We start from the raw sequence: 71,714 nt of genomic DNA on the forward strand, positions 1-71,714 counted from the left end.
CCCCCTTTACAGAAGCCCCAATGGCAGCTGCATATCCATCTCAGTGCAAAATTAGCACACACATTAATGGAAAGCTCTTGTTTGCTCCATGTATTAAAAATATAGACATGTATAGATATAAAACACACTGGTATTGATTAAAGAAACCTCTTTGTGGTTGTTCTTCGCTAACATAAGAGACTCCTGGCATGCTGTTTTGTAACTGCCGCCCACTTGGCTGGATGTTCATTTGATGATGTGCAAGTGTGACCACAAGTTTGAGCTCAAGGAAACGAATCTGCCCGTCTGCAAAGCCCCGCAGCGCAGGGACGGTGCCAGCCCCTCGCTGCACCAAACAGATTGGCCGGGCACTGAATAAGTGCTCTGATCTGATAAGAGCTTTCTGATTTGGCAAAGCTACAGCAGACCCCAAAATGAGAAATCCGTGCTCTTTATCTGCCTCTTCACTTGTGCTGCTCCTTTCTAACCAGCTGTGACTGGGCAGGATATTTAGTGCACTGAATGCAGCCCGTTCTCTCCTCTTTTTCCTTTTCCTTTCTTGTGTGTGTATGTGCTGATTTTTTATTAATCACTGTTATTCTAGGGTTAAATTTAAGCTGACTTCAAATGCCAGTGAGTAACCTGGGATGACTCCAGAGGTGACTATCCAAAATGCATCAACACTAGAAAAGTACATGCTGCAATTSATTATTTTGAAAGAAATAATGAAGGAAATATAAAAAAAAAAAAAAATGGTGGCAAAGTGGGGTTTGAAATGCAGCTTGTGCTGATCAATATAAGACAAAATATAATACAAGAATATAATACAAATTGGCCTGAGAATTCATTCTGCAACCAGAAGGGTGAGATATTTTAGTGGACTGCAAAAGGGATGCTGATGTGTGTGAGGACCAATCATTCAAATTCCTGCATAGGATGTCTGCTTTTAACTACAGCTGAATTATTTAAATTCATTTAACTGCCTAATATTTTGTGTGCTAGACAAATAGCTGTTTCAAGCTAACTAATTAATTCTAGCGAAGTTCTTTTAAACTGTTTGCTTCATAAACAGAAGGCATTCAAATCCAATTTGCACCTTTGGGTTTCACTCTTCTGGATTTTAGCAAGTCAAGAGTCCAAGTTGGTCCTGTCCAGTAAGAGCTGCCCTTGTCCCAGGGCAGAGTCACCCCCCAGGGTCCCTGACTGCTCCTCTTTGGGGAGAAGGAAGAAGYTGGAGTTTATGATGAATTCCAGCTGCTGAATTCAGACTATTTGTCCTCCCCTTCTCTGACTAGAAGCTTGGCACCCTGTCTGCTGTTCTGCTCTGCAGTGTAGAGGGTCTGGGCTTCCCTGTCCCAGAGCAGCAAGAGGGAATTCCATCAACATCCTTTTTCCTTGCTCTCCCAGGGCTCAGAGAAGGCCCCTTCTTCATTTCCATCCTTCTGTACATCTCAAGCCAAATCTAACCTGAATTAACAATGCCCCTTCCCATGCCTATTTCATTTGATCCATTACGTCGTCCTAAAGCAACAAACAGCACCATTCCCTCTAACAGAAACTGTTTGTAAACAGTAGCTACCAAAGCAGCATGGATTTGGGGTGACATAGTCTAAAGTCACCCCAAATGTCACTTATTTTCCTAGAAGCCCCTCTGCAGTGACAGCTCTGCTTTGCCCGCTAGGCTGCTGCCTCCAGGTGGGATTTTGCTCCCACTGGCCTTTCAGCTCTATTTCAGATATAAGTATAGAGACACTGATGTGTAGCCATAGAGTTACTAATGAATACAAAACAATACTGCCTCTTATCTTGCTCCCAATGTACATCTAGATATCCTGCCCGTTAGGAATCACACATTTGAGGTATATAAAAATATTAGAAAAAGTATTATTGTATAGTAAAGAAACTAAGTCATGAAAATGGTCTTGTTTTTGTTTTTTATCAGAATTTACCCTTACAGTATTTTAAATATATTCCCAAAATTTTCTTAAAAGCAATACAGTTAGGACCTGAATTTGCCATTACTAGTTGAGCTGGTCAATGCTCCAAGTGAGAAGTTCCACTGAAATGGATGAGGTTCTGGCTGGAGACACTGTTGGTCTCCAGCATTAGGCTCCAAATGCAGCAAATGTGACAAACTCCTTTTATCTTCAGTCAGCAATTTGCTCTGCAGTCCTCACACATCAACGGGGTTGCTTTTTTTTTTTTTCTTTCAAAATTGTAGGTAGCTTTTGTTTTGGATGGAGGAAMGAAAGTACCAGGTTATCATTTTATCTCTCAGTCAGTTGTTGTACAGTAAAAGTAAAAAGCTTAACTCCTTCACCCTCAAATAGCTAAAAAAAAAAAAAAATTTACTTTTTATCAGTTTTGCCCTAATAACTTACATTTTATTTTCAGGACTTGGAGGTCCATGCTGGTACTTGTGGCATAGTTGGCTTAAGTATTAGGATCTTGTTTCCTAAGATCAGCTGATTTAGGCACAGCTGATCATAACTTGGTAGACAGAACTCATATTAGCTTTGTATTAACTAGCATATTCATCAAACATTTACTTTCAGGGGCTTTTTCATTTGAAAACACARGAAGTCTCTTTTTAAATGGAAAAAAAAAGAGTGCCTTATACAACAGATAGATAAATAAAACAGCAAAGTGAGATTGACTTCCTTGGGAAAACTTCTTATGGCAAAGCTTGGATCACACAGTCCCTCCATTTTAGGATTTGGGGTTTAGGATTTAGGATATCTCCACTTAGGGTTCTCACAACAGTGACCAGAAGTCAGGGCTGGTTGCAGGACCAGCATTTGCAAAAGGGGAAACCTAAATACATTTCARATACTTTAAAAATGGAGGTCAATTCTAGGCCCCATGGGGTACTCTGGCAAGTCAAACCAGCTCCAAGAGCTYTGGAAGCTCCACGTGCTCTTATCATTGCAAAGATAATGACAAAAGTGAGGCAACTTCAGCAGTTCCATCACTTCCCAATTATGGACTAAAACCTTTCTGGGCTTAACAAAACAGTTCTCGTAGACGGTAGCACTCCTGGGCTGCACATTAGGCACAGGGTTAAAATTATACATGTCTATGGAAGAAGGGCTTAGAGTTAATTTTGAAATTCCTTATTTTCATCCCTTCCATTTTTATGTGTTCTTTTTTTTTTAGCCTGTTTATATTTTCTGCATGTCTGCTACTGCACAGTCCAAGAATCTTCATCAGATGAAGCTTTAAAAGAAAACACATGCACAGCGCACAGCTTCCCAAAGCACCCCACTAGTTATGCTGGCATTGAGACTCTGTCAGTCTTCTTTGGGGGCAGTAATAACATTATAATGGGACTGGTAGACAAAAAACTGTCAAATTCTTTCCAAGACAATCTTCTGGGCTCATCAGCATAGGCAATCATGCCTTTCACTTCTAGAGTAATGGGAAGAATCTAAGCAATACCTTTTGATTTGAGTTGGACTTGAAAAAGGACATAGCTGGGGGGCCTTATTTTAAATGCAACGAGACTGAAATGTAAAGTGCAATTTCCCATGCAGGCTGTGGAGAGAATGAGGCACTTGTCCCAGTTCTCTTAATTGTCTCTGATTGCTGTTTGTGTAGCACAGTCACTTCCTCATCTTCAAAATCACCTTCAAGGGCTCCAACATTTTTCACTTCACTGTTTTAAATCAAGACGGGCTAAACACCAGCCCATTCAACCGTTGCAGCACTTTTATGTTATTTATGTGGTTTATGCTATTAGGCTTTAAAATTTTGTTTATTTAATTGGCTCTAACAAGTACATAAGTAACAGCTTGGAGGACACATCAGTGGGACTCAGCACATGTTGATTAAGTTGTGCTTAACCTGMCAGTTAATATTTTGCACCATTTTTCCAGCCGTTGTTGCTGTTATGGAAGAAGTGCTAATTTTCCAGAAATGTTTACAGCTTGATTATTATGTTGGTTCTTTATTCATGTGGCTTCATTATTTCCTTGGCACTGCTTTGTGAGACGTGAAGTAGGGCTATTATTTTTACTCACAACTCCCTTCAGTCTCTCACAATCATTTAGGCCCAGGGGTGACATGACTCAGATGAGCAATTCTGCTCACCTTCAATGAGACCAGTTACAGGAGTAAATCCCAGAAAAAAAGTTGTCCAGCTTCAGAAGTGACCAGAATATTCTCGGATGTAAGGCAAACAAGAAACAATATAAATCACTGTTGTATGTCTCACTGTATTTTCTGTCTTTTAAAGTCAATATTTTTCATTCAAAAGAGAAGTTCTCCCAGCTAGGAGCCCTCAGGACTCCTTCCTCTGTGTCCTGGAGCCTGAAACAGCAAAATATCTAATGGAGAAAAAGGTCAGGTACTGAAAATTTCCYAAAAAGATGCAGGTGAGTGGATTTTTGCTCTGTGGATGCAATATTAGAAGCTGCTGCTCCTAAGCTAACCAAGATAGCAGAAGTGCAACTTGGCTTTTTACATCAAATTATTCATGAAAGTCAGCAGGATTTAAGAGATAAACTATTCATTTTGTTCATATCTAAGTGAAAGGAACTCCCAGGAGAGATCTTTACGGTCCTGCCAAGAAAACAAGTGGAAACGTTTTAAGAATGGGAGGAAACATTTATAATTGAAATCACCAAAAGTGTGTTTGGGTTAGTTAATTCTACCAGAATAAAGACGCCACCTTTCCTCAGGCGAGCGGGTGGCCCAGAGGAGGACGCAGGGCTGGAAGGGCTGCTGGAAGCCTYGGTTTAAAGCAGCACCGTTGGGTCTCCGTTGGGTCTAAGTTGGATCTCCAGATCCCAAAGTCTTCCCCACCGAGAGCACCCAGGAGCACCTCTCTCTTCCCTTCCTTCCTTAGGAGCCAAGATAACAACAGCTTTTATTGCACCACGGAGCAGAGACGCAGCGAAAACRAAGCCGGAGGCGGCCTCATCCTCACCCAAAGGGCTTCCAAACCCATGTGTTGTGATGACTATTCCCTATCCACGTTGGCAAAGGAAAGGCAGGGCTGGAGAGGAGCTTTGGGAGGAAGGAAACGCTCAGGTAAGCCAGGTTAGCATGGTGTTTGCAGGAGCTCGTGACACCTGCACCTTCACCCCCCAAAAATAAGACCTCATTAAAGTCAATGATGGGTTTTGACCATTTAAATCACTTTATTTTTCCCCACAAAAGGGAAGTTACTGCTACACAAAACCTTTTTTTTCTCCAAAGCCCCTAGTGTAGTGAGAGGGAAAGGGAATAAAAGATGATTTTAAAATGAAAGCTTTTGCTTTAAGTACAGCATTCAAAATGAAAAGTATTAACTGTTTTTGGTTCTCTGTCTTTAATAACACATTAAAGGGGGTTTTAGCAGTACTTGCAACAGTGGGAATAAGTCAGGGTTAACTTGGCAGAAGCCCCAAACCACATTTAGCTGTCCCTATTGTAGCAGCGAACAAAGGTTTTATTAAGATCTTACCCCTCGTTGGGCCCAGGAGTCCCTCTTTTCAACACAACAGGAGTTTTGAGTCTTCAATTTACAGCTCTGTGGAGGGGATTTGTGTCCTCGGACTCAGAAAGATGCTCAGCATTTGCCTGCATTTATTTCCAATTGTCCTCATCTATCTGTGAGAAACATAGATTTATGGCGAGGGGAAAAGAAAAAAAAAGGGAAAAAAAACACATATTTTTAAATGTTTCCAATGTGGGCACAAAATCAACACACGGAAAGCCTTGCAAACCCCCAAATGGGGCTGCAGCATCAAAGRAGGGGGATGTAGTTCGTGAAGTCTTCGTGCTGTAAGAGCAGCAGTGGAAAATCAGAGCMAAAAAATAACCCTTTATTGAGAAAATCTTGCTTCCCCAGTGCCTACTAGGAAAGATCCCTAAGGATCCTGTGAAAAGATGACAGCAGAGGCTGCCCGGTGGGATTAAATACAGCAGGAAGGGAATGCGGTGGGTCAGCAGGAAGGAAGGTTTCCAAGAAAGCAGCAGCACCCACGGAGCGTCTCGGCGCCTCGGCCCCCGCCCAGCCCAGAAGTTATTAGATCTTAATTAATTCTTGAGTTCAATAACTTGTGAGGACCCCCAGTATTGCCAGTAGTCACCCCTCCTAAGGCCACCTGCTGTTACCTGGCAGATGTTCCCAGATCAAGYATCGAACAGTCACTTTGAAAGGGTGCTTTATACTGTGCAAAAGCTGGCGGTAAAAGGGGCGGTGTGCATTTATAAACAAGAATCCAAAAAACACTGACTTTGCATTTTTAAATTTGCAAATTTAATCATTTTTCAAAGCAAGCTGCAATTTCTCCACCTCTTGGCACAGAGCTGGGTTTCTAATTACTGCTTCAGTGGCTATAATTGCAAAGAGATCTGGGGCTCTTCTGCCTCGAGAGGGCACCACAAGACAGTGAAAATTTAAAAAAAAAAACCACGAATGGAAGCAGACAGCTTTACCTCAGGCACCAAATATTCCTGCCACGAGSAGGTTTAATTACGGTAATTAGCAATAATCGCATGAGCACCAGGAGCTTCCTTTACCTTCCAAAGAAAGGGTCTGCTGCATTAAAACCTCCGCTTCCTCCCGAAGCCCCAGCCAGGTCATCCACATGTCCCATGAGGAGCTGGATTCTCCATTAAGGCTTCCTAGGACCTCGGCCGAGACTCCTGGTCAGCAGGTTCATCTCCAAAGCACAACTGCTCCACCAGCAAACACCTGAATTTTCCAAATGGAAATTTTAGAACGGGGAAGAAAGCCTTAAATGCCACCAGGGCTTATTAAGCAAGCGCAAGCCCGTCCTTAGTGTCGCTGCGAGCATTTTCCGTAATAACTTTGACCTAGTTCCAAGGCAGGAGCCGCGTTCATGAGGCACAATTTGGGGTTCTGTTTAGCAATTAACGCTTTCTCTCTTACCACCTGACATCCAACAAACTGAGACTGGCCCTGCCCAACTTGCAGGGCAAAAGCTGAAGTTAACAGATTCAAGCAAAGGTCAGATCACATCTGTTCGAAGAAAACAATTTATTTGTTTTGTTTTGCTTTGTTTTGTTTTATCTTAGCGTGGAGCAATCCCAGGGCAGACACTTAACCAGGAGGCTTTCCTCACCRCGGGGACGTGCAGGGACACACGCGGCTGCGCTGGGAGCACGAACCCTTCTCTCCACTCACTGGGAACAGCCTGCGCCCCGGCCTGTGCCCYCCATGAAGGTAAGAGGGAAAATCACAATTAGCCTAAGTTAACTTCAGTAGCGTCTCTCCTTCCTCTCTCRGCTGCATCCATGTTATAACAGTGTTATTCTGTGGTATTCCTCGTTGGCAAATCTAATTTTTGATGTTACGGGCAAATTTGCAACACAGGAACTCATGGAAGCTGAAGAAAATTCAAAACAAGCAAACAAAAAAAGTAAGTTTAAGAAGTAAGCAAACTTACTTTTTTACGTATCGTTAACTTTACTCACGGTTTATCTGTTAAAAAATACTCAATGAGTTTGCGTAAGGCAAGGAGGTTAGGGTTTAAATTTCCCAGTGTTGGTGAGAAAAGCGGTTTGGGTACTTCTGACCTCCAAATGAGCAGAAAACAGGCTGCTTCCAGCACAAAGGAATATCCATTACTGAATCCCCAGAAGCCAGGATTATGCTCCCCATGTCCTTAATGCCCTGTCTGAGCCATCTATTACAGACCGGAAAATGTGGATCAAGGTATGGCCCAAAACAGCAAATCTTCCCAGTTGGTTTTAAGTCAATGACTATCCAATGTGAACAGCGAAGGGAGGAGAGGAGACCAAGARCCCATCAGTCTGCTCCAAGAGGATCTTAAGTCATTTATCCTCGAAATAACAGGAAAATGATAGTGGCAGTGACAAAATTGGGCAGATTTAGGACATCTGGCAATCTGATGGAGTTACCAACCTGGGGCTTTTCACAAACAGCATTTCCCTGGGTTTTGTATCCTGAAGGAACAACATGGATAGTCTCCTTCCTCACCATGGTGAGCCAAGTGAGCTCTGCTAGTTAGGGAAAAACAACTTTGCAGAGAAGATATAAAATACAGGGGAAATTAGGAATGTAAGCTATATACATACACAGAACATAAATGATTCATTTACCACCAAAYGACTTCCATTTACACAATTGCTTTTAGGCAGAATTCCTGTCACTGAGACAGAAATGCTGCCAAGATAAAATTTTAGGACTCACATTGCAATACACACAATTAAATACAGAAAATTAAGTACCTGCAGTTCTTCTCTCTCTGTATAAACTTACATAGTTAGTAAYTGTATGGATTGCTCTTGTCCTCAATTCAGATTGAGGACAACCTGAAGCCATGAGATGCCATGAAGATGATGGGGACTAGACAATCTCCAGACGTCCCTTCCAACCCTCTATCATTCCGTRATCCCCATAGTGCACCCAAAAGCATCCGGTTCATAGAATGCATTTACATTTCCCTTTTTTCCCAGACCTAATGATTCCATTAAAAGCAATTTAACTCCAAAAGGGCCAAAATGCCAAAGAGATCTCAAATGCCAAATCTCAAAAAAGTACCCCATTATTTTTAAATCAGCCACATAAACTCAAGGARGATTCCTGCCTGATTATTTGTTGGGATTTGTGGTTGGAGACACTATTCTAAAGCACATCTAGTGTTTTCCAAAACCCAGTTTTAGGCTTTATAGTGGGGTAGTTATAGTGGGTTGTGACATTAATCATAGGAAGTTATTCTAACAGGAACACATAAAAMTGACTAAAAAGTTCTAAAAAGAACACTGACTTTTTTGTCTGGGCTTAGAGTTTAATTGTAATGCCTATCTGCTCCTTCCTATGAGACATGAAACCAAAAACAAAAACAAGAAGAAAATAGAACTAGACACTTAGGAAATATTTTGCCCCAAAAAAGATGCATTTTTAATCAAAAGTTAGACATGGAAATTCAAACAGACATATTCAGGAACAAAATTAATCTTTAGGCTGACATCATTTTTCATCTTGTAATTTCTTTTTTGTCTCTAAGTGCTAGAATGTATTTCTGAGCATATTTGCATTTGTGTTGTTCGCTTAGTAAATTAACAGATGGGAAAGGAGGTCCCCTGCATTTTATTACTGCTAAAGCAATTTTCACTTCAAACCATGTTAATCTTTGCTTTCTTGTCCAGTTTTGCACATCAGATGTCTATAATYGCTACCCTCCAGACTGCAAATACAGCCTGTTTATCCTCATATCCAAGACAGGAGCACAAGAATAAAGGCTGTCTAAGACAAACGTAATTGTTATTCACTGGAACAGTTCCCCAAGATCCAAATCTAGCAAAGCTTGTAGCATGTATTTAACTTTAAACATGTGAGTTCTTCCATTGCCTTTAAAAGAATATGTTTTATGTGGAGGTTTCTGCACAAATTCTCATACTTAAATTATGCACAGGCCAAAGTACTTCCTCGGATAGAGGCCTGACCAGCTGGCAAGCTGAGCAGACCTTCTAGATGAAAGCAGTCCTCTTTGTCTTTCAGGAATTCAATTAATTCTCCTATAATTTCATACTGTAATGCACTCCCTAGATTCTAAACTTCAATTTGAGATTTAAAGGGGATGATATATGACATCCATATTAAGTGAAATTTCAGATAGATGTTTTTTTAATTTACTGAAACCGCTCCACTGGAAGTGGTTCCTTCTAACTGAATTACTCAGGAAAAGTCAGAATTTTTTGATAAGCAAGCATCTCAAATACTACAGCTTCTGTTCCGAGGAATATCTAAAAACTCATCATGCCCAGCTCTTGACAATGAACAAGAATTCAATTCAAACTGAAAAGAGGCAGAGCTGGGAGAGGTTCTGACATTCAGAAAGGSTAGGAGGATAAAAGAGGGAGAAAAATGACAGACTCTGTCTGCACCATTACTAAAATTAGATCATTTCTTTTGTTCTCTTGAACCTTCTGCTCTATTTGCTAGGAATCATATTAGCAATAGAAACTGTGAGAATCTGTCCAACCTCATTAGAGAAGTTGGACACAGAGAAATTATGAAAATCCTTTTTAGATTTACTTGCACATTACAAGGAAAAGAAAAAAAAAAAAAAAAGAGGCAGAGTTTTAGAACTCTGAAAGAGTAGATTAAAACCCATGTCAGAAAAAATGGACATCAAACGAGCAAAGCTCAATTAACAGTACTGCAATATGCCGAGCACCAGCGTAGAGCCAGTGTGCACTTTACCACTTATGTCAAGCAGAGGCAAGCTCCCTAGGTCTTCTCAAGAGCAATCGGTTGACCCAGAACAAGTCACTGTTGCCACCTAACAGGGCTTGGACGGGCAGGTTTTGCTCCTGGGCAGCGTTTGGATGCCCGGTTCTTGTTCCTGAGCAGGGAATCTCTGTCCTCTTCCCCTCACACTCAGTCCTATGCACTAACTCTTGTGATTTTAGCAGATATTAAAAGAAGATTAACTGGACATTATTTGCAGCCAGGCTGCACGTGGTTGGATGTTCCAGGCCCTTAGCTGTGATGTTAAAAATGTATTTGTTTATGAAAAGTKGGAGCTTCATTAGCGGGTGTTATGGTCTGTGACACGGCAGGAGAAGGGTTGACTGGGTGTGTTGGACACCAGAGTTGAGCTCCTCAGTATTGTRGGAATTTCTCTTGATAATCCTCACGCTGACCTCTTCCCTCGCTGGTCTCCCTTCCTGAAGACATAATTAGAAGCGGCAGGTAAACACTAATTAATACCCTAAGTGTGGCACTCGAGGGATATTCCCTGCTCCCTGGGTGGTGAGATCAGGCTCCCTCTCTAGCCCAGTTCCAACAGAAGAGCAGARAAAGGTTTTTCCATAGCCTTGCCCACATCCTCATGGTTAAGTGTTTTTATGGCCAGCCAGTTATACAACTGTGAATCTGAACACAAAACCAGCAGCTCCAACCTGTTTTGTCAATGATGTTTCCTAATCGTTGGCAACCCACCCTTTAGTGAGTACTGAAACATCTCCTGGAGACCTGGACTTCTCTGCTCCCGCTCTCACAAGAAGCCCAAGTGTCTCCCTTAGGTCTCTGAATTAAATTTTTGGGCCAAGCGTATTTTCAAATGGCAAAGTTGGATGCCAAAAGGCAGCAATCTGAACCAAGCCCTTAATAACACATGTATGAGAATACAACTGTTCTCAATTGGGTGACACGTTGAAGGCGAGAGGATACAGTAGCTTGCGTGCAGACAGCATAAACTCTCATATTACTATAGTGACCACAAATTTTCCTTAAGCTTTAGCAGTAAAAGGTTGTGTTTCTGCAGCAGAGTGTATCTTGCACACTATCTGTCTGCACTCATAAGCACAAAGTCTACGTTGGCCATGCAACGTGGAATAAACGACAACTGTGAAGTCTGCACGGCCACAGAGCTGTTACACCCTGTCAGAATAAGGATAGGGAATATCCCATAGTCAATCCTGGGCTGTCACTTGGGATTCCTGCAGCACACAAATTTGCAATCTGTAATTCTTYGTCCCCTTCTCCTCAGATCAGAGATGGAGTTTCAAAACACAGCAATTGAAAGAGACTTCCAAGCAAGTCTTTCCCAAAACATAAAATTTTTAAATAGATTGTTTCCATAATCCTGAGGATCTGGGCATTAACAGCAAATAAAAAAAAAAAAAAAAAGCAAGTCTTTCCCAAAACATAAAATTTTTAAATAGATTGTTTCCATAATCCTGAGGATCTGGGCATTAACAGCAAATAAAAAAAAAAAAAAAAGGGAAAAAAGATAAATCTAGCTTTGCTATTTGCAAGTACAAAAATTATTTGGCTCACAGCTCTTGACTTTAAGGAGGTCCTACACAAACTAAGAAAGGACAAAGATATCTTCAAACTCACAAACCCTTCACCCTCCACTGGCAGCAATACCAGAAGAAGAATACAGTTCTCATAAAATACAAACCACATAATACAAAAAGCTACATGGCTAAGAAATACTTCTATAATGTTTTAGTGCTGTAATAGTCAGGTATCACTATGAATTTGCTTAAAGTGTATGTTTAGCTATCATACAGGAACAGAAGCTGCTTGAGAGACGAAACTTTAGTTGATAAAACTCACCATAGGGATGACTTATGCTTAAAACCATAGAATTTTTAATGGCAGTTCAGAAATGTCATTAAAAGTCTTTGTCCACAGGAAAATATAGGCATGTTTCACACATAGGAATAGGCTATTTTTTTACTTTTTTGCAAAATAAAAGGGTTTATTTTAAAGGGACAGTCATCCAGAAAGACGCAAGCTCCCTAGTATGCCGTCTTTCTCTGGCACCCTAAGGCCATGTTGTCTAAAGGAATTACTTCCAAGGGAGACACAGAAAAGTACTCATGGAAAATATACATGCAGTTGTACGTAGCTACACGGATACACAAAAGATGGGTCTTGTATGGGATGCCATTAAGCATCCTTATTTTTACAACTCTGTATGTCCCTGAACATAAACATGCATCCCATGACAGAAATCACTTGAAATCACTTATCTTTAAGAGGAAAAGTCACAGAAAGAAAAATCCTTGCTATTTATTGCACACACCATTCTAAAGAAAGTAAATACTGAAAATATGGAAATGCACAAGATGGTTATTTGGGAATTGAGGACTAGCTGCCCTTTCACAAACTAAAAAGAAGCGAGCCAAAAACCAAGTCCCAACTCTGCAAATATCTTGTATGAATCTTTATTTARACAAATGAACAATGCTATTAATTTCTTTGGGACTGTTCACATGCCCACAGTCAGATGTTGTGTGATAATCTCCAAAACCCTGCTGGAGGCTGGCTCAATTTACCAAACATGCTTGATTCTGTTAGGCTTATATTTATAAAACCAATACAGCTCTTAGAACTCTTAAATTAATTTGCATTTTCCCTATTCTGGTAACTAGTTTGGGACTTGTATTGCCTGAAATCTTGATCTTTTTTCTTTTTCTGAGAGAGAAATCTTAGGAAATGAGGACAAGCAAGAAGCCTTCTCTCACTTTTGAAACATAAGCTGCAGAGCTTGCAAAGGAGTAGAGCTTATTTCTGCTTTCCCTCTGCACTGTTATTTAGGATTTACATTATTTGCAGAACCTACCTGACATCTTTATGAAATTATTACTGAATTGGAAAACTGAGACAGGATGAAACTCATCAAACAAATACCTGCTACAGACCTTCAGTAGTATTGACAGACAGTGTATTGCACAAAGAACGTGTTTGCCTTGGAATATTTGGAATATCTGGAATATCTGCAAACAAATACTTCCTTTTAATAGGATTGCAAGAGACACATTTCAAGGAGAGGGTAAACAAACCTTAGTCACGAATCTTGGAGAAACCAGATAGTTTAAAGATACTTGTATTTGTCTTCTAGTTGGCAGGACTCTGGTATAGTTTGTACCATTGACCTTCATTAGTGAAGATAAATCAGCATTTTCTTTAATAGTGTTTCCAAGGCTTTACACTGGATTCCTCAATATAAATGCCTTTTTATCACTTTGAAAAACAAAGAATAATACACCTACAGGAAAATGATGCTCTTGTTAAGAATTACATTGACCACAAGAATTCCTTTAGTGTATCTAAAATTTTAAGTGCATCACTGTGGGTTAATATTTACTATCCCTTTACATTTAAATGGTTATTAACATTTATAAGAATTTTAATGTTTGATGAGACATGGATATTAAGATAGACATTGTGCATTGTTGACTACTGCAAGCTGTAAATCAGAATATTAGATATAAAAGATATTAAGCATGCTTACTGTATTAAATATTGCCAACGATTTAACGTGTGTGATTGAACATGTATGTGGCACTGCAGTACGTGGAACTCAATTTCAATTCACTAGTGAATGTTGAACGTTATTATTAAAAAATACCAAGGTTGTGTTTTTTTACACTTGAGGCAAGAATATTGTCAAGCTAGTTATAAATGAAGAACAACCATTATCGTTCAAGCGTAACGAAAGCCTTGAAGAGATTTTTTTCTATTGTAATATCAGAATATTAGGCACTGAATATTGTTAAAATATAGCAGAATGTTGAGTATCAACGCTAAATACTGTAATAAATAAGGGAACCACCTRATTTGTTTAGTATTACACTTCTGCTAACGTAACACTGTGGAAACAACAACAAAAAATGTGATGAAATTTTCACAGCAACTGTCGAAAAGCGTAAAGAAGGGGCTGGGGGAAGACAAAGCCGCCAGAGCGGGCGATTCCCCAACTCGGGGGGCCCAAAGGCAGGACATAAAATTCTGCAAGAAGAAGMAGCAAGTTAAATAAATAAATAAATAAAACTAAAGAATGGTTTCTGAGGGGGAGGACGGTCGCGTTCTCCGCCCGCCGGCCCGGGGCCATTTGCCCCGGCCGCCCCATCCCGCTGCGYTCCGCCAGCCCGCGCTCCCTCCAGCGGGGAAAATGGCGGCGGCAGCGGGCGGGAAGGGGGGGACAAGGAGGCGGGGAGGGAAGGGGCGCCGTCGCTTTCCGTCAGCTCCGCTCGGCGCCGTCCCCGCGCTCCTCCCGCTCCGCTGCCGTCCTCCTCGGCAGCTGCAGCGGCGGAGCCGGCGCGGCGGGGAGGAGAGACCGCGGGGCGTGGGGAGGAGGGCGCGCTCCGCCATCTTCCCTCCTCCTCCCGCCGCGGGCTGCGCGCTCAGTGCCGTCCCCTCCCCCGGCCGCTCTGAGGTAGGTTCCCGCCTCGCCGCGGCTCTTCGCGGGACCGGCGGCGGCTGCGGGGCCCCTCCGTGCAGCCGGGGGCTCCCGGCGGCGGCGCTCGGGGCGGGCTCGCAGCGTCCGCGACCCGGCCTTTGCCCGCCCCTGCCTCCTCTTCCCCTGCGGAGCGACAACACGGGCACGGCGCCCCTCATTATTCTGTTTGCTTTTCATGTGTGGAAGATTGGGGGAGAGGTTGCTGGATTAATAATAATAATAAATTTTTTTTCTTATTTTTAATATTTTTTTTATTTATTTTTAAATGGGATGACCACTATGCTGGTCGGGTGCGGAGGGTTCCTCAGGTAGGAGGTAGCGGTGGGGATGGAGCGCGGCTCATGGAGCTGCCTCTGAGATGGCCCTTGAGCGGTGCCCACCCTGGGGTGCCCCCCAGCCTCACACRTTAGGTTCATTGGCCTTATTTAGCAGCATGGGGGACGACCACCAGGTAAGTAATTTTAAGAAGAACGTGGCTTAAACAGCCAATGTTTCCACATTACCATCTTGTAACAAAACACTTAAACTAAGACATCATTGGTGCTGAAGAGATGTTGGTTTGGGCAAAGTTCGTTGCCCTCTGCGGATTTCCACCTGGACACGAGCAGTGTTTGCCCGGTTACCTTAACACAAGCCYCAGCGCTGGGGCACAGGGAYGGGCTTCCCGCCGCCTCGGCGCCCAGATCCGCTCACCGGGCACGTTGCCTGAGCCGGGCCCGGCCCTCGCTCAGGAATGTGCCGCGGAGCCGGGACCTGCAAACACCGGCCCGCGTTGCTAGGACATGGCGCAGGAATAACGAGCCRGGCCTCCTTGAAGCCCTGGCAAGCCCTGCCTGCAGCGAACACGATGTTGTTTCCATCTTCATTGAACTCGAGTTTGAGGCTTTTATAAATAAATCCRCTTGTCTTTATGGTCCCTTTTTAGGTGCTGGGGTGTAGCCGAGCGGAGCTACGCTGCTTACGTGCATCGATCTGTTGTTTATGCAGGAACTGCAATAGGAAAGTTTTGTCAACGTGCTGCTAGCGGTACAAACCCACAAGCAAGAAGGCCAACTAGAGCTTGAAATGGAAACAGCTCTTTTTAGAGAGAAGAGAACGTCACAGCTGCCAGAAGGCTGTTTTTAATGGAGAGCAGTGCACCCTTGGGTGTTATGTCCTCTTTAAAACTCATCTGCCTTTGCATACGTACAAAACTTCCACAGTATATAACCTACCAGTAACTTAGTCTCATATGTGCACAGTTCTCTAAACAGTGTCTCTTTCTTATAGACAAAGTTTGGCCAGATTGTGACATTTTTTAGATTATATTTGAGCATTATTTTTGGTCGGGTGTGTCCTTGTTACATTTACGAGTTCTTGAGCCAAGTACAACAAATTCCACTCTCCAGCGTCAGCGCGTGAAGAGCAGTGTTTTCCTTATGACTGGCTGTTGCCTCTGCCTTCACTTAAAAAAACAGTCAGTAGCTTGGAATGGAATGGCCAAAAGATCTTTACGTTTTCAATTCCACTTTCCTACAAGCCCCAAAAATGTGTATATGGATAGTAGTAAAAGAGCATGTAAGGTCTTACTTTTCACTATGGAATGTATTGATGTAGTAGACACAGAAAGCACATGATAATGCATATGAATGACTACTAATATTTCTCCTTTGCACTGTTTCTAGCTAAGGTCCATGATGACCAGTATTTACCTAGAGTCAGTGATTGATACCTGTTTAAATACAAGGAGAAAATTAAGCCTCAAAGCACCTTGCAGCCCTCAGCGTTGCAGAAGGAAGGGATCCCCGTAGTTTGGGAGTTCCATCACGATCGTGTCTTCCCTTCTTGCTGTAGCACCGTGGTGGCTGACAGGAATTTGTCAGATTATACATGTCTGTTAGAAGGAGCACAGAATTTCAATCCCCGCACATCTTCTAATGCATGCCAACATCTTTTCTATTATGAATGAGTGCTTTCACATTATATTTATTATTATGCTGTTTTTTTCACCCTGTGTCTAGAGTATTTGGGCCTGACATCGATAGGTGCTTGGTTTTGTGACTGGTAGTATAAGATTGTGTTTGACTATCTAATTACCTTCCTGCAACCATTATTTATACATTGCTTGATCATCTGAGTGCTCATTAAATGTGATCTCTATTTGACACTGCTGATTTTAAAGGTTTACAGGCATCTCTTTTTGTTTTTTTCCCCAGTTTTCTTCACTGGCTGAGTACAGAATAGAATATATGCTGATTGTGCTACAACTTGTAAGTATTGCTTTTTTTCGATATATATTTTATATGTAAATAACCGGTTTTGGAGTCACAAACTGATCTTATGTGGTACAATAAGATCCTGTTCTGTGACTGGGCTGTCACAGGAAAGATGATAAAAATGCAAAAAGATGATAAAAATGCAAAATGTACAAAAGCAATTTTTATTACTTGAACTACTTTTTTGTAAGTAGTAATTTGATTTTATTTTGTAATTTGATTTGATTTTTCTAGGGACTCAAGTGTGACTGTATTCCTTGATTTTATGTGGATACTCACTGAAATTAATGACTGTTCTTCTATTCAGCTACTTGTATATGGAGATCTTTAACAGGATTAATTGGAATTGGAGGTTCTTAGCAAGATGCGATTGGAATCAGGCTGGATGTAAAGCATTCTTGTTTTAGGAAGGTTTTCTTCTGTGGAAATGAATTGACTGTCATTTCCCAAGTGTTCATGTGCACAAAGCTTTAGATCATCAATATGTTCTTTATTATAAAATATATTGTCTATTTTTTTCCTTTTTTTTTTCCATTTTAGATGTTTGCATAGTGGCTGTGTTTTAGGGAGGAATAGGTATGCTTTAGGATATTGTCAACTAATATGTCAGAATTCCACTGTGACTTGCTAAATGAAACAGGACGGAAGAATTCTCTGCTTAAGTTTTGAAAGCTCAGTCTTGTATTACTGCCTTCTTTTTCTTTCTCTTCCAGGAAAAATGATACTCATCCAGCATTCCTGAATAACAAGAATGGGTCCAGATGTACCCCTGCTGAATGATTACAAGCAGGAATTCTTCTTGAAGCGCTTTCCACAGACTGTGCTGGGAGGTCCCCGCTTTAAATTAGGCTACTGTGCCCCTCCGTACATATACGTGAATCAGATTATTCTTTTCTTGACGCCATGGGTTTTGGGAGGAGTAGGAACACTTTTGTACCAATTGGACATGATGAAAGACTATTATACKGCAGCACTTTCAGGAGGACTCATGTTTGTTACTGCACTTACTCTCCAACTGACAAATCTRTATGCAAAACAGAAGACAGTGACGGTAGAAAGAATGCAAATTCAGAATACGCTAACAGATGAAGATGAGTTTGAGTTTTCCAGCTGTGTAGGTTCAGAGACTGTCAAATTTATTATTCCTGGCAAGAAGTATATAATCAACACTGTGTTTCATCCCCTTCTGGCAGGGGTGTTGTGTGGTCTGGGAACTTGGTATTTGCTGCCCAACAGATTAACCTTGCTATATAGTAACATTGGAGGAACTRTTGTCATCTTTGTATTTGGATGGGTGACAATATGTATAGGAGAGTATTCATTAACTATAAATACAGCTACCGAAACAGCTACTTTCCAAGCACTGGATACGTACGAAATTACTGCTCTCATGAGACCTTTCTATATTTTTGTTTTTATTGCAGTGGATCTTGCACACAGGTAAACTGAAGACAGCATTTAGCTAATGAAAATAATAATTGTTATGTATATTTTGATATAATTTTTTTTTTTTTCTGAGGAAAAGGTATTTGGAAATTCTATTCAGCTGCACAAGTCAAAAAAAAAAGCCTACAAGATTATGCAATAGAAATTGAAGCTTATTATGAAGTTTATGAAGTGTATAGAAATTTATATTTTGAGTATAAAATAGTTCCCTAGCATTCCACATAAGTTAGGAAGATCTTCAGCAGTTCTAAGTTACATACAGTTAAAATTATCTTACTGTGTTATTCTGTAAGAGCATTTGCGTTAACATCCTTTTTGAAGGTATATTCTCAAAAAAAGCTTTTCTGCCTGGGAACGATAGATCTAAACACTGCAGACTCTAGGAGCACTAGTTCTAAATTCAGGTTTTATCCTTGATTATTTTTTAATTTTATCTCTGTAGAATGAAACTACAGGGAAAAAAAAAACACAAAATCATGGATTTAGTGAGTGGATAAGCAAATGTGTACTATGTTATATTGATTTTGGACTTGTGTTTTTAAAAATGCAGTATACTACAACTTTATCCATTTATGTATGGGAGATGATTTCATCTTCCCACCTTTCAGCGGAATGTTTTAGCCAAAGCATTGCAGAACTTTTTAAAGCAAAGCGTTTTTTGGCTTTACTTCACGTGTTGCTTTGTCATTGTAATATGCATGTGTTTTTATGCTTGGGATACTTAAATGAACTTAAAAAGAAAAGCATGTTTGATTTTACTAGTTTTGTCATCAGAAATATCAGATATCTTTATTAATGATTCACTTATGAAATGAGAATTACACTTGTGGTCTTGGATCCCAAATTCTTGTACTTTAATTTATGAGGAAAAACTTCAGATATTCCTAAAATTCCTGACAAAATTATTTTGAAAATTACCTAATTGTACAGTAAGAAGTAAAGAGAAGCAAAATATCTTAGTAGTCTGTCTTCTAAGTTTATTATCTTGTCCATAAATAGTATGTGGCTTGCAATCTATGCACTTACAGTACTGATCATTTTTATAAGAAAATAATTTTATAGAAAAAAAATTATAGAAATAGAAAGCATTTTTATAGAAAGATAAATACTTTTCTGCACAAAAAATGCATTTTATATCCCCAAAGAGAGTATATGGTCTGATGTGAAAAGAACATGACAGTTCAGAATTAATTCTTACCACTTATTTCTTGGGTTTACACAAATGTTACATTATTGTAGCACTAAAATAACACCTTAGCACTCTTGTGCTAATCAGATTGAGGTCTGGAGCCTCTGGGCTCAACGCTTTCTTCCTCAAGTGCTTCTTGAGTATATTATAGCAATAGTATCAAAATAATTAGGATACTGAGTTCGCTTAGCTTGTCTAGGTAATTTAAAGACTTTGAATGTTTTGAATGAAAAAGCAGCTTGTTTGCTCATGTTCTGATTGCTGTGTTCTTGCCTCAAGCGTAAACTGAAAAACATTGGTACTTTTTTTTCTTTAAAGAAATAGCTGTTGAGTTTATATAATGTTTATGCTTCTGTATTTACTGTATTAGTTAAGTACTCTTTCTGTGTGTCAGCTTTCTTTTCCTTCAAAGAAGTCAAATACATTTCTTCTCTTACCTAGGTTCGCTGTCAACACGCCTGTTCTAGAACAGACCAACCAGATTTTGCACATTATGTTTCTTTTTCTGCCACTCTTATGGGCACTGGGAATTCTGCCCCCACTTGATGCACTTTTTCTATGGGGAATGGAACAGCTCTTGGAGTTTGGACTAGGAGGGTCACCTCTGTCAAGTAACACAAAGTAAATTTTGTTTACGTAATGCTAAAATATATCAATAGCGTTGATAACCTTTTTCTTTCCAAGCAAATCTTTTTTATTTTCTCCTTCACAGGTTATTAGTAATGTTTCTCATTTCTGCTGGAACAGCAATAGCATCGTATTTCATTCCCAGCACTCTCGGTGTGATCCTCTTCATGACTGGATGTGGGTTCATACTGAGTCTTAACCTAAGCGAGATTGCTTTGGCCTTCAAACACACCCTGAGCGGCCACTTAGCCTCCAGCAAGTCTAAAAATAAGCCCAAAGGTTTTAGAACACAGTTTGGGTGGCGGGAATTCATTTTTTATTTGACCGTGCTGACATTCGCTCTCCTAGAAGCCAGCCTGCTGCATCACTTTGCTGGGTTTTCATCTTTTTCCCAAGGCAGTCCGCAGGCTCTAGCAAGTTACATTCTGATGCTATTACTCGTAATTATGTGGATTCTTAGAGAGATTCAGAGAGTGTACTTGTGTGGAGTCTTCCGAAACCCCTTTTATCCAAAGGATATCAGAACTGTGACTGTGTTCATGGAGAAGCAAAGAAGGCTAATGAAAGTTGGTGTTGTCAGGAGGATTTTACTAACACTAGGTAGGAATACCCACTATCTGTTGTTTGTTAGATGATGATTTTAGGAAAATTGAAAGCAAACTAGAATTACTCTGTGTGTGAGGTTCTGTGAATGAGCTAAGACAAAGTAAATAATTTAGTTAGAAATATTTATTGATGTTTGGCTGAATGGAATTGAGGTCAAAATTACTGCCTCAGAGTATTTGAAAATGACCGGTCATAGGGCCAGTCTGAAAAATTGAGCTTTTTAAAGTTCAGCTTAGAAATCAAGACCTTCACAAGAATTTTAGTTAACATCAATATTCACTTTTGAGGAATTACTGTTGTAGATTTTTTTTTTTTTWAAAGTAACAAAGGTGAGAGTCTTCAAGCTGGTTAAGTACTAGGTTCTTTTAGCTTCCTAGGAAAGGACCCAGTCTGSTTTCTGGTAAAGTTAGTGACAAATTTGGTTGCTGTGGGGGAACCAAAGCTTGATCTAAATTCATTTAATTTCATAAAGGTTTGGCAGTTTTGGGGAGTGGATTGATGAATGGTTTTCCTATGCTTGTTTTTACTCATTTGAGTATTTCCATTATCTTCAGGGAAGCTTAAAAAAAAATTCCAACAGTTAAAACATGGACATAAAAGTTGGAGTCTTCAGTCATTAGTGCAAATGTGCTATTTAATTTTAATATTCCAGAGGTGTAGTAGGAAGAGGAATTTGCAGTAATTACTTGATTGGAAGAGTGCTGCTTTTATGTTCAGATTTCCATTCTGCACTGCTAACCTCTGTAGACTTTAATTATTTTTTTGTAAAGAAATTGATGAATATTTTATTTCAATTACAGTGTGTCCATTTGCTATGCTAGCGTTCCTGTCACTTGACCGYTCCCTACAAAATCTTCATTCTGTGTCTGTTTGCATCGGATTCACAAGAATCTTTCGAATGGTAATTTGAACTTTAAATATGCTACTCAGCCTAAGATATTTTTGCTTGTACATGATTTAAACATGAAAGTGGCTTGGAAGAAATACTTCAGGTCAAAAAAGCTAAGAAAAGATATAAATGTTTTTAAATATATGCCTTGATGTATCTTTCTCTTAGGTCTGGCAGAATACAGAGAATGCTCTACTGGACATAGTGGTTGTRTCAATAACACAAATATTGGTGTTTAATCCAGACACATGGTGGAACAGGAGCCTTGATACGGGGATCAGACTCTTGCTGGTAATTGTCATCATGCAGATTTAAGCGAATGGTTGTCCTTTAAATTTTTTATTTCTTATCCGTGTCCCAATACACAATTAGGATCTGGGATCTAGTAAATCAAGACTAAAATTGTACACTGAGACATTATTCTAATATCAGCCAATGATAATCTCACTTCATTTCTTCAAAACTTGCCCACATAGTCAGCTTTAGTAGTGCTGGATGGGATTAGATACAGATTCCAAATAAACATGTGCTTTGCTGCCTTGCAGGTCGCTATCCTGCGCGATCGACTGCTCCAGTTTGTCTCCAAGCTGCAGTTTGCCATCGCCATTCTTCTGACATCATGGACAGAGAAAAAACAGCGCCGGAAATCTACTGCCACCTTAATCACCCTCAACGTGGTTTTCTTCCCCATCCTGGTGACCTTCGTTGCCATCTCTGCGCTCCTGTCTTCTCCTTTGCTGCCGCTCTTCACGCTGCCCGTGTTTCTCATCGGCTTCCCCAGGCCCGTCCGGAGCTGGCCGGGACCCGCGGGGGCTGCAGCCTGTGTCTGCGCTGACACCGTCTACTACCAGCAGCTGGTTCCAAGCCTGGCTGTTGCTCTGCAGTCTGCACTAGCAGCTGGTAGCCTGGGTGCGTGCACCGACCAACCAATTCCATAGGGGAACACAGTTAAATGCGTTAAGGAATGTCCTTTAACTGTAAAGTAAGAAAATTGTATCGCTGGAGTTAAATCAAGTATCACAACATAGATTAAATGTAAAATTCAGACAGCATTCCCAAGAGCAAAAAGTTGTCATCTTTCACTATGTTATGGTCCATATTTATTTTTCCCTTAAAAATAAGGAGAAACAAAATTTTTCTGTACTGAACAAGTCCAGGTGGTAGGGATTCATCCCACCTGATTACAGGCAATAAATTGAGATGCCTTCGGCACACAAACATCCTGGCTGCTCTTGACAGTCAGGAGAAGGAGGGGGTGTCAAACTGCTCTGTGTGAGTGYGAATGTATCTGATTTACTCTGCAGTTTCCCTCTTCAGGAACCAGCAGGTGATCTTTACTGATTTGGATGTGTTAATTAGGTAGAATGAATCTGACCTGATGGTTGTAGCCTAAGTAGCAGCGAACAGTTGAGACCAGAACGTGTTGATGAGACTTCATGGCACATCTTTGGCAGCAGTGAGTTAGAGCTGTAGTTGCAGAAGGCATCCATGGGTATTTTCCTAAATTATATAACCAGAAATGATTGAGTACTGAGCCCTTCCCTAGCTGGTGACACAGTAACTGCAAAAATTGCATTCATTTTCTGTAGAAACAGGAAAATGCAGCCTTTTGTATAACATAGATAATCAAGATGACATTGCTCTTTGACATGAGACAGTTTACATAAGCCTTGTACACAGTGGCTTACGACTATTTAAATACAGTGGAAATTAACTGTAATCAGGCTTTTTGAAGAAGAAATCGAAACATTTTATTAGGGAACATTTCCTGCAGTTTTGTTACCAGTGGATAAGTATTAAATATGGAAAAGTAGGAAGCTTCTTTCCATTAAGGAAGAAAGAACTTCACTTTGCCYATGGCATCAGTCAAAAGTGTGTGTAGGGATACATATGTGTTTTATAAGTTTTTCCCAGTTACTCTTTTGACCATGTTGTGGCATTTATGCCTCAGATTGAATGATCCAAATCACTAGTCTTGGAAGAAAATGGTCCTTTTTTAATGGAAAAATCTGTAAATGAATGTCTTCAAGCAAGAAGTAATTTTATGTTCTCAGATGAGTTAAAGGTGGAAAAAGTAGCACTTTGAGTGTCTGTATTTTAATTTAAAATCATACTCATTTCTCTGTAAATGTGTTTTAGTAGCTTTGATAGTTAGCAGTAAAAAAAAAATTAAAATCTTTTAAAACGTTAGCAAGAAAATGCACTTCATTAGCTCAGTGAGTTAGAAAAGGTTGCTTAAATTTTAACTGTAGCCTAATGGTTGATTTCATTGATTTCCTGTTACAGGGTTTTAAAAGGAAAATTCTCTGTGCACCTGAGCGATCASTGGGCATGAGTGAGATTAGAAGCAAGTCTGCACTGGCAGCAAACATCCCTGTCCATGCTCAGCAGTAGTGGCCCGGTATTGCAGGAGATGAAAATGGGCAATAACTTAAAAGAGTGACAGTAAAAAGAGCAACTGCAAGAAATTTGGCATTGTTCTTTTTATGGAAACCCTAAGAGGAAAAAATGTCATGTGTCAGCTTTTCCAGAGACAGAGCTGTATGTTCAAGGGCTGTCTTGGAGCCACTTGATGTAAGAATCTAGGTACTAGTGAACCGTTTTTACGKTTTTTTTTTCTTTTTCCATTAACTTTGATGTCAATGAAAAAATGTTGTATGGAGGTGAATTCCTTAGTTGGCTTGTAGGTTAAAAAAAATTTGATACCAAAGTATAACCAGACTATAAACCTTTCTTTTTGCCCATGCCTAGGTCTCTCCCTACCTGGATCACACTACCTGTGCCGTTTCCAGGACAGACTCATGTGGATATTGGTGCTGGAAAGGGGCTTCACTTACTGTTGTGTAAATATTAAGGTAACTGCATGCCAAGGACTAACTTATTACCTGATACTACTTAGCCTTGCAGCTGCTCTGCTCTTTCATACTGTTTTAAAACCATGTAAACCACACAGATTATTTAGGAAATCTGAGAAGTCACAAACAAGTCAAGATGAGTAGAGGGTGTGGAATTATTATTTTTTTTTGTCTAGCTTGTGACATGACACTATAATAACCTGGCTAAGCCAAATCTCTATGAAGCAACTTCTTTGTTTGACTGTTTTCAAGACAGAGTTACCAATCTATGCTGAATACTGCAGTAAATGCTTTGGTAGTGATGCTGACCTGTGGTTTAACTTGTAGATAATTTAGTTCTGGAAATGCTAGCAAGTGAGGGTACCTTTATTTGTTGAGAAAAATCTTGTTGCAAGATCATAACTCATAAGGGTATGTCCTGATTAAGACTAAATCCAGATTGTTCTTATTTATACTTCAGGGGCTGGAACTGCAGGAAACTTCCTGCCATGCTGCTGAAGCTCACAGAGTTGATGAGATTTTTGAAATGGCCTTTGAACATCAGGAGCACACGAAGATCGTCTCCCTCAATCACCATTTCGGAAACATTTTGACTCCCTGCACTGTTCTACCTGTGAGACTGTATTCGGATGCCAGGAGCGTGTTGTCCGGCATAATTGACTCTCAYGAAAATCTAAAGCATCTGAAAGATGACTTCATTAAAGTGCTCGTATGGATGCTTGTTCAGTATTGCTATAAAAAGTCCAAAAAGTGGGAAAGCCTGGAGATTGCAGACAAAACCCAAAAAGGATCATTTCCAGCAAATCCGTGCAGCAGTGCAGTGGAAAGATCGAGGTCTCTGCGGGATGACGATAGCTTCAGTGTTGATACCATTGAGGACTGGACCGATGACAGTGACGTTTTTGGTCTTGAACCCGGTGGCAGAGGGAGAGACAGAAAAGAAACCGGACAATTGGTAATGACACCAAAAACACATTTGTCTATTCCAGGGTCTGTAGAAACCCAGAATCAGGATGTCCTACAAGAAATGTCGCCAGAAGATAAATTATACAGAGCAGTCGGGCTTGGGCTACCTGCCGTAGACAAAGGGAAACGGCGAGAGGTTTTGCCTGTGGTTGAGTTCAGTTGCTCCTACTCGGAGCTGCTGAGCATCCCAGCAGAATGGAGAACAGCCCCGGTACCCATGGCCAAAGTGCATGAAATGAGGCAGCGGTTTCCAGAGGAGTGGTACTGCTTCCTTTTGAGTCAGCTGGACTTCTTCCATCTGCAAGAGAAGCCTTCCAGTTTGCTTGAAGACCTTATGAAGGACAAAGCCTTGAAAGATTTGTACATCCACGGCGTCCTGTCATGTTGCTTCGGTCTCTTTGGACTGGATAACACGGTGCCTGCCCCTAGCCACGTGTTCCGAGCCTACACGGGTGGGATCCCGTGGTCCGTGGGGCTGGACTGGCTAACCAGCAAACCAGAGCTATTCCAGCTCGCGCTGAAGGCCTTCAGGTAGAGGAAGAAAATCCCCTGAGATCATAAAAAGGACCTAGAGGGTTGTTGGTGTTGTGTTGCAGGTAGCATCGCTTCACAAAGTGATGTCCATTTTCAAACCGTGCAGTTTCAGGCTACCTGTAGCTTCTTTGTGCAGCTTCTTTCTGCATAAAGAACATTGTCTATAGCCTCAGGTGGTAAAGGCTGTGATAGGAGACCCTCTCCTCCTTTCATTTTCCACTGGAAATTCCCTTTGTTAAGTAGGGAAAAATGATCCATTGATCAAATCGTGTAAGAAAATAGCAGTGGGAATTTGTTTTTCTTTYACCGTTATCAGGCAGTTGTACCCATGTTTGAGGTGAATGAAAGATGTTTAAGCGAAGATGTTTTACAGCACATTTCATTGAGCTAAAAGCATATTCATACTAACTTCTGACCACTAAACTGATAAGGAGTAACTTAAAATTGGCTTCTGTTTTATAACATTTCATGGTGTATTCCTGACTTCTGTAACTCGGAGTGTTTCTCTTGTACTTTTCCTGCAGCAGTGCTTACATAAGCGTGGATTTCTGTGCCTTTCAGATACACTTTCAAACTTATGGTTGACAAAGCAAGTCTGGGGCCAGTAGAGGACTTCAAAGAGCTCATGAACTGTCTGGAAGAGTATGAGAACGACTGGTACATCGGGCTGGTGTCGGACCATGAGTGGCAGCAAGCAGTTCTCCAGGAAAAGCCATACCTTTTTTCTTTGGGACATGATCCAAACATGGTAAGGAAAAAATTCCCATTAAGTAGGAACAGAGTTTGTTTTTCTTTTCTGCTGCTTGAATTCTATTTTGMTGCCTCCCAAAACTTGAGTGTGCAGCCAAAGGTCGTGTTTGTGCTGGCCAGGAGCTTGCATTGCTGTTGCTGGAAATCATAAGGCATCTGTTTCAGATGTGGCAATATTTGCTGATCGTTTTTTAAGTATTGATGCAAGAAGATTTCTTGAACACTTTGCTGCTTTGCTGTTCATAAATGTATGCAACAGCACAGACTGGTGGTGTCTCCTCAGCACATGTGGTATTAATTGAGGGCTGCATGTTTGCTCTTAGACTGTAGTCAGCTTCCTTTATTGCTGCTGAGTGTTTTTAGGGCCAGATTTGTTAAAATGTTGAGTCCCAGAGCTCCGCTTGGCACTTTGTAACTGCACTATCTATCTTTTTGGAGGACGTACTGAACGTTTTGATCTCTTTGTTTTCGAAGGGCATTTACACGGGGCGAGTGCTCACGCTTCAGGAGCTGTTAGTGCAAGTGGGAAAACTGAATGCCGAGGCCGTGCGCGGTCAGTGGGCAAACCTGTCCTGGGAGCTGCTGTACGCCACCAACGACGACGAGGAGCGCTACAGCATCCAGGCGCACCCCGTGCTGCTCCGCAACCTCACGGTGCAGGCTGCCGAGCCGCCCCTCGGCTACCCCGTTTACTCATCCGAGCTCCTGCACGTGCCTTTGTTCTAGCCCCTCTCTAGCTCTTTGGTTGTTGGGTTGTTTTCTCTTTTTTTTTTGAGTTTTGAGTTGCATGTCGGGGAGCAAACGCTCGTGCCACGTTTGTAGACGACAAATGGGACTCGACTCGCAGGGTGGCGTTGGGTGGCAGTGCCAAACCGGCCTAAGGGATTTGCACAGAACTGGTGCTAGCCCGAGCCTTGTGCAGGCAGGAAGCTTGGAACTGGGTTTTCTTGGTGCTGGGGCATTGGAGACACCATTCCCCATGTGGCTGACAAACCAAGGGATGGGGAGCGCTCTCCTCCAGCTCAGAGAAGAGCAGCCTCATTCTGATCGCAAACTATTTTTGGTGCATTCTGATTTTTGTGTTAATAGTTGGACAGGTGACTTGCACTGATAGTCAGGTTACAGCTCACTGCAGGACTGTCACCCACAAGAGTTGGTATCCAAACTGTATATATGACTATTTATATGATTTTTTTTTTATTCTAGGTATTTTATATTGTATTGAGCTCAGTTTTAGCATTTGTTATAATATTTGGCTTTTAATCTTCCTTGGTTACAGTAAGTTATCAGTTATGCTTTAGCAAAGAAACTGTTAAAAGGTTTTTACCAAGTACTTGTTTTGGGGAGGCAAAGAAGTGTTTTTATGAAACAGTGAATGTTCTGACACATTAATAAGGTGTGTGACCTACGGCTGAAAGTGAACTCGGGTAATCAGGGGAGAGAGGGAACGCAGCTGGGCTCATTTTATTTCCTCCTTCCACACTCCRCATGTTTTTATAATGTCAATGTTGCTACCCTGTGCTCCCATCACTGCTGAGTCTTCCACAGTCACAGTGAGAACTTCCTGATTTAAAAAAAAAAATCTCTTTTTTTGACTTTTTTTTTTTAACCTAGGCAGAGGTTGGGGTAGACCTTGGCCCTATTGCAGGTCACTTAGCTCGTTTCTCCAGTGACCTGTTTGTCCTGTTCTCGTGGCACGTGGCCTCCCCACCCTCACTAGCACCACACGAGGGTCTGCTCTGAACATCAGTTACTACAGGGTAGTTACTGCTGGCACAGTTGAGCAGGGGGTAAATAATTGTCTTTCCCCCCATAAACTCAGCTTAAATCAGGTCTGCTCCTCACTGCGCTAGTGCTGCTCGTGCGTCTTCAGCAGGAACACCCACTGTTGTGTAATGTGCAGGATGTTTATCACTTCATTGCTCATCTTAAAAACTTGTCACGTGACCATGCACTATAGACCTGGCTAAGAACTGCTGCCTTTGATCAGTGACCATAAATGATTATAAAGAAATTTGCAGAGTTTGCCATTGCATTCCCAAGGGGTAGGGAAGCGGCTCTCCAAACCCGTGATAGGAGCCTCCACCGTTTGCAGTGTGAAATACACCCGGGCCATTCACAGAGGCAGCTTTTAGGAAGCGATTCTTTGGTGTGCAAAGAAAGGGCTGATACCCCAAACCCACCGTGCTGGGCTGAGMTGCGTGTGAAGGAGAATCACGGGAATGGGCTTTGGAGAGCGCGTGTTCAGCTCCCCGTCAGCAGGCAGAATCCCTTCCAGCTGAACTGGCTGCTGGTTATCCCTGGCTCTTAACCTTACTCAAAACTTTCCATATGAAGGCTCTTTGGAAAAAAAAAAAAGTCTTTCAATACCTGTATCCCTCCTGTAGTTCACTGCTGTTCTTTGCTCTACTGGTTGGGAGGTTGTAGGGGTTTGTGGGGAGGTACCTTCAAGCACGGTCTTGCCTGCAGYTCCCCAAGGCAGTGCAATCACAGACACTTGTGGTAGGGTGCTCACACCAGGCTGCCAAACCACTGGGGCTTAGGCTGGGCTCGGGCATCTTCGAGGGCTTTTCCAACCGGAATGATTCCGTAGTGTCAGGATCCACTTCTGCTCCGCGTGGAAGGACCAATTTCTAGCAGGTGAAGTCAAAAGTTGTTTCACACTTAAGTCACCTACGACACAATTTCTGCCCTGCCTCAGCTCTGATCCTGGACCTGGTGTCTTGGCTCTAAGCAGGCTGCTGGTAAGTGGATTTTTCASTAGTTCTGCATCCATGCCGAGTCCCCTCTCTAGCCACAGGCTACTGCAGCACAGGAGCACTCTCCTGGCTCCTCTTCTCTGTTTTATAGATGAAACACACCAGGTTTGGGGCAGGGCAGGAGAGGGGCTGCAGTTGCACCAGCGTTGGAAAGAGAAGCACTGGTCATGGAGAACTTGGAGATCTTCCCCTCTCCCCTTTCCCCCCTGCTTCTCTGCACCCTGTGCCCTGGTGAAGCCCTTGCACGATGGGAACACTGCRGCCTCTGGGACAGAGGTGACGTGACCTGAACGCTGTGACACCAGCTCAGAGGTGACACCCCCCACACCTGCCCAAAAGGAACGYTCCACAAGGAGCCTATCCAGCCTTTCCTTTATGCTCCAAGCTTCTCCCACCTTGCAGAGCTACTTTTGCTTGAGATTCATTAGGAAAGAAGGTGAGGGAATTAGGATCCTGCAGCTGTCTGAGCTGGAGCCTGCTCACTGAATAGTTACAAAAGTCAAAGCACCAGAACAAAAAAAAAAAAAGAGCCTGCCTAGTGTTCTGTCTGAATTCATGTAAGCTTAAAAATCCACTTCAGGCGAGTCTATGCAAGGATGTRAAATGGGTATGTTTATAAACAGATTTTTATTCAGTTGTGTGTATACAGCTTGATATAAYTGTCAAGTTACATGATGACAGAAGCACAAGACATTATAGAATACCCAAAGTTCTTGTTTGTAGTCAGGCAATTCAAAAAAGTTACTTGAGAGTAACTCAAGGCACCAGCGTTTTGGAAAGGTTTGTTCTCAGTTATTCTTTCTCGAGTAAGAAGCATCAGCGTCCTGGAATGGAAATACATAAAATCACTTTCTCCTCCATACTTTCCCCTGTATTCAGTTTTAGGACCTTTACCCACAGTGTTTTGCCTAGAAATAGTTTGTGACAGGGGCCAGTGTGGAATAAGGAAGACTTAGGTTGCATGAGCCACCCTAATTTTTCCACTTCCTGCTTTTGGAGCACATCCATATATTTTTCCATTAATATAATTTCAATAAAAACACAGTAGGAAAATCACCCTGTGCGAAGCAGCCCTGCACATGTGTCGTCTGCGGAGTGAATGGGAGCGAAGAGCAGTGACGGGCAGCAGAGCAGCTTTGTGCCTCAGGGGAAGCGCTCAGATTACAGGCCAGACTGTCAACACTCTTAATTTCGAGCTGCATTAGATGATTTACACGGGTGCCCAGAGGTCGGGCTGGACGCGGGGCGTTACGGGAGACGCGGAGCGCCYGCTCTGCCAGGCACAGGGCAGGAAGGGAAACGGAGCCAAACTACAGCCCCGCCGTTCCCAGCGCTAAGGAGGCTGTCAGCAGGGACGGGATGGACCGAGGAGCAGGGCCCACACTCACCACGCCGCTCTTGAAGTTCTGTATCCTCCTCTTGCCCATCTTGTTCATGAGCCACCAGGCCCAGGTGGGCGCGTACTGCCACAGGTAGCACACGGCCAGGTAGGGGTTGTCGCTCACCCAGGCCTCCTTGAGGTCGTTGGCCGTGCTGACCAGCGTGAGCCGCACGCAGCGGTCGGTTCGCATCTTGTGGGACTGGTCCCCGCTGTTCTCGAGGGACTAGGGCACAGAGAGAAGAGCAGGGGTCAAACTCTGCCCTTTGGGGAGCRAAGGAGGGACATACAGGCTCTCCGCATCGAAATCTTCCTCCCAGTTTCTCCATTGTGCACAAGGAGAATTAGCCAGTCCAGCCAGACTGGGCTGGGAAGCCTGTCTTTTATATATATGTTATGTGATCTACAGATATAGATTAGCTATACCAATGCTCTATACTTGGGAAAACCTAGCACCTACCATCCCTCAGCACTCACCTTGTATAAAGCCCCTTTCCATCAGCACATCCTTGGCKAAGGGGCTGCTGAACTGCTCTCCAGGGAAGTGCAGGCCCTGCTGCTGCAGGACGGGGTTGGGAGACGCCTGGTTTACCCTCCTGGGAGCCCCTGAGCCATTCTGCAGGCGCGGGCCCTGGGAGAGGGAGGCTTCCTGTGCCAGCCACCTACCAGATCCTGTAGCACAGGTCCCAGTCACTCACACAGTTGGAGACAACCCCCGGGCACCTGGAATCCTGCCAGCCCTGCTCTAGGGACAGTYGTTCAAATGAGGGAAGAGCACCAAGCCATTTCGGTGGCAACGGTGCCTTATCTCACACCCTATCTCACACGTATCGCTGAGCAAACATCAGCCACAACCCTGTGAATTTATGTCCATTTTATTCTAGCAACAGCTCAGGGCTCAATTCGTTCCATTTTCTGCAGCCAAAGGAATTCTGGCCTGGATTTTATCTTCCTCCTGGGTCTTTTGCCATGCAGAACGCTAAGGAATTTGTTTTGCAATTTCTCCCAGTTGCTCAGAAAGAACAGTGTTGATGTCAGGCAAGTATGTAGTTGTGCAAGCCAAAAAGCCTTTCAGAATTTGAACAGAGGGGGCGGTTCTTCCCCCACCACACACACACACACACACACACACACACACACACACACAATCAGGGACTGAAGCTTCAAGTGCACTGAATTTAGCACATCCTACCAGCATGTGCCCTAGTTGGTTTTTTTTTCTAGCAGTTTTGGTAGACCATCTGTATTACAGGCAGTTGGGCAACGGGAGGGTTTTGCTTATTCCTCTCCAGCAGGCAGCAAGAGGCAGTGCAGCCTGTGCCCGGGCTCGGCCCCTGCGGAGGCTCCGCGGGCAGCACAGCAGGCAGTGCACAAACGGGGCCGAGCACACGCTGACGCCGCAGCAGCTGCAGCGGTTGTTGCGGTCCTGCCATTCCGAGCCGCTCCCCGCGCTGCCCCACAGCTCTGTCCGTCCTCCTGCTACTCACGGGTTATATACGGTGGAAGAGATGAGGCCTAACAGCCCCCAGACGTTACGTTCGTCCACTGTGGACTTGAAACTGCAAGGAATGACGTGCGTATAGTGTTATAGTCTAGTTCTGTAACATTAATTCTGTGCCCGAGTGCTTCTTGGAAAGAAGATGGGCTTAATGTTTGCYAGGAGAAAAAGGAAACCACAAGAGATCTGTTGTGCCTGCTGCAAAACTTGGATTTATCACAGTAGCATTTTGAGGGGAAATGCTGCTTTCTCTCCTCGAGAAAAAGGAGGGGAAAATTCTTCTTACCTTTGCAAGATTCTCCGTAAAGACGTTTTGGATGATCTTAGACTGGACAGGTCCTGGGCAGATGTTGATAATACTGATCTCTGGGTAATCAGTGAGCTCAGTCCGGAGAGAATTAAAAAAGCCCTAGACGAAAAGATGTGATAAAGGGATCCTCCTGGGCCACATTTCCACGTGAAGGCACCTTAACCAGTACACTGAACACAACAGGTTTCCATTGAACGCAATTCCCCCCAGTTTGTTTGACTTTTCACATTCAACATTTTATCAGCACTTACTTACCTACGTTGATAATACGAGATTATATATATAAATCACCAAGCAATCAGTCCTGGACCTCTCAAATACACAATACAAATGGTGCAAGTGCTGCCAAACTAAGAGCTCCCATATCATGGAAATCTTTTCTTTGCAGGTGGATCGTGCTTTGTGGTGACATTAAAGCTTTTAGACTGTTCCTGTAGAATAAATGGCACTGGCTCTTACTTAAAAGAGCAGTCAAAGTCCAATCGAGCCAAAGATGCACCCTTGTATTTTAGGAGGTTCAACACTGAATTCACTGCAATTTTTGAAAATTGTGACCACACAGGATATAAACACGCTACCTAAGTTAAGCTTTAGTTGCAAAAGCTGCAARTATTTGTCTTTAAGTCAACAGGGTCCAAGTTCTCCTAAGTTCCACAGCATCGAACACGGGCGGCGGTGCAGGGGGCACGCAGGGAACCCGCATTCCATGGAAAATTACATGGAAAACTGCTGGCGAAACACTGCAGAGCTGTGAGGTCGCAGCTCTGACGTGGCTATCGCAGCTCCCTGCACCTCTTCTACAYGTTGCTGTGCCAGAGCAGAGCCCCTGCGCAGGCTGGTGAGCTGCTCCCACCCCAGCACCAGTTCCCCCTCCGGTCACTCCTTTCTGGAGGCTTCAGAAAGGAAACCAGAGTCTTGAAACTTCTCTAGTTAGTGGACAAGTYTGTGCTCAGCGCAGCAGGCAACACAGCATCCACACAGCGCAGGGAAAAAGCCCCCAGGTGCCAAGGGCAGGACAGAGTGTGTGTCAGCTGTTGAGAATGGCCCTTTGGGCGCAGGGAATCCACTGCTTTTTAYCTCCAGTATTGACCCGAGCAGGGAGAGGGAGCCTTGTCCCATCTAGCCTAAACACCAGGCTATTCATCTGGTTTGTGCCCTAGGTGACCGTTAGTTATTCCATCAATAGTGAACTGTTCAAAYGAGGGTAAGGAAGAGTTTTCCCAACCCTGGCGGATTCGGAGGCCTGAAGAGGAACCGTTTTAGTCACCTCTGGGCCTCTGCAGTTGAGCAACCAAGTCCCAGCAGGTGCTGCAGACCGGGCTGAACTGCCTTCCACCAAGACAGAGACACACTCTGAAATTCTCCTGATAATTAGGGACTTAAGGACACTAGCAGTTACTGTCTGGGGCAATCAATGTGCTTATTAGACCAAGCCCTGATTAGGGAGCTTTTCGAAGGTCACCATTTCCTAAAGACTGGACGTGCCACTAATTACATGAGTGGGGAACTGGCTGAACAGCACATGAGCTCCGCAAGTATCATGATAGCAGGAAAGAAAGAGCATCAGGCTTGGACTTTCCTGGACTTACATCATGTTCTTACAGGCCTTCCAGACCTAAGTAAAGGGCTATTTCATCAGTAAAATATTGCAAAGAATTCCAATTTGGACAAATCAACATGTGCTTGTTTCAAGAACTAATTTTAATTTGTAACAGAAGTGTTTCAGTCACTACTCATGCCCGAATGCCGTTAAAAAGAAAAAAAAAAAAAAAAAAAAAAGATGGCACTTTTTCAAACAAGGCATATTTAGGATTATGACATTAACTGCCACAGCTGCAGCAGACTCCAAGACATAAATTGAAATAAACAACAGAAATCTATTAAATGAATTTATATGAGATAAACACGTATTTAACCACTGGTGGCCAAGATGTGATCTGCAGCTCAAGAAGATCCGGTAGCGCGGGGAGGGTTATAGGCACTGGGGGGACAACCAGGGAAGGACCTGGATGCTCTGCCCTGTCCCAGCCCCTCTCTGCGACGGCCACTGTCGCACACAGAGCGCAGGGTGCCCGAAGGATCCCGCCAGGCCTGGGTGCYGCAGCAGCAGGAGCCACCCCGAGGATCTGTGCCCGGCTGCCTCGGCTTGAAGGCACCGGGCGGGCAGATACTGCAGCAGCTTCCGAGCGTTGCCTGGGCCCTGGTGTCCCTGTCGAGCCACAGCTCTACACCGACCTTTACACAAGGCCCTCAGACAGAGTCTGGTTTAGAAATCTGCAGGGCAAGTCGCRTGCTTTAACACTCGAAAATAGTATTTGCAGCTCCAGGAATGAAAGAAGGAAGGGAGGTTTGGAGCATGGCCTTGTTGTTAGGCATCGGTAAGGGAAAACCGAGTTGCTTACATCTGTTTTTCAGCTCATTCTTACATAACACAGAAATTTCAGTACCCTTTCTTTGGAGCTTCCTCTTCCGCATTCTCGGTGTTAACACGCTTTAGTTCCCTGTACAACAACCTGTGAATTCCTCCCGTCCTACAATGAACTCGGATGTTTAGACCAATTGCACCACACCTGAAAGRTAGTTTCACTGAAAAACACTTAATAAATACGGGAAGAGAAATGAGTCCATGCTGCTGCTTTGTGCTTTTGTAACCTAAATCAAATGCCAGCCTCTAAAGGGCAACTCCACAACCTCCTAAAGCTAAAGGAAGAGTAACTGGACTTCTCTCCCCACTGCTAACAAAGAAAAACATTATTAGCAGAGACCTATCACTGTCTTCTACCCCTTGATTCTTTCATATGTCCAGGTTTTGCTGTCTTGGTTGCAAAATAACTGCTGAACCAGCCACTTGTTACTGCTGCTGTTAGTTAAATCCTCAAAAGGGAAGCAAAGTCACTTATTCTGTTTACGTCCTTAAATTCAGCTGGGACTAAGAGGTGCCTTTTTTATTTTAATCACAGACTACAGCTGCCTTTTAGCTTCCTGAACTCAAAATGCAGCCAATGTGGAATTCAAACAGCGGTGAAAAGACACGGCCAGAGGCAAAGTGGTCCTGTTTCACACTGGGAGTTTCAGGATACACTGATTAGGCCTAATTAAGATTGCAGTTTATTCAGTGCCAGAAACCTTCACGGGAACCCATGCTACCTCAGCGCCGCTTTCAAGCGGCGTTTCTTACAATTCCCAGTTCGTGATACGTTTCCCCACAAGTCATAACCACAGTATAAATATTTTCACAGTGTGGACGTGATAGGAAGTAGCAGAGGGGAATCTAAGCTTGGGGCAAGTGGTGGAGCCAGGTCGGGAGTGGAAGTTTTCCCATTTAACAAATGATATACTATTAAAAACACAGGTATATTTAAGAGCAGAATATTTCTCTGTAACTCCAGTTTATTCAATAGGATTTCATCTATATAAATGCTGTCTTTAAAGGCTTTTTTTTCCTATTTAAAAGAACACCTATTCTCTGTTTTCCCTCTTTCTGCTTCCCAATAGCAGCATCACACCAGGAAATCCAGCCCTGCAGTTTATAGAGCCCTCAGGCTCAACTTTTGCTTTGAGAAGAAAAAATATTAGTGAGGAATTTCTAGTGCCACTGTTTGCTGAAGGGCCTGAAGTCCAACTCAAGGGCAATTTAGAGGTGGCAACATTAGAAGCTAGAGGAAAAAAAGAAAAACATTCTCTCCTAAGTCTTAGAGTCAGAAGCACTAATTTTCAGAGCACATTAATTCCAAAGGACTTTCAGCAGCTAAGTTATATTTATTCTATGCAGAGAAAGGCAGTCTCACCTGAAATTGCACAGGCCTCAGTTCTCCACAAGGAACAGATGCTACAGCACTAAAACAAGCTGGCTAATTACATAACAAGGCATAATTAATTTCTAAAAATGTAACTCACCTGCAGAGCATGTTTGCTGGCGCAGTACCCCGAGGCAAGAGGGGCTCCCATGATACCCATCACACTGCTCACGGTGACAATCTTCCCTTTTCGCCTTTGGATCATGTGATTCAGGACATACTTTGTTAACGAGATTGTACCCAGGTAGTTAAGCTCCATTATGGCACTGAAAACATCCAGGTTTGTATCCACAAACAGMGAGCGCTGGGAGCGTCCACCATTGTTGATCAAAACATCAATCTCGGGAAAGATAAAAGTGATTAATTAATTAATGCAACACGGTTTCTTTAATACMTGCACTCCCTCTAGTCCTGCCTCTGCCAGTAAAGTAAGAACTACTGAAAATATTTCGGTAGCCCCTTTCTCCTTCACACATCCGCCCTGGGTTGAGGACGGTGAATTCTGAGCTGGGTCAGCAAGAGATGGACGTAGGGAAGTGGGCCGAGCAAAGGCGGAGGAGGCTCCTCAGGGGCAGCCCTGGCAGCCCAAATCCTTCTCTACCTGCTGTTTGTAACTCTGCCACATGGCAGCCAGCACTGCTGGATGTGCCGGGCCTGCACGGTGGGTTGTGTGCAATTATGGGATCTAAGTGCAGCACATAATAGGTGAAACAAATCTAGTGCTGATAGTTTTGCTATGACTAACAGGCCAGCTCAAAGCTTCACATACTGTGGTTAAATTAGCTAGACTTGACTCTAGCACCTCGGTGTTCCGTGCTACTCATCTGAAGACTATGCAGCAAAGTGGGGAAACAGTTGTGCCAGAAATGGCCAGTTTTGACCCAGGTAGCTCTAATCCCAAACTACAYGCATTACTGAAATGGCAAAATAAAGGTTCTGGCTTCCATATAGACTCTTAAAGCCAAATTATACCCTGGAGGGTTGCTCCGGTTGGGCCTGACATCTAGTGACATCAAATAATTGATTTTCTTTAGTTCTTGGCAACGGCCAAGGATTATTTGTTCACTGCAGCTTCTATGTAAAACCTGTTGAGGCCCAGAAACAAGCAGAAGGGATGAGAATTCAGGTCCTTTCTTGTATGCTCAATTATGAAACTTGAGTAAGGTGACCAAACTGCTGAATTTACTGGCAGAATAAAAGCAAAAGAAGAATATATGCAGGGATAGGTCACCTGGCTGGAGCTGAAGTTCAGCCTCGGACCTGCACCTTACCTTGCCAAAATGCTTAAGGACGCTGTTGGTTGCAGCTTCATGAGAGCTTCTCTGAGTCAAGTCAAGCGGCAAAACAAGGATATCTTTATCACCCAAGTTGCTGATCTCTAAAAACAACCATAAAATGAATGGGAAACCACAAAATCACCAATGTGACAATAACAAGAAATTCAATTTGCTTTTAAACCCCATTTATTTTCACTAAGGAAAAAGACACCAACAGACTGTATCATTAAGTTGGAAGATAAGCATTCAGGTTTGTTTTCATTACAGTCCCTACACAGGATCCATTTCTAACCCGTTCCTACTAAAGCCCCCCTTTCCCCACCCTGTTTTTCACTTGTAAAAAAATTTGACTTTATTAAATGAAAAGGATTGTGCATCATAATACAAATAAATAAATAAAGCCAAAACTGCAGTAGTTAGGAGTAACATGCAACAGGATTGTTTGATAAAAATTTTTTATCAGGCTATTCAGATGCAGCGTATTGGCAGCTTTGACATTTTGTTTGTAGAGAACTGTTCAACCCTGGACATTCCAGGCAATAGGAAGAGCACGTTCATCCCCAAAAAGACATACAGGAGAAGCTAGATTATTGTAGAGAGCTTCTGTTTAATTCAAAGTTTTTAAACTTATCCATCCCCTGAAATAAAAGTCAGCTGTCATCAAGGTCAAGTCTTTGTGCTGCGTTTTTCCACCACTGCCTCTTTGGAACAACTGGGCTTTTCCATTAAAAGTATTTCTTGCAAAGTGATTTGCTTTGGGGAAGATGACTCACACAAAACAAAGGTCTCAATGTTAAACCTATTTCCCTCCCAGCGAGATATATGTTGGACTAGATGATCTCTAGAGGTCCCTTTCAACCTTAATGAWTCTGTGATATAGCATGGTTTCCGTGGTTTAACTTTTTATTGTAAACTGATTGCTAGCAACAACTACGTGTCCTTGCTCCCCATCAACAAGCTGGGCTCTCAGCCCGCCAGCCTGCGGCCCTGCTTCTTTGATTACCCTGTCTGTRCATACAGGTAAGGCTGAACTCTGTCTTCACCATAATGGGCCAATACGTAAATTGCTTAAATCCATAAACTGCCTCTGCTCAAAGGTCACTAGTACTTACACAACTGGATGTATGAAACCCCTTGTTTGGTTTAAAGCTACCACTCTTTCCAGTTCTACCTCTTTTCCACCCGCCCAGCTCCCCCTGTTTCTGCCTCTTTTTAAAAGCAGCAGGAAAATCCATGCAGGTTGAAGGGCTTTCTGCAGGACACCCGCATGTCAAGGGGGAATGGAATGGGGCATGCTGGGGCTGGAATTGTTTCTGCTGTGGATGCCCCTCACTGCCCAGCTAACGCRGCCACGACACTGAACCAGAAGGAAAGCAGCACAGCAGGAGATGAGGGCTGCTGATTTAAGCTGGTTTCTGCCCTGCAGCAAAGCACGCAGCGGGCAGAGCAGTTCCGCCCCTCGCAGCYGCTTCTCTGCTAGGGGCAGGAATCCTGGCTTTGCTTGTTCTTCACAGAACRACTTCCATGTCCCTTCAGACAGCATTTCTGTTGCTGAGACCCMACCTTCCCTGCTGCTGCCATGCCTGCCCTCTTCGTTGTGTCTTTGGGCAGCTGCACAGTATCCATGGGGCAGCACCTTGCTCCCCATTACGGTCTCAACGATGCTCTCCATTCCATTTCCTGATAACCCCTCAGATTCTCTTCAGCATCTCCTATTTTCTATTTCTATTTTGCACCAGTACCCTTCCACAAAACATGAGCCTTCAATAAAGGCTGGTCTATGTGACCTCCCGAGGTCACTTCCAACCTCAACTACTGTGCAATTCTGTGACTTATAGACAGCAATGTCTGTCATTCATTTGGCAGAGCCTCTATCCAGATTTAAAGCACACACGAGCTTGATCAAACTGAGAAGCCATCCCACCTCATTTTTTGCTTTTAAAAGTTGTTAAGACAAAAGTGGCAACGTTACTGATGAAATTCAACTCATATCGCAAAGGYGGCCTGGGGAAAAATACAAAAGCCACCTAAAAATCAGATGAGGAAGTTTTACATGTTGTTTTCTCTCTCTCCTACAGAAGTTAATGAAGTCTGTTGAATTGGCATTAACACAGCTCCTTCACTGTACTTTGCTTCTCTCCTTCAGCATTTTAGTAGTGAAGAAAAATACATTAATGCGAATCTTAAATGATGTCTCCATCTTCAACAAGTGCACTTTGCTTCTCATCTTAATATGTAAATCTAAGTTGTTGTTATGTGTATAGCAACCACAGCAAGCATGTTAGAACCCGTCAGGTCCAATTATGMCACCCAATTCAGCCAAACTCATGTTGGTGTCAGGTGTGGCAATTCCATAGCCACAATCCAGCCTATCTGACTCGAGCCTTACAGATTATTCTTGCACACAAATGAACATAGAGTGGGTGACAGGGACAAGCTACCCAGGAAGCCCACAGAAGCCCGGATGGGATTAGGAAGGTCCAAGCGCAGATGCAGTTGGAACTGGTGAGGAAAGTRAAGAGCAACAGGAAGGGCTTCCATAGGAAGAGCAGGAAAGCCAAATACGGAGTGAGCCTATGGCTGTGTAGGGATGGTGCTGGCAGGTGGCCTTGGTCTTTGTTAGCAACATCCACCCTCAGGTCACCCACGTTTCTGAGGACAGTGTCTCGGATACTGCCARAGTCACAGAAAAATCAAGTTGGGGACAAACTGGACATATAAAAGGTGCCAGATTCCAGAATCCACGAGTTCTGAGAGAGCAGCAATTGCTACAGGGCCATTTTGAAAGGCTGTGTGCAAAAGGCCTCCAGCAACTGCAAGAAGGCAACTGTGACCCAGCCCAACCTTGGTCTTAGAGAAAACGATGTAACAAATCATCCTGAAAGCCCTTTCCTGGCATATGAAGGTCATGGAGATGATCCAGCAGCCAGGATTGATCTCCCAAGGGCAACCACCACCTGACCAACCTAATCACCTGTTGTCCATCTTGCTACATAGATTTCTCCGTCATCTTCTATAGCTTCCTTGTAGCTACATGGGGGAAATAAGGGCTAGATGAGTGAATAAAGATGCACAGAAAACTGGGCCCAAAGGCTTACAGTCAGTGCTCCAAAGTTCAATGTGTGAGTGCTACGAGTGGTGTCCCTCTAAGGCTGAAACCTTTCGATTATCTTCATTAATGACCCAGATCATGGCATGAAGCCAGGCCAGCATCAGCTCTGCAAGGGAGGAACTGAGGTCATGGGGGAAGGACAACAAAAAGTTGAACCTAAGTCAATTTTGCACCTAAGCAGGGAGTTGTTGCTCAGCATGGCCTGGGAAAACCATTCAGGGGTCTCTGCCAGAGGGGCTCAGCTGGAGCCCCATGTCACTTCTGGGGCCCTCTAGTACAAGGCTGGAGAGACCAGTGCAAGGCGGCCAAGGTGGCTGGGGGCCAGGACAGAGCAATGAAAGCCTGGAGCTGACCTCAGGCAGCCTTGAGAGGAGGGGAAGTGGCACCAATTGCTGTCCTTCACTTCTTAAAGACTAGCTATGGAAAAAAAAATGAGCCCATCTTCTCTGAAGTTCACGGCAAAATGCACAAATTGCAGCAAGGGACATTCCAAATACAACTATTTTTCCCCTCACATCTAACGTGGGCTATTAAGCACTTGAATAGATATCTAAGGAGGCAGCTGRATCTCTCAGCAGGACAAGAAAACAAAGTGTGGTTTTAAGGAGCTGCACTGATTTATATCAGCTAAAGATGTGGCAGAACCACAGCAGTACTGGCTAGGTCATATATCCAAACAAAAGAAAAGGATGTCACTGAAGAGCTTCCAATATTCCTACTAATCTAGCCAATAGCTAAAAGAAAAAGCCAGAGCAGAGCTTTGCAGAAAGCATTSCTTCATAAGACCTTAGAGCTAATATATAACAGATAAAACATGTGGCGGGGGGAGGCTTCAAATTGGCAAAAGCAGAATTTACCTTAGGTAAATTCACCCTCTTGCCTCATATCAGTTGTGATGATCTTTCGGAATATTCCTTAGAACATTGCACTCAAACGGGGCCCGAGAGGGGACACCCAGGATTAGGGCTCCTCTCCTGTGTGGTCAAAGTTTTGTAATAAGGACAAACTGCTGCAGACGCCAACCCAGGGACACACGTTCACTGCCACGAACCATTGCATCATGCAGCCTTGGAAATTTGTTGRTTTTCACCCCTTAACCACGCTGTCAATTTAAGTCCCTCTATCCCCTTTGGAAAAAAGTATGTATTGAAGCTTTTTTGAAGCGTAAGAAAATGGAAATAAGAAATTGTGTGTTTTTAAGTTTAGATTTCTAAAAACACGCTCAAAACAGCCCTCTATCCGTAACACACAAAAATTGCCTCCCTCTCCCTGCCAAGCCWGAAAATGGTGGCAGGGAGGAGGAAAAGAAGGCAGGGCAGCAGGAGGAAGAGTCAGAGCTAGATTCAGCAAGCATATGAAAGGTAACTGGAATAGTTAAATATCCTGCCTCATATTCATTCTTCTTGATCTGCAGCACATCACCCACTTCACAATCCATCAGAACAACTTTTTCTGAACATTTTTATTTATTCCTTTTCCAAAAGGGTGATTTCTTGGCAGCTGGTCAGACTGCAATATGCACAAACATGAAGGAAGATGTTTTCCATGAGTAGCATGTAGTTACATGATCTTTTTCTAAAAAAAAAAAAATTCCTCTCTTTGTTCCTGTGGTTTTTTTTTTTTTTTTTTAAATCTAGTGACTTTTGAAACCACTAGCAATTGTGTAATGAGATTTTTAGATATCACTGGTATGTTCAGGAACTCGTAGTGCCCGTCTTCCCAAAAGCTTCTTGCTTCAGAGGAGAAACCACTCGCTTCAAAGCCACAGTGAAGCTACACATAAAATTTACTTCTCTCATGACGTTTATTACCATGACGTGTGGGTTAGTATTTCTCTGGCAACTCCCTCGCAGCAAGAGGGCTTGCACGAGGTAGTTTATACTCACCGAGGCATTTCTTCTTCACTCTCTGCAGCTCGTCCTCTCTCCTCGCCGAGATGGCAAGCAGGGCTCCTATCCTGGCCAGCTGATAAGCCAGTTCCTCTCCGATTCCACTCGAAGCTCCCGTCACCCAGACAACTTTGCCAGGCAGTTCATTYTCTGTCAAAAGAATCAAAGCAACAGGTCACCCATCACCAATACTAGAAATCATAATCAAGCCATTGTGGGTTCACCCCTTGATAGTGTTTGTAGCAAATGTACTCTACTTTTACTAAAAAAAAAAAAAAAGATCCACATTTCTTTATTTTTAAGTCAGGTGCAGTTGTGAAATTGTCCGGTGCTGCTCTGTTGTCACTTGAACTTTGGTCCAAGGCTAATCTGAGTAAACACTGATTATCTCTCCGTGGTGGACGAAGATTGACTGCATTTCTGCGGACCATCCACACACAGCATTTTCACTGACCTCAACAAGAGCTTAGGAGAAAAAGAAAGAACTTGGAGAAGTGACAGAAAACACCTGCTATATAGACAACCCCCAAACCCCCAAAATGCAGTAATTGCAGCCTGAAGAAAATTCCCTGAACACAGGAATGTTCATCCACTTGGTTTTGAACCTAATGCAAGCCAAATACTTTGCTTTTCTAAGTACCGTAAACAGAGTTCCCACTGTGTAAGCCCTTGAGTGCCTCTGCTATACGCCCCTATCACCTGCCCAGGTGTGTTGCTTTAGCTTCTAGTAAATATGTTATCTTATTCCTTTTATTCCTTTGTTCATATGCCCATTCCCCCTTCCCTGCAGTTTTCCCAACTGCCTACCACACACCTGCATGCTGGGAAAAGGCTTAGCTTTTCAGGTAGAACTATATTCAAAAATCAACAAGTAAAATAGAGAGATGCTCATCGTTCGTCTAGAACACGATTTAAGGGTGTATGATCAGCTAAAAAGAGAGCAGCATCCAGAGCACATCTCTGACACTCACGTGTTCTCCAGAGCAGCCTCAGAGAAAACCTGAGCCCMGTCTCAGGGTGCTGCTGAGAGGAGCTCCCGGTTATCAAGTCTGCACAGAGAAAGATTCCAACAATTTCTGGCCACATAGGACTCATGTCTCAGAACTAAACTTAGAACTAAAGAAGAGTCAAATTCAGACTTCAAGCCAGTCTATTCTGAAAAAGGCCATAAAATGAGCTGGATAAAAAATGCTGTTAACTCATCTGTTCGTTTAGTTTATCAAACTTTTCAGCAAAGAGAAATCCCTCCTAAAACTAAGAAAAACAACCAACCACTTTACTTTCTCATAACAAAGCCCATTTCCAAAAAAACAAGAGGTGCATTTTGAAGTTAACGTGGGAGTGGGAAGAATCAGTGTTACTGAAGGAGTAGGAACAGCTATTTTATTAATAATTACACTAAAAGACTGTGTCCTTAAATGATTTTCATCCTCAATCAAGGAATACAGAGGTTCATCTCTCAGGTTAAATCTGGGGGGCCAAAATGCTGTGTTTACAAACACTACAAGGACAGGAGAAACTGTTCTCCCAGCAAGGGCAAACCTCATCCCCGCCTGCCACACATCTCTTGTTATTCAGAAGAAATTCACCTCCTTCCACCATTGCTTCTGCTTTCAAACCTGCCTTGGACTGTCTCACTGCAGTTAGTCAGGATCTTGTTCCATGGATAGAATAATTAACTGAGATAAGGAAAGTTTTCCACCCATTCTTCGGTGCTGAGAGCTGCCAAACACTGCGCTACTGGTAGTTAACATGATGCAAAGCCTAGCTCAAATACTGCTGTAGAACAGGCCCCAAACTAGCTGGTTCTAGAATCAATGTCCTGCTGCTACTGGAAATAACATGGTACAGTTAATTTTTAAACTTAAAAGAAATAAAAGTGGAAAACATTATTACTAACCATTAACTTTTGCATTACAAGGCGTAACTAATGAGAGGATGAAGAGACTACTAGTGCAGGTAATCCAAAAAACGTTTCTGCAGTTCAGCTTCATTTTAGAGTTTTCTCTATGATCATATAGTTCCTATAGATGGCTATTTAATTAACAGGGAGAAAAAAAAAAAAAAAAAAGGAATTTTGGAGCCGAGCACCCGCTGCTCCCCCTACAAGGGATCACACTGTTTAAAGAGCCTTCACATGGATAYCTAAGCAAAAACACCCTCCTTGGGTCAATCCTGCTACCCTGGCTGAAKGGCTGCTGCTCAGCTGAAGTGAGACACAATCCACAGTGAAAGTCACCCAGCACCCAGTAACTTTTGCTTCCCAATCACATAAGCATTTAAAACATGGGAAAACAATTTGGTGTCTGCCATGGACAAATGCCACAACCTTCACTATAGGTGTGAACCACTGATATGGAACCAGTCTTACCTCTATTATAGCTATTAAGCCATAATTCCTAAGTATTCCGGCCATTATCTGTAAGTACAGCTTGCAGAGCAAGCTTGTTCTGCAACACAACACATGAGTGTTTTCTGATAAATAAGTTTTCTGCAAGAATGTCCACAGAAATCCATGCTAAGGCTGTAGAAGCTGTTGCACAGCAATAGTGCTCCATGTCAGCTTTAAACAAAGCTTTTCTCCGTGTCATCCGTGCATTACTTMCCTAGAGATACCTGCATGAACCACATTACAGACACTACCAATAAGGGGAGGAAGAAGAGAAGGAAAACTTATTTGAAGAAACAATTTTTTTTAGCMTTTGTCCCTTCTGTTTTCCCAAAGGTTACAATCTCTAGAGGGTTTGTGTCTCGTGTACATGTACATGGCAGCGTAATCAGCAAAATGCCACCTATCTGCTACTGCCTTTGCTACACGTTTCAGTTAATTGCAAGCATTGAGGCTGGGGTTCTTTTAACCAGGAAATTCCTTCATCTCCTCAGAGAATTGCAGAAGGACAAATTCCTGGCTCACTTTGTGTATAATATTTGAAAGAGTGATGTTAGAAAGAAATCTTTATTACTGCCATTATGGAGGAATTTTTGGCGAGCAGGTAAAAGATTTCCAGGCTTCCAGGGAGCCTGAAGGTTACATTCAAGTAAAGCTCTGTCCATCTGAGGGTTGCTCAAGCTCCCTGGGCTGCRCACACAGATCGCTTGAAAGGGCAAAGCTTAAATTTGGGTTGTGTTTGTCGAGGTTTATCTTGTTTCTCTACCTTGACACTTCAGCGATCTTGCCAAAGTCCATGTCCACATGCACACTCTCCTATGGGAGCTGCTATGCAGTGCGAAACCTGCACACAGATGGTGACAGGATTGCTCCTACAGATTTAAATGGGGTATTTCCTGCACTTTCACCCCTTGCGCACACTTTGGTGTTCTCCATTTCACAGGCGGGCACTTTTTGAAACTTTCAGCTCAAACACCTGCATGAGCCACCTGGTACACCCCACTCCAAGGTGAGATGTGCAGAAACTTACAGTATATATGCTAAATATATATATATGGCATAAATTTCTGCATATACTATCCCAGAGCATATATCTATCTGCACGTATGCAGAAACTTTTGGCTCAAAAGGCTCTATTAAGCCGTTAAAACTACTGCCCTTGAAGATCTTCATTAGGCTGGGCAGCAGCACAGCCAGATCACAGAGGYGGGCACATGCAGAAGTGAAAGTCACTCTCCGACGTGATTTTGCCGAACCTTGGTGTCTACAGGCATGTAAAACAACACATTACTGGGAATACAAGCGTGKGCAGCACGTTGGCACCGTGCTGCTCCCCTGTGCCCTTTGGGGAACAGTTCTCGGAAGCAGACACCCATTTACCCTGAGGTTAGTGCTCCCATTTGYGGCACGGAGCTCGGCGGGATGAGGCCAAGCTCAGCAAAACGCGAGTTAAACAGACCACAACTTGCTTCCCAAGGAGGCGCCAGGAGGAGGCCGCCCCAAGGATGAGCTTTGGGAAGGGGTTTGCGGAGGAACACAGGCAGGAAGCAGCTCCAAGGCCTGCTGGCACCCTGAGAGAAGCAGGCAGCGGATCCAAAGGGGTCCAAAGGAGGGGAGGCGACAGCTCCGGGCCACCCAAGCACCCTCCTGTCTCACCCACCCATGTGCCTCTTACTCATCTGTCACCCATCACGGGGCCTCCCTTCTCTCAGCTCCCAGGAGCGGGACACCAGCCAGTTCTGGGGCTGCACGAGTCCAGAGGGTGTTTTCCACAGCCTTAATTCTGGATTCAACAGGTGCCAGCACCACTTTTGGGAGCAGCGCGCTGCAGCGCCAGGCACCGCACACCACACTGGCAGGGCACAGGGGCAGGCAAARGATGTCTCGGGGTTGCAGATGGGCGGATTTTTCGCGGTTTCTCCTCAGAGGAGCCGCGGCTGGAGCCCGGCGGCCCCCCATACCCCCCAACAGGCGCGGCGKCCCCGCGGGCAGCGCCGCCCTTACCTGGCCTCCTGCCCCGCCACTCGGCCCACAGCAGCGTGAGGTCGCCGTCCGCCCGCCGCCAGCGCAGCAGCAGCGCCACGAGCGCCACGAGCGCCGCGGCCGCCACCAGCGCGCACACCCCCGCCATGGCCGCCGCCGCCCGCCCCGCCGCGCGCCTATATGCGGCGCGGGAGGCGCCGCCGCCATGGCCGCCCGGCCCCTTCCCCGCCCTCCATCGCCGCCTCCCGCCGCCAGGGCGGCCCCGAGGGCGCCCCGGCCTCGCAGGTCCCCTCGGTACCCAGGGCAGCTCCCTCAGGCCCCATGAAGCGCCCCGCGATGCCCCCTGGCCGGGGGTCCCAGGCCAGGCGTGGGGGACATGTTGTGTCCCCACCAGGCACCCAAACTGCCACTCTCGTGCTGTGGCGTGGCCATGGCCGAGCGGGTGGCCCCGCCACGGCCCTGCGGTTTAATTAAGCTCCAGCAGTGCAAGGAGCCCAGAGACTGCTGGAAATGGGGTCCCTTGCGCCCAGTTTTTTGCTGCCGGTTTCTAGATTAYGTAGGTAGAGACTCCAGGGTGCTGCCACATGCAGCTTGCAGACATCCCCCCGCTATCCAAGCGTTTCAAAGGCTCCTGTGCCCAGAGGAAGGGGTACTGGAAAGGGGGATCCATAGCGATTCCTGACCCCTCTCCACTGGATCCATCAGGGATAGCGCGGGGTCACAGTGCTGGGTCATTCCCAGCTCCGTGGATGACCACAGATATTGGTGGATCAACTCTTGAAACCACTACAACATTTGCACCTTCTGAAACAAAACAGTGTTTTCCCGAGGCAAAACGCAGTGACAGCCTGACCTGAACTCCGGACACTGCTCCGGACACTGTTGTTCCTAGCAGAGATTTCCATCAGCCCAGGCAGTAGGGAGGGCAGGGGAAGCTGCTGACATAAAAACAGCCTTTCCAGACATCCCCTATCAGTCAAAACCTGACCCCAAAACCAAGGGGAAATGGCAGGGAAGCCCATGCTCAGCCAACATACTGGGTTTCTGTTAACAGCACCTCCACTCTGCCTCCATCTCAGTCCTTACCAACTAACTGCTCACACTGTTTGAGAACAGAAGCAGGCCTTTGGGGGTGGCTGAAGGAAGCTTTTACACCTGGTTGCCATAACCATCTGAATGGTGCTAGGCGTTGTTGACTTCTCACCCTAAAGCAACTGGAAAAAAAGATGGATGGACGTAGAGGGTCATCAGCTTCTGGTCTCATCATGATGGTCAGCAGCGGTCTGGCTTTGCTTGCTCGAAGTTCAGTGTTGAGCATGGGCAGCAACACATGCTGTTTCTTGCTTCAGAGTTGGCAGCTGCTTAGAGAAGAGCTACGTCACAAAGTGCCCAAGCAAACTGAAACGTCCTCTGAAGGATCACATCATAACAAAACCTTTGGATTTCACCAATACCTAAATTCAAAAATACTTCTCTTTGTAACGCCTGAACTTACTTTCTACAGGGGAGACTAATTTCATTTTCTGAACAAGCCGTTATTACTACATTTTCACTCTCTGAACAAACATCACTATTAACAGTTAAAAATAGATGTAATTGAGGATTAAAGACTCCATCAGCCGAAGTCAGCCTGAACATGAGCAGAGCAAACGACAGCTCTGTTGCAGTTTGTGCAGTGATTTACACAGAGGGCTCGGCAAACACAGTCTAATATCTATACAAAGTGCATAACTGTGGTAGGGAAGTGCCGGGACCAATGGGAAGCTCATGCACAGAGCTCTGGAAATAAAACAAGAGCTGGTAACTAAAACGGGAGGTCACAGCCCTGCTGTGAACCCTGCTGAGGTTCCCTTGTTGACTCTGTGGCAGCAAATAACAGATCAATTAAACTCAGAACATAACRGATAGGATGCATTATTCCTACGGTTACACAAATTATGTTGATATACTTAAAAGAATGTAAATAAAAGCAAGATAAGATACCTTCTGTCTCCAAAGAAATGAAGCAGAATTAAGTATTTGATTAGACTGCTGTCCCTGTGTGTTTGATTCAGCCGTTGTGCCATATGAAGAAGACCTCATGCACAAGCGCAATGATAGTAACTCTCAAGGGTGCCCTATTAATGAATGATGAATGAATATTATTATTAGAAGCAAAATGTGACAGTAGAGTGTAAAAGTGGAACTCTAGTGGTTCTCTTCAGCTTTCTGATTGCAACTGGAGTAGTTTTGATGTGGCTTTTTGTTAGCATCTAASCAGCTTTTTCTATGTGCAGTGTCTACAGTTAAAATTTATAAGAGCACAATTCAGAGTAATGTATTCAACAGTCAAAAAGATGCAAGAGAGGTTTATCTGCYCACAAAACTAACACTTTTAAGGCACGTGAACAGTTTTATTTTTGCATTGCAGCTGTATTCTGCAATAACTGCGTTGTACCARTGTGCATACTGCAAAGAGCACATCACATTACAGGGAGGTATGGATGGATATTATCTAATCCCTAATTTAGCAAGGCAATTAAACCTCTGTTTTGTACACAGACTATAATCTATACACAGCAAAACATTTGTATATGTTTTGAACAATATGCATGTGCTCACATCTCATTGGTTACAACAGGACATGTTCTGCAACTGCATGCTGAATATTTTTTTGAAGGTAGTTCTGTAATAGAATACTAGAATACTGTAATAGAAAACTAACAGTTTTTAAAAACTGTTATTTTTAAGAATTAGTTTTGCAGCAGTAGGTTATACACACACGTTCCTTAGTTTCGTGTGATTTGACAAGGTTTTACACRTGTTAACAAGAAAGAGCTAGAAGTTGGTTATACTTCTGAAACAAATAATTTTAGCCTAGGACAAAAGTATTATTTTAAACACCTTGCTAGACTTGAGTTCTTCAATCCATGATGTAACTACCTAAATAAAAGTGGTCTAAAATTCAGAAGACCGTAGCGTGTATATTGTGTTCTGCTCAAGTACCTTTAGCGAACCCTTTACCAGTTTGTTACCTGTGTTTCTCTGTTCCATTACAGCTGGAAACTCAGGAATGGAAAAACTAGGGCAGAGCTGGTCRCCAATAGGTACTGGTTGCATACAGTGAACTGTAAACACTGAAATGTAGGTTGGATGGTTAAGGATGGGGTGTGCAAGTGATACCCATGCAGATAGGCAGGGCTTAGGGAGGAGCGTGCTCAGGCCTCCTGCTTTGTGTGGGCAATGGCTCCATCTTTTCTTGGCTCCAGCTTTGCCAAAAAATTTGCCATTTTTTCCGACCTTTCCCTGATCTAAGTTACACAAGCACGTTTGAAGACTTCTGTTTTTCTCTTTTCACTGAACCTGAATCAACCAGATTCTGGCAGGTCTGACTACCCAGCACTTTTATGAAGAGAACTGCAGTATAAAATAAGTTTTTGTGAATTTATGGGTGAAGAGCTTCCTCTTCGAATGTTCACGAGGGGGCCTCCGATGACTTGATGCCAGCCCTGGGGATAACACTGTGAAGACACAGTTATTTTCCAATGATTTGTGATGCAATTTCTTTGATCCACATTGTGGTAAATAAAACTCTGGTGCAATTTGYTGAGATTATCTCAGTGTCTGTGTAAAATATAAATTTGAAAAATTTATTCTCTTCTTTCACTAAATTATTTATGGAGATACAGGAACATTAAAATGAATAGCTGGTAAGTAGAGCAGCTCTGCATTCCCTTCTCCTGTATTTCCTCTTCCAGTTTGAGTGCAACAGAACAGCTTCTAAGGAGAAAAGCTCTTTGTTTAGATTAGGAAAATGAAATTTTAGAGTGAGCCTATCAGAAAATGAGTGCAAATGAAGTAAGGCCAATTTTGACTCAGTGCTCACGCTTTAGGGCTACCTGTGCCATGTGTTGCTTGAAGAGGAGACACGCAAACATACAAAGACAGCCCCACATAAATGTAACCAAAAAGATGTCTTACATAAACCTGTCTGGTTAGACAGTGGATATTTACTTTCTGTAGTTTTTATTTTATATCTCTTTTAACTACAAAAATTTTATTTAAGAAAATGGTCTCTCTTCCATAATAAAATTTATTGGATAAAGAAAAATTTACTAAGTAACAGACACCCATTCAAAACCTTTTCAATGCAGAGGGATCATTTTGTTTAGGCATGGATGTGTTTAGACATGGTGCAATTCTGTCCTCTCTACATCAGTGATTTTTTTCCTACTGCTTTAAAGAGCAGGAGTTCTCTGCATCAGAATTAGCTTCTTGTTAGACTCTCAGAGTATTAAACCCCTTAAACCCCTGCATTCCTGCTGCCCTAATCTCTTCTTATTTCTGCTTTCAGCATGTTGCTCAATCTTCATGTTTTTTTTTTTTTTATGGTTAGCACCGTTTCCCTGCCTCCTTTCTTTGGGCTGTTTAAAGAGAGAGGATGGAAGGAGGTCTGCCCATCTTGCTTCATTCAAATTCTCCTTCCTTTCACTTTCTCCTTGCATCCATTTCATTTCAGGCTATTCATTAATTTTTTCAGTGAGTGCTCACATCTGTTTAAACCTTGGCTTTGTAAATGTAAGGCAGCTCTAAAYAGGGTAAATTGAAATAGGGTAAATTGATGTCTTCTATCTATTTTGAAAGCAGTGAATGAAACTGTTCTGATGTGATGATCCTGCCTTCCCGAGCGATAAAARGTAAATAAACAAAGTCACTTTTATTCCAAACTAAGCTACACCTAGAGCAGTAAATGACGCAGGGCCAAGGCATGGGCTCTTGTGCTGGCCCGTGGTCACCTTTGCTTTTAAACTCTCACCCTGGTTCACAGTCTGGTTTTGGTCCATGCCAGAGCACACTCTCCTAAGGCATTTGGTTACAGACACGAGCCAGGACAGACCAGTTGGCCTCAAGGAAAAGTCCATAGGGTGTCTTATTTACTAGCAGAAGTATAGCTAGGAGAGCTAAAAAAAAGGTAAACAAAACCCCTGACAACAGAGCATCACCGAGAAATACAGAATAGTGATATAAAAATACACAATGGCAAGACAGTTGCTGGAGAGCCAGCCAGAACAAATACAGGAGGCATCTACAAACACAAAGGGAGATGACTCTTGGCCATGGACTTTTGTAGCCTCTCTTGGGATGGATTTTATTAAGATAAAAAGCTCCAGCACTTTTCTGCTCTCTGCCCAGTGTGATGGAGGTGTTTCTGGCTGTAAAACTGCAGTAATCCCAGCCGCTTGCAGCTCCACTTGACCCTGCTCTTCTTCCAAGTTTTACACCCATGACTTCCCATGACATCCATAACTTCAATGATATTATAGACTGCTTGGCTTTGCTTTGGCTTGCAAAGTGCTTTCAATGCTTTTAGTGACACCTACACTAACTCCTGCTTAAAAGAAGCATGTTGCTTTTTAAGGGACAATGTTGGCCTCCAGTCAGAAAGCTCCTGCGCATCAGATCTCCCTCTAAGCCCTAATGGGAGATTTAAGTGAGTCTTAAGTGTTCCACATGTTTTATGGAGGTCCTTTCCATAAGGGCAAAATTTATTTTAAAGTTAAGTTTTAAATCAACATTGACCACCTGAGCTCTGCTTATTCCTTCAGACAACGTTTCAACTTCTCTGTTTATTGGCATGAAAAGCACTTTTAGCCAGAGCAATTTAAAAGAGAAATCCACAAAAACTCCTGTTTTCCTTTTTTTGTTGTTGTTGTTATTTTTTGGGTTTTTTTTTTTTTTTTTTTTGGCAAGAGATGGGAAATTTATATGAAGATAAGGTTTGTTTACTATGGTGTGACAGAACCTAGAGTATTTAAGTCATATTATCCATTTGGTTTGATAACATACTGTCTTTTGTTTACATTAAGGGTATGACTAAACCACCTGTGTTTATATAAATGCCAAAAATAAAGAACCTGCCAGGTGTATTGAAGAAAATTTCATCTGACAGCGCAATCTTGCTGATGTGACAGTACTGCTATGTAATTCTTCATGATTGTTTACACAAAATATTAGTAGGAGTCAAGACACAAATACCTGAAAGACTTACAGAACTAACTATAGGCAAAGGCTAGATCATATATGAACATACATGTCCTATGAATATATCATATCTGAGAGAAAAAAAAGCATATATTTCATATAATCTTTCTCTTAAAAAAAAACTTTCCTGTTTTATTGATATGATTGATAAATCCCTTGTGATGGTGAAGAAGAAATTGTTGTCACTCTTTACATTCTGATTCTTAGATCCCTGTTCTATGTGTTGTCCTGGCCTGGATTTCAAGGTCACCCAGGTCAATGGAAAGATGTTTGCAGCCATTCCCAGGTCTATAAAAATGTCTAACAATATTCATTCAATTTAAATCTGTTGTAATACATAAAAAAAAAAAAAAAAAATTGTCTGATTTGTCTCCATGTGAGCTCTCTCTTGGCACTAGCACTGAGAGGACAACTCATGCAAGGAACTAGTGAAAACTTCCTCTGGGCAACATTTGCTATTAAAAGAAGCACAGGTGTAGGACAAGAAGGTGGTATCTAAAAATAAGTTGATTTAGAGGAGATTTGGCAACTTGAATGGCCTATTATTGTCAACAGAAATAAACTCCACTGTGGGGGTGAGGAGGGAACATCAATTAGGATACTGCTCTGAATCCTGAATGGAAAGATTTTCTTTCCCTCCATCACCTTACCAGGGATCCAGTCCTTTAGAAGCTGCTAGCCTAGGACAGAATCAGGTATCAGAAATCTTACACAGTCCCCAAATTATTACAGGTTCAAATTATTACTTTTTTTTTTCTATCTATTTCTACCTATTTCTGTCTATATATATTTCTATCTATTATCTAGTATTTTCTTTGTTATTAAGAGTATAATACTCTTTGGACAGGTGCATCTTTTCTAGCCAGTTAGTTTCCCCTTAATTTTCATGCCGTTTTTTTAACAGAGCACTAAATTAATGTAACATTCCTGTTTACTTCCTTTGTACACTCATATTATCAGTGTATTCCRATACAAATCCAGGAATGGGGCTTGATCACTAACTCAGCACCCTCTGCTGGCCTTCCCACAGCAAAACACAAAGCATCAGGCAATCTTCATATAAACAATGGTTTTTAAGGAAAAAAAAATGTTTCTGGTGATAAATATTTCACTATTGAAACATAAATTATGAGGAAAATCAGCTTTAGTGCCATAAACTGATCATGAGCGGTGTTTTTTAATGAACTCAAGAAAATAATTGCATAATCAAGCATGTGAACGTGTGGAATTTCTCAGGCAAAAAGTCAAAAAGTGAACGTGGCCTGAGAAGCTGATCATGGTCTGAACTGGTTCTTAGCAGAGCCCCGTGGTTGGCATTTTAATGAATATATTATGTAAGAAGCTCTAAGAGCATATCATACTGTGACTTATTTTCTCTATGTAAATTTACTAAAGCAATGTGTTATTGGTAGTAGYCCTGCCAGACAGTATGTGTTTTAAGAAGATAAAGAAGTAGGGCAATATAGTGGTTAGATACTCACTTCCATTCCAACAATAAAGGAAAAGAGAGAGCTGACCTTATTATTCGTTTCAGACAATCCCTGGGTGTTGGAGAGGTGAATCGGAGCGGCATGCTTGCCCAGCCAGTCGCAGGACTGGACGTGCTGGGGGTGTTCTCCATCAGTCCATTTCTGGTAATTGAAAACAGGATATAAATTGGCCTAAATAAGTACCAAAATCTAAAATATATATCTAAAYATTTTTTGTATTATACAATAGTTTCCATGGGGAGACTGTTGCTGTCTTCATTTACCTAACAAAAGGATATAGAGAAGACAGAGCCAGACTCTTCTCCRAGGTTCGCAGTAATAAGACAAGGAACAACACACAGGAATGTTATTTCCTGTGTTATAACACAGGAAATTCCAATTAGCAAATTCTGAATTGAGAAAAGGAARGATTGTGGGGTGCACGCTCAAGCACTGGTGTAGATACCACAGGTGCTGCGSAATCTCCATCCTTGGAGGAATTGAAAACTCAGGTGGACAAAGAGTGGAGCAACCCATCTAGCTGGAGCAGCTTTGAGTAGGGGGTTGCACTAGAAGGTCTCCAGAGGTCCCTTCCAACTAAAATTAGTTTGTGATAAATATCTGCTGTACCATTAATCCAGCTTAAACTGGTGAAAGYCACCTTAACAGCACTAATGCTTTGCCCAAGTAAGTTTAAGAAAAATAAAGGCACTGAAGTCAATGGGACTGCTTAGTTTGCCTGGAAAAGGTATAAGGCCAACTCTCAAGATTCATTTTCAGAAATGGTCCTGAATTTTTATTTCTGTAGATAATGTTATAAATTGCATGAAGTTCTTTATTTTTTTTTTTACCTTTGGGTCTCTCAGGAGGTTGTCTCTGTAGCTAGATGAACTGGAAGCATTTCACAGCCATTATCTTTAAATATTCACCAATTCAGCACAGAGAATCAGCAGCAGGATGAAGTGTTTGCTCCGTGCTCTGAAGGAATGTTACTTTGTGCTTCAACTTGCACTTGCAGGAAAATCCCTATTTGCCGTTATTGGTAAGGAGCTTTTCATCCAACTTGGATTCCGTTCAAGTCCACCACTACTTCAATGCTGAGACACTGTCTATATTAATTGAAATTTATGTCACAGATTGACAATCTTGTGACCTTAGAAGAGTGAGCTAATGATTCCAATCCAGGTTTCAGCAGATTGCTGTGAACAAAGCTTTGCTTTTTTTTATCTCATTTATCTCGTCTTTATAAGACCAGCTTTTTTTTCTCTTTTTTAATCTTATCTTTTGCAAAGGAGTGTATTATTTTTTTGAACATATAGCAGAGTAAACTAATACAAGACAGCAAATAGAATACAATACTGTAAATGTCAGGTACTAGCCAATTATTTTGCATACTCCTATAAAGGTAAAAGAATACAGCAAATGAATAYGTGCTATATCCCTCAGGGTGCACATCCACTGGAATAACTGAGCTTTCCTGAGAARGAAGAACAACTTTGTTTCAGGTGGAGATTCAGATTATCTCCAAMATATCCATAATTTGAGTAATGATAAGATATGAAGCTGCAGCACATTACCTGCAGTAGACTTGTTAAGAATTTTACAAAAGAATATATGCTAGTGTGTCCTGGAATATGAGATYTTCTGTCTCTGATAGGTTCCTCCTTGTGATAATACAAGCTTGAACTGCACAACAGAGGTTTTTTTTTTTTTTAATAATAGCCCATATTGCTCTGTTAATGGTCTTTGCTCCATCCCAAAATAAACATGACACTGCTGGGAGGAGGGTGCACAGGAGGGAGTTGTCATAAAAATGCTAAAGATCCAAATTACTCATAGCTTTTTTCACTTCCGTAAGAAAACACCCGTATATATATTTGATCTCGTAACCATTTTTATTTATTGTGTTCCTTATGCCAAAACACATGAGCAATGCCTTTATTTCTTACATCAGTCATACCACAGCAAAACTTCACATAAACTTCAATAATATCACTTAAAAAGGATGTTAGTGGCAAAATCCACTTCTAGGATAGGAGTATTTTTTAAATCTCGGGTGAACTATTCAAAATCCTTCTGATTTCCCAACTCTCAAAACACTGAGATATTTAAACTGTCACATTTTGGTTTTAGGTTATCTCTGCTGTATTTTAACTATCTAATTGACAACAAAAAATGATCACCTTATCTGTGTCTCAGCTGACAGGCTTGTTAAAAGAGACAGATGTTGGAACAATTCATGAGAACAAATGCACGAAATAAATGGTTTTACAAAGAAGTCAACTACATCCAGCTATTCAAAGAAGAAAAGGAATTGTAACACAAAAAAAAATGGAGCTTAACAAATACAAATCTTGCCCCTCCACCAGAACTGATCTTCCTATCTAAAAATTTTACTCTTTATCAAATTTTGGAATCTCTTGCTTAAGTGTTAATAAAGTCTGAGAGTATCATAAGACCTTTGATGACTCGGTATGAAGTACTTGTATGCATCAATTGTCTGCCATGTAATTTTAGCTGTGATTGCTAAGTTAATTTTTAGGCTAAACAAATGACAACTATAGGCAGGCTTATTAAAATTGGCTGAGATACCAGCCGTTTTTACAACATGCTAGAGACTAAGGGTTTGATCCTGCAACACTGAGGTCAATGGGAGCTTTGTCCCTGGCTTCAGTGAGGACAGAGGCCTCCATGCACAGACTACTAATAGCAAACAGCAAATGAAAACAGCAACTCACATATACACCCGCATTTTTAGAACAGAAGAACTATCCCATGAATGAAATAAACTCTAAAGCGCAGCTGATGAAGTATTCTGGTTGTTCTGTGCTTCACTGTTTTGTAGCAAAAAAAAAAATCTGAAAAGAATGAAACTTTCAGGAATTAAATACACAAGACTGAAAACATTCACCATTGATAGAAGAAGGTTCATCTATCAGGAAAAAGCATCCCCTTCAAATCCGAAAGAATTGTACAAAGGTATCTKTGCTTGTGTCCTGCCCTGCATGAATTCAAGCCAGCCCTTACAGTACCTCAGACTAGTCCGAGTTTGTTCCTAAAACTGTTCTCCAGTTTCTGTGCTGAAGGGTGATGCAGATGACCCCAGTAAGTCTGTCTACATCATACCAACGTACCTGGTTGATAGCAGAGCAACAGCAGTGCGTCATACCAAAACTTCTTCTGATTTGTTGTTATTTTATATAACAGGTTCTGGTCTTCTAGCAGGCTTTTCTCAGATTGTAAGATTATAAAGAGAGAAAAAAATACAGAAGTATTTAAAAGATCAATTAATGCTTTTATTGACATTCCAGTTAATGCTTTTATTGACATTCTTATCTAATTCCTCTGTTTCAGGTAAAATGCAAAGTCTTGACCATCAGTCTTCACTGCCATTTTGCTACAGATAGAAGGAACCAGATGAAACAAAGGAGATGTGCATGAGCTGTGAAAACCTTCCTGATAAACTGCATTTACCCTCCTGAGTTGCCTGAATTTGTAATCTTACCTTTGTGTCTTGGCTTAAACTTTGAAAGTTTGGAAAAATGGGAGGGAGTCATGGTTTTCTCCATATTTCGCACACAAAGAAAGCTCTATGACAAACAACTTTATTATTGTCRACAGAAACAAGCGTTGCTTGTATTGTGAATTTCAAGAATGCAGGACCTTTATGTATCACATTATTCAAAACCCTGAAGTCCTTGTGAAGTCTTTCAGGTGAATTTGGGTCCGGGATACACCCCAGGTGTGCACTTTTGGTGACCGAAGCATCGTGTGACTATTAATCAGTGGCACTTTATGGAGTTCCCAATAGCACTGCTGTCTGAGCAGACTGTCATCACAGCGGGTGTTGCAGCAACAGCACCAAGAAGCCTGAGAGCCGGCAACAGTCACCCAGCTGGTTCTTAGGTTCCCCAGAAGGTTCCTGCTGGTGACTTGGTGGCACAGGGCACAGGGAGTTCACCAGCCAAGCATAAAGTGCTAGCAAGTTCACCAGCCAAGCATAAAGTGCTAGCAAGTTCAAATTACAGGCCACACATATCATTAACTTGAAGCTTTATATTTGATACCCTCTATGCACCATCGATGGGATTCATCTTATTTAACTTCAGCCATCTAAAAGATAAGTGTCCAGTCCAAGCTGTCTTTCACCTTCTTCTGTAGCCAGAGAAACTATAGGTGACAAAGCATCATCTCCAGGAGGTAACTCATCCAACCTGCTTTAGATACYAATTACCAATGAATAATGATTATCTGAAGGTGCTTGTCTCTCTCCACTGGACAATTAGCTTGACTCCATGCCTACCATTTAGAAGCRTATTGCAAGGTGATACAAATCTCATGGACAGAAGCTGATGGAAACTGTTTCCAGGGACAGYGCACAACCACAGACTGTATCCAAGGCCCTATGATGGGGCTGGCTCAATTTCCTGAACTACTCAGTCTGCAATGATGCACCAAAACAAGGATTTTCCAAAGCATTCTCCAAAGATACAACTCTGAGTGCCGCAGAAAAACAACAGCCTTGGGAAAGTGAAACATTGAAAAGGACATGGTTGGCCCTATGGCTCTAGGTACAGCCATTCTGGGACGACACGAATATTTCTACATAATTTGAAGATACGGCCCTTCCCCGAGATGCAGAAAGGCTATTTTAGAGCTATGTGAAAGCAGGCAAATCCTTTACTGCTAACTACTTTCTTGTCTTAAACTGCAAATAAATATTTCTTGCTAGATTGATGGATCTTACAGGACCCAAGATGCTTTTTGCCTTATAATAGGATTGAGAACAAACAGCCAGTTTACCAGCTTTTTAGGCTACAGAGTAACTTCAAATATATTATTTTCTACTTATGTCAAGTATTAGTAGAAGACTGTCAGGGAAAAAGAGAAGATAACTAAGGAAACCTGAACCAAAAAGGCTCTGCTTGTACAGACCTTTTGAATACACTACATGTGAAACACTGAAAGAAGCAAAGCTTGTTCACTTATGGATCAAGAAACATAAATCATGCAACCCTATAGTTATATTTGTACTGGATGTTCCCTCTTAATGAACACACAAAATTTTGATACCTCAGGCTCCACTTGTATAAGAAGTTTAACCAACGCACCCATTTTATTAAATCTGAAAGGAACAGTAGATAATATCAATGCACAGAGTAAATAATATCAATGCACAGAAATAACAGCTGACTCCTACAGAATGAAATGGCCACTATGATGGAAAGTGGTTCCAAAATGCAGTTAAATTGCCACGAGATCCCAGTACTAAGTGCACTCCTTTTTCTTTTCTTTTTTTTTTTTTTTTTTAATGGAAATGTTGTAATCAGGAACAGTTCTTACTTTTTTTGAGAGAGAGAGTTTTTAATAGTACATTGGACTTCCTCCAGGGGGGGGAAAAAAAAAAACGTGGATAGGTGGTAAATATCTACTTATCTGGAATATCTAGTTATCTGATCCATAGATATATACTATCCATTACTTGACTGTAGCTGGATACTGTAGCAGGAGGCGGAATTTGGAATGGAAGGGCTCTGGATGAAAAAGAATTTTCTCCAAAAAAAAAAATACAGTGAAACAGCATGCATTTAAAATATGAATTGTTATGTAAATAAGAATCATTTGTTCCAGATAAAGCAATGCAATTCTTCTCAATAATGCAGACTTGGTTTATGATGCAGAGCTGAGAGTTCACAATGACTCCTATGACTGCCCGTTCCTGAGGAGCTCTGCTCCCTACTGACTACATATCCCAGTCATCTGAATCCAACATTGCTCCACACAAAGGGGGAAAAGAAAGAATTGCCTGCTGGGATATGTAGTGCAAATTAAAGAGCCATATTTACATACAGCTCTGTTTTACACTAAATGCAACGCGGTGATTGAATTTCTGTTAAATCATGAATCACTATTGGCAGTACAACAGGCCAGGCAAAAGGAGAGGATAAAAGCTGCACTTCAAGAAAATGTGCTGGTAATTTGACTCCATCTGATTTCCTAAGAAAAACATATAAATAGAAAATGACAGCAGCAAACTCTCTGCTGTCATTACATTCCTGCAGCTTAAATCTAGGGCATCACAAGAAAGCGCGACCATGGTCTTGCTCACTTTTATTTTATAAAATATAAACCCCTCCCTCCATAATAACAAATAAAATCTAARCACACTCTGCAATTTTATGTAATTCCAAGTACTGGATTCATTACAGCGTTTTGTGCTAGAAGGAAAAGGAGAGTGAAAAACTAAAATCACGTTTAAGGTTAAAGCATGGCTGTGCATGTGTACAAGGCACATGCAAGCAGGAACCATTCTGTACAGCCTCTCCCTTGTTCGTATGGTCTAGAAATTTCTGGGGAAAAAAAGATTCTAAAATCTCAACTGCATCAAAATGGACTAGATCTCTAGAGGTCCTTTCCAACCTCAACCATTCTGTGATTCAGCGATTGCAACTGATTTTCTTTGACTACCAAGAGGAAATTCAGAATCTCATCGATGGAGATTTTAAGCATTTTGCCATGATGTCCCAAAAACYTCTGTTGTGGAACACACTGCACTGCACCCCCTATCCCAATAGTTTTTCAAAATAACATGTGTTTAAGTTTCCCTGTAGGCTTATTTCCACTAGAAAATTTGGTTGCACTTAACTAYGACTTAAAGGGCTGAAACAGTTAACACAGAGCACAACCATGTGGTGCTCAGTGTCATACTAATAAACATGATTTGACAGAAAACAGTAAGATCAGGTCCAAACATACCATTCAGTCATAGTCAGCGATGGGAACTGGAGGTTTTGTAATGATACTTAAACACAGTGAGTTTCTCTGTTGCTGGAAAGCCCTGCAGTGATGAGTTTTCACTGCATTTGTGTTCCTGGTTGGCTCCAGGTAGGGCCGTGCTGTTTGTACAGGTCTTACCTGTGCAAGAGCCCACAATTATCTGACTCCAGTAGTTGGCACAGTTGGACTAAAGCTGCACCGATTGTATCTGCAATGGCAAGAGGAGCAATCTGCTAATCTGACCAGCAATCTGAGGGATTTCCAAACATTTTTAGCGAAGCCTTAATCAGAGCTGCCTGCTTTTATACTGTCAGCGATAGAAATGATGTCCAGCAATCTTGCTGATGTTAGCTAAGGACCCGTCTTGCCCTTCCCGAGCACTCTGCAAACAATTCCCTCCCCCAAGCGCCCCGACTCCTACACATCCTCTCCTGAAAAGCGCCCCCCTTTCCTTCCCGCCCGCTCTCAGCCCGTGATTTAAAGGGTTGCCCTGCTGGAAGCAGCAMCACACGCCGTCCCCTGCACAGAGCCATCGCTCGCCCAGCCAGGCCCCGTTCCTCGCAGCGGCCTCCTCGCAAATCCTCCCCCAGGGCCTCCTCCTCCTGCCTTCCCGGGGCGGCCGGGAGGGAACCGCTCCGCTTGGGCACGGCTTGCTAGGACGGAACCGCTCCGCTTGGGCATGGCTCGCCAGCCGTGCGTGGCCGTGGGGGACAAGACCCACGGCAGGGCGGGTGCCCAAGCAACATGGGCAGAGGTGGCGAGCGGCACCCATGGAGGCGCCAGGGCTGGGGGAAGCTGTTTGTTTGGTAACTCGCCCACTCCACGTGTATCCCCAGGCCCGTGGGGGACCGCTGTCCGCCCTCACGCCAGCGAGCCTCCCGTGGGGGTGATGAAACCCACTGCGCCTTCACCCCTGGCAAACCACCCGTCGGGCCAAGAGCACCGCGCCCTGCCCGCCTCAGCTCCAGCTCTGCGGGGGGCCACGCGAGCAGCGCTCTGTCCCCCACCCCGCAGCACCGCGGGCAGCTCCGCGTCTGCCGCCACCTTCCCAGGGGGAGGTTGCTCGGCCCGGCTCGCTCGGGCGGGCGCCGCGGTGCCATGACGGCACCGTTAACGGTCCCCTCCTCCCGCCCGCCGCCGCCGCCGCCTCAGGGCGGGCGCGCATGACGCACCCCCTCCCCCCGCCCTCCCGCAGCCCGCGCGGGCTCGCGCCGCTCCCCCGCGCATGCTCCGAGCGGCCGCGCGCGGCCACAGGGTGATGTAACCGCCGCGCTCGCAGCCGCCACATCCGGGTACCCCGCGCGCGGCGGGACCCTGCGCCGGGAGCGCCCGTTGGCGGCGGCGGCGCTGCCACCCCCCCCAACCCGCAACACCCACCCCCGGGGGGGGGGGGGCCGCGCGCACGCGCAGCAAGCGCAGCGCGAGGGGGAGGGGCGGCGGCGGCGCCCGGCGCGCCTGCGCAGAGGAGGCGGCGCGGGGTGTGTGTGTGAGGCGGAGGGAGGGGGGCGCGGGACGGGCGGTCCGCGGCGGCGGAGGGGGGAGAGGAGGCGACATGAGCGCTGCGCTCCCGCTGCGCACCGAGCCGCCCGCGGCAGCCGCCGCCTGCGAATGAACTGAGGCGAGGCCGCCGGCCGGGCCGCCCTTCCCCCCCTCCTTCCCCTTCTCCCCATCCCCATCGCCGCCGGCCCCACCGCGGGCGTCCCCGGCTGCCCCTTCCCCCTGCCCTCCGCCGGCAGCGCGGCCCAGCCCGCCTCAGCCGGCGCCGTCCGCCGCGCCCGGGGGGTAAGTGGCGCCGCGCAGTGCGGGGAGCCGCTCCGGGCCGGGGAGGGGGCGGCAGGGCCGGCCCCGGGGGCCGGTAAACAAGCGGCGGGGGGAGGCGGCGCCATCGCCGGTACCGGCTCGGGGCGGAAAGAGGGAGGGAGATGGAAGGGGGGGGGAAGGGAGAGGGAGGGGGATGGTGCCTTGGGATGATGCTGCGCGGAGCCCCCCCCGTGGCCGCCGCCGCCCCCGCATTGCGGGCTCCTCACGGGAGGGCCGGGGCGGGGGGAGCCCCGCGGGACTGGCCGTGGAGGGGCTGGGGCCTGGCCCAGGTAGCAGCGCTCTGCTCCGCTCCTCCCGCCTTGCCCATGCGGAGCTCGTTTAATAATGGCTATAAACAGCCTCCTCTGCCATCGCCGCCCAGACGCCCCGGGCACGGCGCAGGGAGGCGGTAAGAAAGGAAAAATAAAGGAACACGCATCTATTTATAAAGCACCCGACCCCAGCAAGGGTTGGAGCACCAGGGGTGCCCCAAGTAGTGACATGATTATGCAGCCGGCAGCCTGCTCGCTTGCCAGCGCCGGGGAGGCCTTTAAAGTTTGGGCGAGATTCCGGTGCCTTTGAAAACAACGCCGAGATTCCGGTGCCGCGGAAAACAACGAGCAAAGGTTGCGCTGCCGCTCTGCGMTCTGTCAGGGTGGAAGGAGCCTTGAGCAAACGGGCCCCTGGGATTAAAAACTTGCCCCGTGATGTGGTGGGTGTTTGGGCCCGTGTGTTAAAACTCGTGGGCTCTGAGGCTGTAACTTTCTTGTCCCCTTAGTCTGTGCAGCCGTAGATATGATGCAGCCCCAAGATTGGCGGCAGGTTAATTGTTTTGGAAGAATTTGAGTTCATAGACAAATGTTCAGTGTGTGTTTGTGTTTATTTTGTGCGGCTAAAGCATTGGGGTGTCTTGATATGTATGGCAAAATTTTGTTGTTACAAAACYAACATTTAAATTTACTGTAGTAGTTTTAAGGAAAGAGTATTTTTTTGATCTGTACCTCCTTTGTGGGTCAATCAAATGACCAGTGTCATAACTTTTATGCATGTCATTTGAAAGATTTTTATTATTACTTTATTTTTGTTAGCAGACAGCTGTCTTARATACTGAAAGCAGTAGGTTTCTTCCTTAAGTGATGGATCATATGTTTCCTTAGGCTGTGGTATTTAACAGTAGAATAAGTAGAATCTTTCAATAATAAGTTCTGACTCCTTTAATTTGAGGTGACTTTCCAAAAATGAGCTAGTGCAGCATTTTTCGTGCACATACTTTTTTTCTTTATTTTTCTTTTTTTTTTTTCCCCCTGATGGTTAGGTGGCTGATTGAGGATTTGTGAAGCAGTAGTGAAGTTACAGTTGACTGTTGTAGCTCATGACCCTATGTGAATTGCCAATTTATAAACAATTGTGCAAGTTTTACCCACATTTCTTCCCTGATAGCTTTTCTTCTGATACTACTCATAGTTTTTCTATCAATAATATGAGTAGTAGAATGGAGGAAAAGATGTATGCTGAGGAAGTTTTACTTCTTCCTTACCCAGCATCTGTATAAGCAGCAATCAGATTACTGAAGAAAAGCAGTTTTGGTAGTTATATCAGTGTTTTTCACTGCAGTATGACAGAACTGCTCCTAAAGCTTTCTCTTCTGAGCCATTCTTTGTGGGCCCTAGATCTTGTCCATATACTAAAAGTAAAGAACATGCAGATACATGATGCCAGTTGTTAAAGTTTTCTTCGCAGACATACATATCTGATAAAATCTGGTAAATGTAGCTTATACTGCAGAGAGCTGATTGATATGCTCTCCTGTTCTTCTGGCATAGCTATGTTTTTCTAGTATATAGACAAGGCTTACATATGGCTAATAGATGTAGTCTTCTGGTTGGTCTAGTAAATCTTTCCCCTTGAGGTATAATATACCTGTTTTCCAAGTATTTACTTAGCTGTCTATGGGTGCTGTGAAACTAAGGAGGCGAGATGGAGATGCCAAAGGACTGGTGAAGCTTGCAGGTCTAAACAAGCAGAACTCACTTGGTGCAATTTGAATTAAAGCAGAATGCAAAAAGATTTTTTTCTATAAAACCAAGCCACTTGCCTCTTATCTAGAGTGCAGCTTACACAGCTAAGTTGAGTCATTCTTGCTGAGATAGTGTTTTAAGAACTATCGTTTAAATGCTTAGATATTTAACTTTGGCACAGTATAATTTGCAAACTTATGTAACTGGTATGTTTTTGAATGCAACTGTCAATAAAAGATCTTGTTGCCTTTTTACATTTTAGTGGAACTAGGAATATAAAGCAGCTGCTTTCACACAATGACCTAAATATAAGCCATTTAGCAATAACATTTCTTATTAAAATACTGACATTAATGTAGATGTAATTTTACATGTTTGAGTCTATTCAAACTTAAATCTTGTACATAATTGGCTAAGCAGAATAACATTGGAATTAAGCAATTGAGAGATGGAGGTGGTGTTATTAAATAAACATGTTTAGGAATGGGAGATTCTGTAAAATTGTATTAATTTTGTCTCTGTAGACCTGCAACTCATTTTAAAGACTTGAATAATCACAGTATTTGAATTCAAGATAATAGTGCCTTAGCAGGGCTACACCTGAGCCATGCAGCATTAATTCTTACTATTGCATGTGACTTTTCTGAAAAGAGTCCATTCTCCCAAGTCCTTCCTCCATTCTCCCAAGTCTTGTCAAAGCATTGCTTTTTTTGTATCACGTGTAACTATGTTTTAAGTGAGACAGCATACAATTTCATGAAAATTAAGCTAATTTTGAGTATTGCCTCATCGCAGAGTACTTACTGGTAGCTATAGCTTTACTCGTGTTCCTTTATTTTGCGTCCTACACTTAGTCTTGGATCAGAAATAGACTTCGGTAAATACCCTAGTATTGCACTGTAACACTTAAGTGCAGTGCTCTTTGTTGAGAGAATACCAGATTGCAAAGTCCACATGTATGATATATCGTGTCTGATACTGTGATGCTTGAAAGATCCAAGGGATGCACTTAAAATGTAGTTTAGGAGCTGATATGTGAAGTACAGTTTGAGTCGCTGTGTTGTGGATCTCCTTGGAATTGACTTATCTGCTTGTTGCTTCTTCATGTTGCTCCTGATGTTGTCTGTGTGTAAAGGAACAATGTAAGATTTATATTGCTAGGTGAAATCAGTTAAATCTTAAGACTAGCAACAATTTTTAGTTCAAGGAAATTATAATCAGGACAGGAGAAGAGAGAAAGTGGGATACCTTGCCACCTGAGGGAGTAGACTGACTTTTCTTACTGGGCAGAGATAATACCCTGCTCAATGTTAAAAGTGTTAAATGAATGCTATAAAGTCTGCTCGTCTATATTTCTCTTGTGCTGAACTGTATTACTTATTAAAATACACAGTAAGGTGCAGATGCCTATGAAGTCACTATCTCATTTCTTTCTATTTCACTTTCAGGCCTTTGTTCTGCTGGGGGTTGACTTTATTTAGTTTTGGTTTCACATACCAGTAAAATTAACTAAGAGATATTTCAGCCCACTACTGAGGTCTGTAGGACAGTGACTGCTTATAAATATATCAACAGTTGCACAGATTTTTTTTAAGAGCCCTTTTGAAAAGGTGTTTGTAATGTGACCAAAACAATAGAAACATTTCCTTCAACTGCAGGTAATTCAAATTAAGTACACTTTTATTGCTTTGAGTATGAACTTTGAAGCAGTGCTTTAGCAAACAAGCATCTAAAAGTGACATAAAGGAAAAACAAAGTTGACTAATAAGGCTTCAGGATTGAAATTTGGAGAATGGTTAGAAGTTTACACACAGAGGAAATAAATTAGCATCTCGATTATGACTCAGGGTAGTTCTCAGGGTAAGAATATCTTTTTATGTATCTATATAAATTAAAATCTGCTAAAACAATGGCTTCTAAGTCCAAGAAGCTTAAGTACAAAATGATATGTCTTCTCATAGCTGATAGATTAAATCAAGCAAAGCCCTTAAACATGCTTTTACCGCTATGCRGTGTGCTACTGAATTATGCTTGCCTGCTCAAACATACAAGGCATAAATGCCTTGCTAGATTGGGACCTGGAGGATGAAGTGTGCCTCAAGGTTTGTCTCTCATGCAACCTTGACAAAGATTTCTGTATCTATACATACTGTTCCTTTTTACTGCTGAATGCTCTTGGGAGCTGGATTGGGATGGTAGTTCGAGTTCCTACTGGCCATATATCATAACTATTTGTTTATACCTAAAATTCAGCTATATTTTTGATTTATGAAATACCTTAAGGAGGCAATAATCACTAGCATGATGTAAACTGTGTTTGAGTATTGTGTATTTGGAGATATATATGAGGAAATCTCCAGTTTCACAAGTTCAAGTAAAACCCAGCCTTTGAAACAGGTAGAATGTAGAGAAATCGGGGCAGGTATTAGTAGTTTATGTTAGTGTTAAATTGTAGGATCATGTCATGAAGAAAGAACTAGTTTCTATCAGTAAATATTTTTGATTCCTCTAATCAAATGTTTGGGCTAAATCCTTCTTACAAATCTTGTCGTTTCATTATTAAAGAGCCCATCTGAGACAGCAGAGTGAGGCACACTAAGCTTAAGAAATGCTGGCATTAAGGCTTCTTGTGGTTTAGTGGAAGAGGTGATTGCCACAAAAGCCTGATTTAGTGGCCAGTTTATTTAGAATTGCAATGAACTCGGATTTGTTCTTCAGAAGGGACAACCTCACTACCTTGTTCATCATAGGCAAGTCTGTCAACTGTGCGACTGCAATGATAGTGACAGCCGCAAATTCGGTATTGAGTTTGTCTCTGAGAAGGCTTTTTTCCTGAAACTTAYTGTCTGTGAAACAGGGTTGGAACAGTATGTGAGGTTTTTTGGTTTTTCTTTTTCCTGTTAGTCATGATAAAAAAAAAAGAATACCTGCATTACCCTAACAGTCATCCTTTTTTATTTTAAGGAAATAGGAATACTGGAGATAAGAAGTCAAAATGGCTTTGTAAATACAAGCCGTCTGTGAGTGTACAGATGAACAAACTCTAGATTTTCATTAGTTTTGAAGATTTGACTTCCTTAATATTCTTCTAGCATAGTTTTGATGTCATTTCCTTGCAAGCAAAGCTCTATTACAAGTTGAGCTCTTCAAAATGCTTCCTATTTATTACATTTTTATTCACAGGTGTCACTAGCATGGCTTAAGTCTCTTATAAGCTCTTGTGCTGCTTTTTCTAGATTGCTTACTGGAAGAGTGATAATATTGCTGTAATTAGAACCTCACAAGTAGGTTCACATGGAACAGAGTCTGGGAAATTGCTATGCATCTTATTTTGAGTTATTTCCTAATATTGAGTAGCTGTCTAAGCAGAAAGTTTTGGGGCTTTAATGTACAAATTTACTGTTCCAGTCATTGGGAATGTACTGGTTGTGATTTGCTCAACTACTTTATTATCATCTGCTCCCAACTGCTAAAATTGTGTACTTCCATATTAATAAGTAATTCACCTATCAGACATAGCAGAACAAGGTCCCTGTTGGTTTTTAGTGGCAGCAGGAGGATCTGGAGTTTCTGAAAGCTTGAAACACAAGCAGCTCAGTGACCTGTGTAATTTAGAAAATAGAAACTAACATCTCAGTAGGAGATGCTGTACCCTTCTGTTCATTTGTATGAACAGTATGTATTAACTTTGCCTGTATTAACTTCTGACATCTTATTCTGGTGAAGGTGCCAAACAGTATAAGGTTCTGTAGAGAAGGATGGTGGATTTTTAAAGATTTGTCTGTATTTACATCTGTATTATCATAGGCAACAAGACTGAATTATGCTAGGGGGAAAAAAAAGTGTAGTAGTTTTATGGACATTAATAAATGAAAGAGAAACTGTAATTTCTGCATTTCAGGGGAAGTTCCATTAGTGCACTTTAGTGTGGTTTCTAAATTATCATTCAAGCCTTCTTTTGTTTTTGGAGTCTCGGTTAATAATCCCATTAGGACCTTTTTCCATGAAGCATTTTATCTTAGTGTATTTTAAATTTCAGCTAAAACATTGTGAAAGATGTTTAAACCAGCAGTGGCTTCTGTGCCCTTTGAACCACCTGAACAACCCCGGTGGTTCTGATAAACTATTTTATTCTAGAAGTTAGGCACAGAGTGTGGATTTCTCTCTAGTTTTCTTAACCAGTGTTTCCGTTTTTTTGCACTGAAGAAAAAAATATGATGTAATCAGATGTATTGAGCAGGTCAGAAAATAATATACATTCTTTTTCTCTAGTTCGTGTTTATTGAACAGGTAGAAACTGCATCAGGCTTCTAATGTCCTAAAGCTGCAAATGGTTGAGGGCTGCATATTATAGAAAAAAATGCCGTATTCTTAGCTCTACRTTCATTTGTGGCTGCTGTCAGAGGCAAACTACAGGGCTAGGTGAACCTTTGTTCTGACTCGCTCTGACTATTTCATGTTCTTACTGCACAAATAACTTCACTTTTCTCTTGGGAGCTGGAGGGAGGGGTGGGACTCATATTCTATCTGGTTATTAATAGCTTTAGATGGGAAGCTTAATGTGATGAAAAGCATTTTTTTCCCCTCAGAATCACTCTGAAGTAGCAGATGAATAATTCCTTTGTACATCTTCAGCCTAATTTTTATAAGTTAAAGATACTGTTTTGTTCATAACACTGAACAGTGAATGAAGATACCAGGACTCAAAGCTGTGAATGAGAGATTGAAGAAAAAAATAAAGCTTAAAGAACAGTTGTATTTAGCTGTGACTTGAGGCTTTTGATATGTTCAGATCTGTTCAGTTCTGAATTTTAAGTGGCATACTTGGTACTCAAGTAACAATTGGAGATTAGATCCACAGTGCTTGAGTGGGGTAATGTTCTATTACAATGGTAGGTGACAATAGCAAAACGTTCTCTGTATTGGAGTTACTAATGCCAGAAAAATTGCAGTTCAGCCCTGACTTACTGTAACTCCATTCTCTTCTGCTTGTTGTCTTTTTCTGTTATCTCTTCCCTTTCCCCCATGCCTCCCCCACACTTGCATTTTCTTCCTAGGGAATTACTAAGGCATAGCTTTGTTGGAGTAACAGTATAACACTGTGCACTGTTCCTGACATTAGCAGTTTGCTTAGAATTCGTAACATGTGCTTGCTTGCCTTTCTCTGTCAAAAGTTTTGAATACTGCTGGGTCTCATTTACTGATACACGAAAAGAAATGAGGAGTTTATTCTTCCCAACTTCTGTCTGCATGAACTRTACCTTCCTTGGATCATCCTGTTCTCTGGCACTTGCCTCAATGGGGCTTTGATTGTTTGTTTGTTTGTTTATTGCTGTGCTCTGCAGGAGTTTGTGTGYTGTTGATAAAGTTGTTCTCTGTTGTCTTTTTTTTTGCCCCAAATGGGTGTATTTTATATTCCAACACTTCAAAGTCAGAAATCTTTGGAAAATGAACTATAACTAGAAAGGTACTGAAACCAAGTGCCAGCACGGACACATTTTTCGCTTATTAAGTTTTTCAAGGGAGGACCTTTTTTTCATTCTGCTTCTACTGTCCAGACAGAGCATCGTATGAATTTATGCAGAGCTGCATCACTGATTTCCATACTGTTTGTTAATGCCATCTTGGTTGTCTWCATATTTTTTATAGTGATTAGACCACTCATACTTTGATATTATTGTCTATATTTTTCTTATACTCTCCTGTCTCTGCTTTCTAATACAAGTATTTAGAAGGAAACAAGAAGCCTCCAGGCCAAGGGACAGTTACCTTCTGTTTCTGAGGGTGCCACTCATGAGAGAATCCTGCTCAGTGACTGATAGTTTGGATGCAAATTGTATATTCTCTAAAATATCATCTGTTTCTTATGTTAATTTGTTTTGTTTTTACGCCCTGGCAGTTGTCCTGATACTTCTGGAAAGAAGTTACTTTTTTCTTTAACACACTATGTAGCAAATTGAGGGTAACTCCATAAAGGAATCTTGAAGCTGCATCACGGTCTTCCCAAGTTTCTGCAATAAAGCTTGTGATATAAATTTTTTTTGCATGTCCAGGGCTTTGTTTTCAGAAAGTCAGATTATTTTTATATGYATTTGCATGAGTAGACATGTATGTGTGTGCATGTATGCATCTTTTGAGAGAGTTTGACCCTTAGTCAGCATACATTCATAACAGGAATAGCAGCTCTTAGTTTAACCTAGGAACAGGTTTACTTGTTTGCTGGAAAGGTAGATATTAGCAGAGTGAGGTCTCTTAGGAAAAAAGCTGAAATGTGCTTGGAGGGTATTGACTTAGAAATAGTTGTGTCTGTTCCAGAAAACATTTGGAAGCTCTAGTAACCCCATGAAACCCTGTACACCTTCCTTCTGCCCCWGCTACCTCAACCCTTCAAGTAAGTGGGAAAAATACACTGATATGTGAAAACAAGTGAGGAAAAATATTTTGCTGCTTCATATGAGGAGGT

The 71,714-nt window shown here is 42.8% G+C and overlaps 3 protein-coding genes and 1 long non-coding RNA gene across 6 annotated transcripts in view; 2 read left to right on the forward strand and 2 right to left on the reverse strand.

Annotated features, from left to right (window-relative positions):
* Positions 1-14,575: 14,575 nt before the first annotated feature.
* On the forward strand, positions 14,576-28,191 carry PCNX4 (pecanex 4). The gene is made up of 12 exons (XM_026053751.1): positions 14,576-14,633; positions 16,853-16,906; positions 17,626-18,352; positions 19,989-20,168; positions 20,260-20,774; positions 21,581-21,681; positions 21,838-21,960; positions 22,215-22,578; positions 24,421-24,524; positions 24,985-26,021; positions 26,586-26,772; positions 27,249-28,191. Exons 3-12 carry the CDS (start codon positions 17,664-17,666, stop codon positions 27,498-27,500), a joined length of 3,552 nt encoding a protein of 1,183 aa, XP_025909536.1. The 5' UTR covers positions 14,576-14,633; positions 16,853-16,906; positions 17,626-17,663; the 3' UTR covers positions 27,501-28,191.
* A 1,950-nt stretch (positions 28,192-30,141) lies between these two features.
* Positions 30,142-47,314, reverse strand: DHRS7 (dehydrogenase/reductase 7). The gene is made up of 7 exons (XM_026053795.1): positions 47,188-47,314; positions 42,792-42,944; positions 37,788-37,894; positions 36,617-36,856; positions 32,696-32,818; positions 30,922-31,137; positions 30,142-30,357 (listed from the first exon to the last, which is right to left on the reverse strand). Exons 1-7 carry the CDS (start codon positions 47,312-47,314, stop codon positions 30,322-30,324), a joined length of 1,002 nt encoding a protein of 333 aa, XP_025909580.1. The 3' UTR covers positions 30,142-30,321.
* Positions 47,315-48,378: 1,064 nt separating this feature from the next.
* Positions 48,379-58,195, reverse strand: LOC112959663. Of its 2 annotated transcripts, none has more exons than XR_003251644.1 (3): positions 57,791-58,195; positions 54,705-54,818; positions 48,379-48,524 (listed from the first exon to the last, which is right to left on the reverse strand). It is a non-coding gene; the product is annotated as an uncharacterized LOC112959663 (long non-coding RNA). The 2 variants fall into 2 exon arrangements; XR_003251645.1 differs by lacking the exon at positions 48,379-48,524 and adding an exon at positions 49,234-49,283.
* A 4,959-nt stretch (positions 58,196-63,154) lies between these two features.
* PPM1A (protein phosphatase, Mg2+/Mn2+ dependent 1A) overlaps positions 63,155-71,714 on the forward strand; it is a 29,779-nt gene continuing 21,219 nt past the window's right edge. For both annotated transcript variants that reach the window (XM_026053720.1, XM_026053722.1), the window contains exon 1: positions 63,155-63,215. The gene's annotated coding sequence lies outside the window, so the exon portion shown is untranslated. The remainder of the gene's footprint in view (positions 63,216-71,714) is intronic.

This window comes from Nothoprocta perdicaria, unplaced genomic scaffold, assembly GCF_003342845.1.
Source record: "Nothoprocta perdicaria isolate Ctin4 unplaced genomic scaffold, notPer1 scaffold_118, whole genome shotgun sequence".
Taxonomy (NCBI): Eukaryota; Metazoa; Chordata; class Aves; order Tinamiformes; family Tinamidae; genus Nothoprocta; species Nothoprocta perdicaria.